Here is a 72089-nt window from a genome sequence, read left to right as displayed (position 1 = left end):
ATGTGTTTATGGAGGTTTCTGAGACGGAATTTGGATCAAGAGTGGCATTTATAAAGTGTTGCCACCTTTGGTTCCAAATATCCTCTATGATATTGAATAGTAAGACCATATTAGTGATGGGCAGTGGTAAATTTTGCATTCGACATTCCCTTTGTCCCTCGATACTTGAGATGTAGCTTTCTATTTTAAAGAAATAAGCACACTTCTAAAAATTAAATGTATGTTAACTGACACTTAAAATTGTGTATGTCATGTAAAATGTGGTCTTTTAAAATACATGCATTCACTGTGGAATGGCTAAATTGGGTTAATTAATATGTGCATTACCATATATGCTTACCATTTTTGGATGAGAACAGAAAATCTACAATCTTAGAGATTTTTAAGAATATTATTTATTTTTATTACCTATCATCATCATGTCATATAATAGATCTTTTGAAGTTATTCCTCCTATGCAGTTGAAATTCTCTGCCCTCTGACTACTACATCCTCACTAGAAACCCCACTAATTACCATTCTATTCTAACTAGCATTCCAGGTTAATTTGCTTAAGTGTAGTAATTATTTCATTTTGTATATTAAAATATGTTAGATACATTAACTATATGATAAAAAGAACAAGTATACTCTTGATAGATCAATATTATCTTATTAAAGATTAAACTATTTAAAACTAATCTCAAAAGCATTTCCTATTACCTATACCTTACAGTAAGGTATGATTATTGCAGTTTTTAACTTCCTTCCAACTTATTTCATGTGATACTGACTGTGGCTTACCATGTATTGTACAGTAGTTTATCCCTTTATTCTCTTATTAAAATGATAAAGTATTAAAATTGGTTCTTTGACATAATTTATTGGCCCATTTTGTCATTATGTTTCAACTAAACATTAATTTGTAATTCATAATCCTTTTTCTTAGAGCTCAAGTTATTTTGTTTAAACCTTCTTTTATTTGTAAGCTTTTCCATTCCTTTCCCTGGAAAGACAAAGTAAAAATTTTAAAGTGATTTGTATGAAAACATGCTTTTATCTTTTGTGCTTTGGGTCAAATTGTTTGTTTTCTTTCCTAAATTTCTTTGCTTTCCTTCTATATGAACACAAACTCTCACATGACAAGGCCTTATGAAAAATTCACTCATTTGTTTATACCATTGAACTTGGCTATTTCTTATTTTTTTTAATTCATTTATTCACATTTGCATACATTGTTTAGGCCATTCCCCCCCACCCCGTGCCCCACTCACTCCCCTCTCCCCCACACCCCCCCTCGCTTCCAGGCAGAACCTGTTCTGCCCTTATCTCTAATTTGTTGAAGAAAAGACATAAGCAATAATAAGAAAGACGAAGTGTTTTTGCTACTTGAGATAAAGATAGGCATACAGAGAGATTTCTAGCATTGCTTCCATGTATAAATGTGTTACAACCCAAGTTGGTTCATCTCTAACTGACCTTTTTACTAGTTCCTGATCCCTATCTCATATTTACCTCTGTCACTTTAAGGTTTCTGGATTAGTTCCTCTGCAGTGGGAACAACAAACACTTTCACACTTTGGGTTTCTTACTTATCCCCATACCTCTTATATATGCTCTCCCCTCATCATATGACTCAAGTCCAACTACATTGCTGCATTTGTCCTAGATCTAATGTCCGCATATGAGGGAGAACATACGATATTTGGTCTTCTGATCCTGGCTAACCTCGCTCAGAATGATGTTCTCCAGTTCCTCCATTTACTTGCGAATGATAAGATTTCATTTTTCTTCATGGCTGAGTAAAATTCCATTGTGTATAAATACCACATTTTCTTAGTCCATTTGTCAGTGGTGGGGCATCTTGGTTGTTTCCATAACTTGGCTATTGTGAATAGTGCTGCAACAAACATGGATGTGCAGGTGCCTCTGGAGAAACCTGTGTCTCATTCTTTGGGTATATCCCCAGGAGTGGGATTGCTGGATCATATGGCAGATCTATGTTTAGATTTTTAAAAGCCTCTAAATTTTTCTTCAGATTGGTTGCACCAGCAGTGTGTGAGGGTTCCTTTTTCTGCACATCCTTACCAACACCTGTTGTTGGAGGTGTTTTTGATGATGGATATTCTAACAGGGGTGAGGTGGAATCTTAATGTGGTTTTGATTTGCATTTTCTTTATGAGATGGTAAGCATTTTTTTTCATGTGTTTTTTGGCTATTTGAATTTCTTCTTTGGAGAAAGTTCTGTTTAGTTCAGTTGCCCATTTCTTAATTGGTTCATTGATTTTGGGAGAGTTTAGTTTCTTAAGTTCCCTGTATATTCTGGTTATTAGTCCTTTATCTGATGTATAGCTAGCAAAGATTTTCTCTCACTCTGTGGGTGGTATCTTTAGTGTAGAGATCATTTCTTTTGTTGTGCACAAGCTTTTTAGTTTTATGAAGTCCCATTTGTCCATCCTTTCTCTTAGGTGCTGGGCTGCCGGGGTTCGATTGAGGATGTGTTTGCCTCTACCTATTACTTCCAGAGTGTTTCCTGCTCTTTCCTGTACCAACTTCAGAGTTTTGGGTCTGATATTAAGTGCTTGATCCATTTTGAGTTGATACTAGTACAGGGTGATAAACATGGATCTAGTTTCAGTTTTTTGCAGACAGATAACCACTTTTCCCAAAAACATTGTTGAAGAGGCTGTCTTTTCTCCATTGTATATTTTTGGTGCTGTTGTCAAAAATGAGGTGGGCATAGCTGTGTGGATTCATATCTGGGTCCTCTATTCTGTTCCACTGATCTTCATGTCTGTTTTTGTGTCAGTACCATGCTATTTTTGTTGCTATTGCTTTGTAATATAGTTTGAAGTCGGGTATTGTGATACTTTCAGCATTTCTCTTTTTGCTGAGTATTGTCTTGGCTATTCGTGGTCTCTTGTGTTTCCAAATGAACTTTAGGACAGATTTTTCGATCTCTGTGATGAATGTCATTGGGATTTTGATGGGAATTGCATTAAACATGTAGATTGCTTTTGATAGTATAGCCATTTTTACTATGTTGATTCTACCAATCCATGAACACATGGGAGATCTCTCCACCTTCTGTAGTCTTCCTATATTCTTTCTTCAGGGGTTTGTAAATCTCCTTGTAGAGGTCATTCACATCCTTTGGTAAGTTTACTCCTAGGTATTTGATTTTTTGAGCCTATTGTAAATGGAACTGTTTCCATATATTCTTTCTCAGTTTGTTTGTTATTGGTTATAGAAAAATTAATGATTTTTGTAAGTTGATTTTGTATCCTGCCACTTTGCTGTAGCTGTTTATGGTGTCTAGGAGTTTTTGGGTAGAGCTTTTTGGGTCTATAATGTATAGGATCATATCATCTGCAAATAGGGATATTTTGACAGTTTCTTTACCTATTTGTATTCCTTTTATTTCTTCTTCTTGCCTAGTTGCTCTTGCTAAGAATGCCAGTACTATGTTGAATAGGAGTGGGGATAGTTGGTCTTGATTTTAAGGAAATGTTTTCAGTTTTTCACCATTAAGTGTGATGTTGGTTGTTGGTTTTTCATATATAGCCTTTACAATATTGAGGTATTTTCCTTCTGTTCCTAGTTTTCTTAGAGCTTTTATCATGAAGTGGTGTTGGATCTTGTCGAAGGCTTTTTCTGCATTTATTGAGACATCTACTTGTTTTTGTCTTACTTCTATTAATGCTGTATTACATTTATAGATTTGCATATGTTGAACCATCCCTGCATCCCAGGGATGAAGCCAACTAGGTTGTTGTGAATGATCTTTCTGATGTGTGGTTGGATTCAGTTTGCCATTTTATTATTTGTTATGTTTATGATTTGAAGGCAAACCAGAAAGTCAGCAAATTGAAGGGAAGAATTACTTTTTAAGAAATCTTCTTGCACAGTTCTTTGACTTTTTATAGTAAAAGTGATTAATTGATTAATTAACTGTATAGTAAGTCATTTTATAATTTACCTTTTCAATTCTTAGCATCTCTTAAAATGTCTAAGGTTTAATATGGACTTTAGTTAATTCTACTAGTAACATGAGTAAAATTGTTTGTGATAAAGAGCTGTAACATGCCAAGAATGAGAAGTGGGAGAGATGTTAAGTTCTTCCTTAAAAAAATAACTATGATGGAATATATATATATATATATATACACATGCATATATGTGTATATACCTATATATACATATATGTATATATATAGAGAGAGATTTTTATCTATATATAGTGGTACTGGGGTTCAAACTCAGGGTTTCACTAGTCAAGTGCTCCACCACCCGCTTTTTGCTTTAGTGAATTTCTTAGCTATAATGTCATACTTCACTGGTAATCCAGCCTCAGACCATGATACTCCTAATGCCAACTCCTGCAGAGCTAGGAATACAGGCATGAACTAGTATGTCCAGTTTGTTTTTAAGATTGGATCTTAGACTAGAGGTGTGGCTTAAGTGGTAGAGTACCTGCCTAGCAAGCATGAGGCCCTAAGTTTTGGTAATCCAATACCAAAAAAAAAATATGGGTCTCTATAACTTTTTTGAAAAAAAATTATTCATGTCATTGTATATTTTACAGGAGAAGTTGGTAGCTGTAAAGTTCATAATACTGTAAAAGGTAAAAGCAGAAAAAATATAGTTCTGTAATTCCTGTGAATGTATTTTAAATAACTATTTTGTGACTTCACTAACCCTTTGTGTATTTTTGCTTAATTTTTTTAATGTTTTCTCTTGTTTAATGTTTAATGTTTTCCTCTTTTGTCTAGATTAATATTTAAAAAGATAAATCTAGTATTTCTTCCCAAAGAGCAGGTGCCCTGTAACCTCTCTGGATGTAAGGTTCTGTAACAAGACAATTGGATATATACATTACATATGCATCCTTGCCCTCCCTTTCCAGGACCTATTTACACTATATTTTGGGAAATGTTCAGTACTCAGTTGACTCCAAAAATAACACAGCCTGACTGCCTGTGCATGGGGTGTATTATGGTTTTCTCTTTTCAAAAGGTCTGCATTTCTATGGAAACCAGACAGGCAGAAAAGAAAGGATAAGTGCATGGAAATTCTGAGCTCCTAGAAACAAAGCTGAATGCAGACCAACTGCTTCATCTGAATTCAGCCTGTGAAAACCAGCAACCACCATGACCCAGAATACTGAAGAATGACATACTCTTTTCTGGTATCAGTCCATGAAAAACAAATGTCTTCCTCATACTGAATATATTTAAAAGACTAGAAAGGCTGGATTTGAAATTAGATCATTTCTGTCTGTCTTTCGTGATCTGAATTTCACATCTTTATTCTGTAAAATACAGAATTATAAGAAAATGTTTGAATTGTTTGTTTTTTCAAATAAATGTTGAAGATTATTTAACTTGTGAAGCTTTAATGGAAATTCCTTGAAAATCCTTAGGAAAAACTATATTGAAAGACCCTTGCTCATGATAGCTTAATCACTCAGTAGCTTTTTGTCAAATGTAAGGCTTGTTATAGGAAAATAGGAATATCTTCTATTCAAAAACTAAAAAAAAAAACCCTGTAGTTTGTACAGGGATAGAATTGTAAATGTTTGAAATTGTAAATATTATCAAGAGGATTATGCAATTTTAATTTGATATGAAAAATAATAGTAAAATGTATGCATTATATTTCATGAAATGTATGTTAATTCTTCTTATAAAAACCAACTAACTAGTTCTTATTAAGATAAGAAATAAATATCTACTATGATTCTGCTAACTAATTGTCACTCTTCTTCCCACTTCTGCCTGGATCCTGATACTTTGTTAGGCACTTTAGCCTATTGTTAAGAGATGTATTCCTTGCTTAACCTGTGTATTCTGGGTTCCAGAAAATTGAATACAGGTGTGGGCTAGGGGAATTGAATTTAAGTTTATTATTTTAGCTATATCTGATGTGGTAGTTGAAAGATGAATTGAACTCCATGAGATGGGTTAAAGTATGGCCAAAAATGATTTTAATTTTTTGGTGTGGAATAAGTTATGGTGCATCAGGGCTATTTTGCTATTGTGGTATTTAGCAATGTTAACTATCATGTAACACTGTTTGGCATCTGACATAAGCTCAACAGGAGAAATTAGAAAAAATACTTTTGGCAGTTCTAGAGTTTAAGCTCAGGGCCTCACACTTTCTAGGCAGGTGCTCTACAATCTGAGCCACTCCACCAGCCCCAACAGAAAATTTAAGAACAAATATGGTCCCTAAAGCCATTCAATTTAAACTTTCTTCCAGTTTTTCTGGATCCAGCAGAGATTATTATCCATGATAAGTTGTAATAAAACTGAGAACTATAAAGGAAAAACATCAAATGAAACTTTAAAAATTGAGGGTGACTCCTGAGAGGAGAAGAGAACAAAAATTTTAGTGGGGAATGTTTTTTCCAATTCATCATTGTGATTGTTATTTTAAATTGAGAGCAGAATGAAATGCAAGACTCATACATGTCATGTAAGAGACCATCATCACAGTGAAAAACATGAGTTTCATTATTGGATGAGGGGAGGATGTGTGTAGTTATTTTAAAGGAACACATCTAGAATACTCCAGAAATAAAGCAGAATTAGAAGTTACAGATTTGGATCTCAAATCCCTGAAATGCTCACAGTACAGGAGACATTTTGTTATTTTTACTTTATTATGGTGGTAGGTCATTATGAAGTATTTATTACTGTTTCCTTTTCACCTAGAATCCTTTAACATTGTGGCAGCCCACTTCTTCATGGGAAATTGCTGATTCAAATAGACAACAAAGACATAAAATTATTAGAAGTTAAGCTTTCATAGTGGTTAGCTGATTTGTTAAAAACAACAAAAAAAGATCCAGCAAGAATATATTCAACAATAATTCCTGCTGAGGCACAGTCACCATACCTCCTTCCTTTCTGCACACCTAACACACACATACCCCCCAGACATGTGAGAGAGAGAGAGAGAGAGAGAGAGAGAGAGAGAGAGAGAGAGAAATAAAATCCTAAGGAAGAGTTGAGAGAGAAATAGTTCTCTACAAAGGTTTCTTACAATTTTGTTCACAACTAATGTGATCTCCAAAGAGAAATAATAATGCAATTTCCACAGAGTTTGGGGATCTGAGAACACTGGAGGTCTCTATGCTGATTTCCCTTCTGTCCTCGGTGGCAATTACTTGCTTACCATGGCATGAGAGAAGAACATGTTGTGGGTTCCTAGTAAGAGGAAGCCTAGTAGCCTTACCATAGCATACCCCAAAGGTACACAGAATATGTGGAGGGCAAAGTGTGACACTGAGAAATGTACTGAAGACTCTTGTCATCATTCCAAGAAGGAGCAGCAATTGGGGTTTTAATACATATGTACCTGGAAATATCATGAGGAGACTCCCTGTGTAGCTAGCTTTATCTCAAACAAGCAAGAATGTCATGTTTTTCTTTTTTTCTTCTATAAAATTAGAAAACAAGAGGGTGGAACAGGCCCTGCCTAAGTATGGGAAGGGGGATGATACCAGTTGGAGGGGGAAGGTGGTAGGGAAAAAGGGTAAGAGGATGAATACAGTGCAAATAATATATACACATGTATGTAAATGCAAAGTTGATACCTGTCAAAAATACTCCAGGAATGAAGAGAGGGGGAGATAAGGGAAACTGGTGGAAGAGGTTAATTCAAGTATGATGTATTTGATACTTTATAAGGACCTTTGTAAATGCCATAATGTACCCCCACTCAGCACAATAATAACAACATCCAAAAGAAAAAAACAAAGATAAAGGAGCTCACAGTTAGAGATAAGGTTGGAGCAGATAAGGCTCAGTGTTACCTGTACTAGCAGATATAAATGTCCACATACAAGGACTGATATAATTTTCAGCTTTGGGAACCTGAAGAGGCTATATGTTGTGTTAATGAGTCAATATTGGAAGCCAGACTCCCATCTCTACTTGTAGGGTAGATTATAAGTTACTTAATGTTTTGTGCTTCTTGTCCTTTGCCTATAAAATAGCATTATGTCTGTAAAATAGCATTAAGAACAATGCCTGACATAGCAAAAGGACTCTAGAAAGAGTAATTATCACTTCTTACCCAATAGAAAACATCCACTTAGCAATAGATTAATGCCATTACCTCCAGAGTTCTCGTCACACTCTCAGTTTCCAAATCCATGCTGTGACACTCACTAACCCTTAGAAACATACACAGACCTCTGGGAGGGAGGACAAGGGGTGGAAAACCCCACGTGTGCTCATTTGGAGTTAACTACAGCTAATGTTATATCTCCTTGCAGATGCTGTGTTGATTTGCAGAAAACTAAGTCACATGATTTAAACAAGTTTTTGGTGCTCATAATTCATACAATTATATGATTAATTTACCTGGATTCCAAATTTCCCCTGCTTGATTTGGTCTTAGTTACTTATGGTTCAGTCAACGCAAACTCAGAAAGTATAAGAGCAAAAAGACTGTATTTGTCATCTTAGGAATTGCAATTTGGGAGATATGGGTTCAGAAAGTTTTAAATCAGTGTTGCAAGGAAGGCAGTAAATGTGAGAGATTATTTATTTATTTGAGAAGGATGGGGGATACATGACCTATAGAAGATAAAAAGTAAATGTCTGAACAGAATGCAAGAAAAATCCATAAGACAGGGGTCAGAAAACTTCTTGGTATACTTCTTGGTCCTCTGGGCACAGTGAGATTTCCTGTTGTTTGGGTAATTCCAGATGCCTGGAGTCAAAGTTCAGAACTGACCAAAGTTTACATTCCAGGCAGCAGCTGGAATTATGCATTAGTCCTGTTTACTTATGACCTTCCCACTGCATTTTGAAATGGTCTTTTAGTGTTGTTTGCACTGTAACTTTCCTTTTACAACACATTGTTTAGATTTTCTGGCCCTTTTTTATTTCCTCATAAATTCTGCAAAATACTTCAACTGCCTAAGGGCTCCAGACTACTGTCCTTATGTGCTTTATGGAACAGAAAAAGGCTTCTGATATTTTGGAAGTACAACATAAATGAGTATATTACTCAGTATTCTCCAGAGACACAACCAATGAGGTTTTTTGTCTCTCTCTCTCTCTCTATCTATCTACCTATCTAGTTACCATCATTCCCTATCATTTATCTATCTAAAAAGAGATTCATTGTGAAGGAGTGGCTCATGCAATTACAGGTGTTGAAGTTCCCCACAATCTGTCATTTGTCACCAGGAGAGCTGGTGGTGTAGGACCAAGGACTGAGGGCTAAAGAGCTGATGGTGTGGATCTGAAAGCCTGAACCCAGGGGCCCCGGAGGTAGATATCTACTTCTCAGCTCAAGTAATCAGGTAGAGAATGAATTCAACTTTTTCTTTTTGCTTTACTCAGGCCCTCAGAAGATTGGGTGATGCCTCCCACACATAGAGGAAAATCTGCTTAAGTAAATCCATAGTTTTCAATGCTAATCTCTTCCAGACACACCTATGGTGCCATCAATAAGAGCATAAATTAACTGTCAGAGTGAGTATCCTGTTATTCTTAGCTTGAGTTTGTAGCAAGTTAGCAGAAAATTGACTGTATACAGAAGATGTGCCGATTCCTTCATATTTAGCATCTCAGCATCACGATGTTACTTTTTGATAATATAATAATTCATTTCTTACAATTTTATAATGCATTGAGAGGTACACATTCATTCATTAATTTTTCCATTTATTCAGACTTTCATTCATTCATTCATCATTCATGCACTTTTAGAAATTAAAATTGCCTTCAAATGAATATGTTTAGAGAAGCGATTTTCAAAAATTTCCTTTTGGGATATGGAAACAGTCAAAATTCTCATAACACACAGCTGGAATCACTAAATTGAGTTGAGCAAACAAGTGGGATAATCAAATACTTTCACATTATTCATTCTATTTAAATTGAAACTTTAAAATGTTTCCAAAATCAAGAGATTTTTTTTGTTTTGTTACACTATATTTGTATGAAAAAACAAAGTTAGAAGCAGGCATGCAATGATATGCATTGAAAGAATGTTATTAGATTTTTTGATAAATTGGAACAGATATTCTGTAATCTTTCTCACTTCCATTGTGTTTTCTCTTGGTTTCAGAGTATGTGCGATGATTCCTTTTAGTGGCAGTCATCAGTTTTCACATACCATCATCATACCATCCACATCATCATAAAACTTTTTTTTTCCATCCAATCCACTCCTGAAAACACACAACAGACTTGAGAAGGGAATCTACGCCAAGAGGAAGAGCAATCCTCATAGATAAATTTGATCACAGATGTTGCTTGGAACTTTCTTGCTAATGAAATTAAAAAAGAATGAATTTAACTTAAATTAATATATAATAAAACAATAGAATTTGATATTCTAGGCAGCAACAAAACTCAAAACTAATGCAAAATGGTACTAGAATTTTTGAAAGCATGCCCAAATTTTATCAACACACACTCAACTATAGAAGCTTCTCAGAGCATTAGAGCAAGAATTAATGTTTGTGTCTCTATATTGGTTAGGAACAATACGTGAAAAGCAATTCTCATTCTACTAATCTTTGAACAGAGAACAATTCGGTGTCATTAAGACTTTAAAATGATCAATTCAAAGTTTTTCTTAAACCCATCTGCTCTTTATTGATAAGAGAGAGAAAAGCATCATAAATAGAATTTGGCAAAATCCTTACAATACTGCTTCTACAGTTTAAAATCATAAACACATGCCAGAAATAAAAATGTGTCAGCATCATGTTCTACAATTGACTTAAGTATTGAGGATCATGTTATATAAAGAAAATATCAAATAATTATAAAAAACATTGTAAAAAAACTTCGCAATTTTATTTTTCAATAAAGAATATTGATGATGGCTCCAAGGTCATGACACACTATTTTTAGCAATGAATTCTAAGAACTCTATTTTTGACACACGCACCAAATGCTTTATTTTAAATTTTCAAAACTAATGTGTAACAAAAAATCTACTCATATATAGGGTATTATATGCATGTATAAGGTGTGTAATACTAAAATAAGTGTAAACATAGCTATCTCCTCAAACATTCAGTTTTTCTTTATGTAGAAAACATTCAAACCTTTCTTTAGTGTGAACTCCATTACTATGAAATTATGACACTAATAAACTCTATCAAGATGTACAATTATGCATACTAAAAATCCTTCCAGTATGTGAAATACACAGTCAACCTAGAACTTCTTATTCTTATCTAAGTATAAATTAAGATCAGATCAAACCTTCTTTTTTTCCATCTTTCTACTCCCCCCAGCCTCTAGTAACCACCATTCTATTCTCAACTTCTATGAGATCACCATTTGAATATTCCAAATGGGAGTGAGATAGTGAAGTCCTTGTCTTTCTGTATCTGCCTCATTTTACTTAAGTTAATATTTCTACTTCCATACATGCTATCATAAATGATGGGATTTCATTCTTTTTTTTTCATGGATAAACAATATTCCATTCCATATTCATAGCACACTTTTTTATCCATTTATCAGTTCATAACTTGTTTTCATCTCTTTGCTATTATGAATAGTACTTCAATAAACATGGAAATGCAAATGTCTCTTCAACATACTAATTTTATTTCATTTGGTTATATATCCAGTAAAGGCACTGTTGGTTCATAAGTTTGTTTTATTTATAATTTTTGAGGAATTTCCATTACTATTTTCCATAATGGTTGACTTAGTTTTCATTCCTACGACCACTGTGCTAGATGTTATAATAAGCGATTTTGGCCTTTAAATGGTACCCCTTTTATGAGCTGTGTTGCGCAAAGAGCATTGGGCTTGCTCTTCAAAGTCAAATTTCATGACCTCTTCCTGCCTTTGTGACATGAACTTAACCATGTAAGTTCAGGTTACCGTGATTTTATTACCTCAAGTGTACCTGTTTAAGAGAATATGTGTACACACATTATAATGCATGAATAATAATATGGCAGAGGTATAATATTTGCTATACATATAATAATATATATGGGAATATATATTTGGAAAAGTATATACATATTATTTAAAAGTTTTAATTACTCCATATTAATTGGCAGCAATAAAATTAACATTTTTGCTTAATTATTAAGTGCTTTACATTTTATTCAGTATTAACTAACAAATAAAAACTTTTCTGAATAATTTTAAATTCTTTTTAGATTTTTTTCATATCATTCATTGCATTTTCATGTCCTTTATAAACTTTTTAAGGAATTCTACTGTTCTTCAATTTTACCATCACAAGACTTCTAATCATGCTTATTCTTATAAGTATGATATTTATGAATTATTCTTATCCTGAACTTTCTTGAGCTTGTTATATATGCATTGCTCATTTCAGCACCTACTGTCATGAATCATCATTTTCATATTCTTAAGCTCTCTATTCCTGGACTTAGTTTTGTAGAATTGGAATTGATCATGAGTAAGAAAAATTGTCAGCATGCTTTGGCAGTAATGCATATTTCATGATGTATAAAATAGCACAGAACCTTATTTAACTAGTCTTGTCACATTTAACTAAGCAACACACCATTGTCTTGTTTAAAATCTCATATGTTAATTCTCTTTTTCCAAATAGTTACCATGTCCTTTTGTAGTTTTCACAGATGAAAGAATTTGGCTGCTCAGTAGATGTCCCTCTAGGGCTGTTGTACTGTCATTTGCTGTTCTTCCATTCATATCATCGAAGCTGAATCAGGCATTTTCAGTTGCCTTAATGTTAAGATATTAAATATATTTTAATGCTCAATTTTAACTGAAGAAGGAAACAAGGAATGGTGATCTTTTATATTAAAATAGTTGTTTTAGAGTAATGAAATGCATAAAACCTATACTCTTCTATGGATAGATATTTTAATGAAATTGTGTACTAAAACTTGGCAATACTCAATTAGATAGTCATACAAAGTTAAGCCAATTAACAGAGCTCGTTAAATGGTGAAAGCAAGATTGAATGGCTTCAGTTTTGTCATTATCTGTGTAACAGTTTGCTTACCTATTTTCTATTTTTGATTGATTTCAAGATGAAGAATTATGTCTTGCATTTGTAAGTTTTCTTTTTCTTTTTTTTTTTTTAGGAACTGAAAGCTTACAGAACCCCAGGTTCACTCTGTAAACCTTTCTTCTAGAACATCCTCCTTACAGTCTAACTTTTACATTATTACCTTTGCATGAAATTTCATTTTTAGTCTAAATTACCACCTAAATAAGTTTCCATACAGCTGTAAATCAATGATACCTCTGGTGAGATCCCAGTCTTATTGCTAGTAATACAAAACACATTTTCATGTTTTGGAATGCTTGTTGCAAATACTCTCTAGATGAGTATATGAATTCTGCTCCTTTTGTTGTTCTTATTATTTGAAGTTTCTCTCTTGCGCTATTTACTGTTGTGTGAGTTCAAATTGAAATGATTTACATTGAACTTTAATAAAAAGGAAATTTTAAATGGATCCTGATGCCTTTTAGCTTCTTTCCATTATGGTTTAAATGGTTCAAGCAACGCAAGCATTGCTTTCCATGCTGGCTTAGTCTGGGTTGACTAACTAATACTCAAAGGCAAAACACATTATATTGTAAACTTCCAAGATTTTATCACCCAGTCCAATACAGATATTCATTGTCTGATGCTTCTGTTCTGCACCACAGGCTTCCAGATTGCTTTTGTTCCACAGTAGTAACTCTTAGTATCTAACCCCCAAAGTCTCCAGTGCTGAGGAAGTGACTGTGGATGGGATTGAACCATTTTAACCCATTGTGCTACATATCCTAACCATATGGCCAGAAAACATCATTTATCTCCAAGTAGCATGGTAAACTTATGCTTATTCTCTTCACTTATTGCACAACTTTTTGTTATAAAATACACAAATCGTGGGGCACCAATGGCCTATGCCTGTAATCCTAACTTCTCATGAGGCAGAAATCAGTTGGATCACAATTCAAAGGCAGCCTGGGCACATAGTTCTTGAGACCTTATCTTGCAAAAAGCCCATCACAAAATGGGTTTGCAGAGTGGTTCAAGATGTAGCCCTAAGTTCAAGCCCCAGTACCACACACACACACACACACACACAAACAAAAACAAAAAACAATTTTTATCATTCCTAATGAAATTTAAGAAATATTCATTGCCCATGATTTAATGACTTCTTTCTGGAGCTTATATCACCATCTGTAATATTATTGGATTTAAAAAATAGCCAACAACACATCAGAAAGATCAGTCATCACAACCAAGTTGGCTTCACCTGAGGGATGCAGGGGTGGTTCAACATACGCAAATCTATTAATGTAAAACAGCACATCGATAGAAGCAAAGACAAAAACCACTTGATCATCTCAATAGATGCAGAAAAAGCCTTCAACAAGATCCAACACCACTTCATGATAAAGCTCTAAGAAAACTAGGAATAGAAGGAAAGTACCTCAACATTGTAAGGGCTATATAGGACAAACCTACAGCCAACATCATACTTAATGGTGAAAAACTGAAACCATCCCCTCTAAAATCATGAACAAGACAAGGATGCCCACTATCCCCACACCTATTCAACATAGTACTGGAATTTCTAGGAGAGCAATTAGGCAAGAAGAAGAAATAAAAGGAATACAAATAGGTAAAGAAACTGTCAAAATGTCCTTATTTGCAGACAATATACCTTAAAGACCTGAAAAACTCTACCCAAAAATTCTTAGACACCATAAACAGCTACAGCAAGGTGGCAGGATACAAAATCAACTTACAAAAATCATTAGCTTTTCTATACACCAACAAGGAACAAACTGAGAAGGAATACATGGAAACAATTCCATTCAAAATAGTCTTAAACAAAATCAAATACCTAGGAGTAAATTTAACAAAGGATGTGAAACACCTGTACAAAGAGAATTACAAACTCCTGAAGAAAGAGATTGAGGAAGACTACAGAAGATGGAAAGACCTCCCATGCTCATGGATCAGTACAATCAACATAGTAAAATGGCTATACTACTGAAAGCAATCTACATGTTTAATGCAATTATGATCAAAGTCCCAATGACTTTCATCACAGAGATTGTAAAACTCTACCCTAAAGTTCATTTGGAAATACAAGAGACCACAAATAGCCAAGGCAATACTCAGCAAAAAGAGCAATGCTGGAGGTATCACAATGCCTGACTTTAAACTATATTACAAAGCAGTAGCAATAAAAACAGCATGGTACTGCACAAAAACAGACATGAAGATCAATGGAAGAGAATAGAGGACCCGGATATGAATTCAAATAACTATACCCACCTAATTTTTGGCAAAGTTGCCAAAAAATATGATGCAGAAAAGACAGCCTCTTCACAAATGTTGCTGGAAAAGTGTTACCCGTCTGCAAGAAACTGAAACTAGATCCATGTCTATCACCCTGTACTAGTATCAACTCAAAATGAATCAATGACCTTAATATCAGACCTGAAACTCTGAAGTTACTACAGGAAAGAGCAGGAAACACTCTGGAACAAATAGGTATAGGCAGACTTCCTCAATAGAACTCCAGCAACCCAGCAACTAAGAGAAAGGAAGAATAAATGGGACTTCATAAAATAAAAAAGCTTCTGCACAACAAAACAAATGGTCTCTAAACTGAAAAGGCCACCAGAGTGGGAGAAAATATTTTCCACTACACATCAGACAAGGGACTGATAACCAGAATATACAGGGAACTTAAGAAACTAAACTCTCCTAAAATCAATGAACCAATTAAGAAATGGGCAACTGAACTAAACTGAACTTTCTCAAAACAAGAAATTCAAATGGCAAAAAAAAAACACATGAAAAAATGCTCACCATTTCTGGCCATAAAGGAAATGCAAATCAAAACCACACTAAGATTCCATCTCACCCTATTAGAATAGCCATCATCAAAAACAACAATAACAACATGTGTTGGCGAGGATGTGGAGAAAAGAGAACCCTAATCCACTGCTGGTGGGAATGCAAGCTGGTGCAACCACTCTGGAAAAAAAATTGTAGACTTCTTAAAAACCTAAACATAGACCTGCCATATGATTCAGTAATCCCACTCCTGGGGATACCCACAGGAATGCAACACAGGTTACTCCAGAGGCACCTGCACACCCATGTTTATTGCAGCACTATTCACAATAGCCAAGTTACGTAAACAACCAAGATGCCCCACTACTGATTAATGGATCAAGAACATGTGGTACTTGTACCCAATGGGATTTTACTCAGCCATGAAGAAGAATGAAATCTTATCATTTGCAGGTAAATGTATGGAGCTAGAGAACATCCTTCTGAGTGAGGTCAGCCAGGCTCAGAAGACCAAAAATCATATGTTCTCCCTCATATGCGTACTTTAGATCAAGGGCAAATGCAGCAATGTGGTTGGACTTGGATCACATGACAAGGAGAGAGTGCATATGGGAGATATAGGAATGGGTAGAAAACCCAAAACATGAAAGCGTTTGATGTCCCAACTCCAGAGGAACTAATACAGAAAACTTAAAATGACAGAGGTTATCATGAGCAGGGGATCAGGAACCAATGTAAAGATCAGTTAGAGTTGAATTAACATGGATTGTAACACATGGGTACATGAAATCAGTAGTAGGAATCTCTCTGTATAGCTATCCTTAACTCAACTACAAAAATACTTTGTCCTCCTTATTATGCTTATGTCATTTCATCAACAAAATTCGTGATAAGGGCAGAATAGGACCTGCCTGGAACTGAGGGGGGAGGGGGGAAGCATGGGGCAGGGGGGCAGGGTGGAGAAGTGACCCAAACAATGTATGCACATGTGAATAAATGAAAAAAAAAAGACTCCAACCAGAAAAAAATAAAATAAAAATAAAAAATAGCTAAATAGTTTAAAAGAATTGTTGAAAGTAATGGGAACTATCAATATATAACGGGCCAGAAAATTTAGTGTTAGGTTAAATGTATTACTGAAATGATTCCTATCTATTGATGTCTTTTTAAAAATGTATACTGAATTTTCAGGGAAATAAATTCCTCCAGTGGTCTGAAAAATTACTTTTGTTGCAGGAATGGGCTAATATGGCAGCAATTATGCAGTCTGTTATAATAATTACGCTGATCATTCTGCTAGGGGCTTAATTTCTTCTTGCTCAATAGTGTCTTAAGTCGTTCACTTTCCCCTATATGTTACTAAGGATGTTTTAGTAACCTCACAATCCTATCTCTCAGGATCTTATATACCGTTTTCTTTTTATGGAATATTAGAAATATATACCAAAATTTGTCCATAATATTCCACTTCATTGAAAGTAGACTGTATCTAACATTTATTGAAATAGGACCCAAAATATAAAGTAATGCTTCACATAAATGAAAATAGATTAAGATGATAGCTGTTATACAAAAATGTATAATTTTTAAATTCTGTAAGTTATCTTGCCAGAAATAGAAATGCTAGGAATTATATTTATGTAACTATATGGAAATTAAGTTTACTCTGCACACAAATTTTAAATATGAAGTCCTATGCATGTATTATGTCTTTGAAATGAGCTTGACTATATATGTTTATGTGTTTATTTATACATTAATAAACAAATATATATTTATGTGTTTTATAAAGTAATGAACTAACTAATAATAGTTTTCCAGATAATAAAGTAACGAAGTCCATCACTTTTATTTGATTTCCTATTGTCTAAGAGTTAAAGAAAGGTGAGAGAAAGTCAGTACCTTCAGAGGAACTGGCAAAAAGCTCTTATGTTTCTTTCTCTTAGCTCAGAAATGCAAAACATTATATAAACTATTATTTTTCTGACAAGAAGAAAAATGAAGTGCTTGCTGTGTCTGGCTTTCAGCTAGTTTTAGCTCAAGTGTGCTGTATTATAGTGCTGCTGCTGAGGAAAAGACAACTTACATAACTTTCTAACCTGGGCCGTCTCCATAAGTGGGATGCAAATATGTTGCAAGATTATTACAGAAGGCAAAAGACACATGAAAAAGGAAACAAACAGGCATGCACTTTTCTATCTTCTGTGAGTCTTCCATACTTCTATGAGTCCCACCTGTGGCAATGGCTTAGAAGTAGGTCATCAGGCTCAACTAAGGTCTTATTGCTATGTAACTGTTGCTACAGGGATAAAGGACATTACTGTGGGCAGAGCAAAAACATCCATCCATTCAGATCTCCTTCTGAGGCAGATGTAGCCAGAGTGCAAAAAAAATGAGCTTTCTCTAGCTCATTCACACTTTCTAAGTACTCACAGAAAGGATAGTTTTGGAGTCCCCTCTCCATAGTATTTGTATGGGCACAGATTTGCATTTGTGTATTAAGAATCCCTATTTAATAAGTAAAAGAAATTGTATAATATATGATATGAACTTATCATTGTCACTTATGCACTTTCAGATTCACTTTTCACTACAATCTGCTGAGCTGGGTAGCACAGTTATGCCGATGAGAGAACTAAATATCAGATACCTGAGATTACAGAATTCCTGAGATTTGAAGCCAGATATGCTCCTTCTGTACCAAATACATCACGCTGTACTTCCAGGCTCATGAAACCATTTCATTGGTGTTACTTTCTGAGTTTTGAGCAGATTTGGAAATCACAGTGGGGGGCATCTACAAGCTCTGAGAGGTATCGTGTTTCTCCAGGCATGTCCATTAAGATTCTAGTCACCGCTGGTGGCACCAATTTTTATACCCTTTTCTCTGAAACGAAACACAGAAGAAACTTTAAAAGTTGCAGCACTCCAGTGTCACTTCTGAAATTACGACACCCAAAGGCTACACATCATAAAGTGCCAAAATACACGTGATGTCTATAGCAGTTCTTTTAGACTCTTGAAGCTAGCAAAAAAAAAAAAAATGAGCTACTACATCTAAATAATTTTCATTTTTGAAAGGTCCTCATCCAAATTTGCAGTTCTTATTAAAAATAAGTTGGTGTAATAAATATACTAAGAAATTCATGCATTATAGTCCCTATTCAATACACGTTTTTAAATATATACATGTGTATAGTGTTTACTACATTAAATAACTGAATGTTTTCAGTAATTTCATTAGCATTTACATATCAGAAGACAATATCAATTGTATATAATCAGCACACTTGCTGTTTCATGACATTTTTTCTTCAATTTTACTACCATATTCTAAATTTTCTCCAATAGAAATTAATGTCTAGTCATTGGTTGTTGGCAGCCTCTGTGGGTTTTGAGTTCTCAGATCCTTGGCAGAAATTGGAGACTAAGGAAATGAAACTTGTGGACATTATGTGTCTGTATCCTTGAATCACATAGGTATTCATCCACTTTAAGTTTTAAAGTGGAAAAAGGAAAAGAAAGGGGCATTTTATGCAGAATTTTCTTGCTTCTCCTCATGGTTACATGAGTTTATTCCCCATGTGTTTATTTTCTTACTCAGATAAACTGAAATTCTAGGGAATTGCAAGTCATTTTAAGAGCATTTAAGTTAAAGTTATTTGATTTTGGCATATATATCTGGAAGTGTATTAAGGCCACCATAGACACTGCAAATCCAGAGTCATTGGAGATCAGAGTCACACCATGACATGAAGGAAGCGTCTGCAAGAGGAGGAGACATGGTTCTGCCAGTGAAGTCTCTTTAACAACCTGGCACAGTTGTCTCCAGGTGTATATAAAGATGTGTGGTCAAATAAGCCATGGCTCCCCTCCCCCACCAAAGGGTGTGTAATCCTTTATTTCCATTTTCACAGTAGTTGAAGATGTTAACTAATGAGTAAGATTCTGTCTTCTTCGTAAATTATTGAAAAATGTGGTCATTAAATATCAGAACTTACATACTTATTTTCTCCCAAGAAAAGTCAATAATGCCTGCTAAAATTTAAAAGAATTCTCATGTTGCTGACTTTGACCAAACACAAAAAGTTCAGATATATGCTTAGTGAGGGAGAGTCTAAAGGCTTTTCCGTAGAAAGGCATAGTTTTTATTAAGAAGGTGATTCTTGATTGAATATTGTGAAATAGAATAATAACAACCAACCCAGTAGCTTCTTAAAGTGATGTCAGTTGAAATTATATATAAGGCTACATACAATATTTATCAAAATGCAGCTACTTGGGGTTCGAGTCTTTCCTACTGAATCTAAAACTGTGGATGGAGACGTGAAGTCAGATTTAAAAAAAATATACACCATATCAATCTTGTTGTCATTAAACTTTAAAAAACTAATGCATTCTACCTACTAGGTTTATAAAATATTTCATGACATATTGTTTGCTATATGTCTAAAATGTTATATTTATATTATATATATGTGAAATGTAGTACAGTTTATATGGTTTTCAACAATGGCTATAATGAATTATATTAGAACTAATATGTCATAGTATTATTATATATCTATGAAGATCAGTTACAAACAAGCCTGTTTATTATAAAGTTAATTCAAATTAATTGTAAATTATAGTTTTAGAAGCAGTTATTTTTGAGATTCAAATCATCTGGACAATTACCTAAATGTCTTTTTCAAGGGCTAATTTATTCCTTATGAAATAGGATGTTTTAGCAATACTGGGATTTGAACTCAGGGCCTCATGCTTCCTCAGCAGGCACTCTATCACTTGAACCACTCCACCAACCCTAATAGGATGTCTTAATAAATACTTATTGAATAGATGAATAGAATAGACTTGACTATTATACATTGCCTTATATTACCTTAAGCCTAAAATATTTTCATGCATTTCCAATAAAATTCTACTACAAGTATTTCATTCCAGTCTATGGTTTTCCTAGCTAGACTATTGTTTGACATATACTGAATTGGTATAGGTCATGAACTGAGTCTGGAATACAGAATATTAAATTTTCTCTTTTTATTGAATTTTTGGATTTAAAGTACTTTATGTTTTACTGGAAAAGTGTCTGTTCATGTCCCCGTGGTGTGTTTCTAGAGAGACTGTTCAGATTTGCCAGAGGATGAGATAGTCATTGTTGCTAGTGAGGTTTTATGACAAAATTGAGGACTGTAAACCTCAAAGACAGAGTGTCCACTGACTGAATTGGATACATATGCCTGCTGGCAGGGGACAATATACAAAAAGCAATCAAATTCAAAAAGGGTCAGATCGGAAAGGTTATAGTTGACTTTGACAGCAGGAGAAAATGCTTTGAAGCTTTTCTAAAGTAGTGTGTTAAGCACTTATGGGCAGATTGTTTTTATAAACTGAAAATCTTATCCGTGGTGCAATTTAAATGCGAATGGGTATACTTACCTGCAGAGTTCCTCCGAAAAAATTTAAAAGTCCTTAACCTGTGGCTGGAAGACTGACATAGAAAGACAAAGTGCTTAAGAAATTATGTTACAGTGTTGAGCTCAACAAAGAAACATATTTCAACTTCCCTCTGCACCAGTATCATTATTTTCAAGCTCTTTTTCTCTGGCATAGACCATTACATACCTGAGCACGAGATTTCTCAAATAATTATAATTCACTATGTGGCCACAGGGTCTTTAAATCTTTTAATTCACTACCTAAGGAATTATACATACATCACAGGTAACATTGCAGGGAATAATAATGCATCATAACATAGAGATTGCATTTTAAAAGACTGTTTTTTCCCCTCAGTGCTTTCTCATTTTGACATTTGAAATTGCTTTTCTCAAACCTGTCTACAAGTTCAGATACAATATAGTTAAATGAGTTCCTCAGCATTTGAGGAAATGGCCAAGTTCAGTTTGCAAGAAGTTGTAACTTTTAAAAAGAAAAGTACAACCACGTGTCCCAAACTCTACAGTTCTGTTTAAAAATTTTTAATGAAGTCCAATCTCAAAAAGATTCCATTTCAACAAAAGTAGGATAACCATTATATTTTCTTTTATTCTGTGAACATGTGAAATAATAAAGAAAATGGGAAGATTAGAAAATTTTTTCCTGGGTGCTTCTTACCCTTTCCTTTAGCTCCTAATTTGTTTTTTCAGGAAAAGTACTTGGAATAGTCGAGTAATTGAGCTGTTCTTGCACTTCCTGACCTTTTTGAAGGGTAACAAACCCAACACTTCTACAGAAGCAAATCATTAACACTAGTCATTCTGAGATTATTTTTGTTATTTGAATAGATGGTTAACTGAATTACAATATTTTAAGACTTAATCTATCAGAGACAATGTTCATGAAATTATTGAAAGAAATCCAGATGTCTGAGTTTAGTATAATAAATAGAAGAGAATATTCTGATTGTTATGTTGCTTTTCATCTTTGCTGTGTCATTATATGAAACAGGTAAAGACTTGTGAACTCAAAGGAGATGCTGATTTATTGACAATTAATAGAGATTATTCTTTCTTGGCAATAGGACATCAATTTCACTAAGTATTTCTAGCTCATTGTTAAAATATTATGTTTGATAGAAAATTACTCTTTCCTTAAAATAGTCAAATACTATTTAAGGTTATAGATATTAACATATCATATGTAAATGTTTTTTCATTAATCTTAAGGAGGATGTATTTTGTTAAAGAATAAAATCTAGCATTTATATGAAGGGAATTTTCTCATCAAACATACATGCTTATTGCTCAGAATTCATTACTCAGTAGTATCAATGATCTTACAGTTTCACAAGAAGCAGAATTAGAATTCAGAGAACACCAGCAAAGAACACATAATAGTTTATAGACCAAGTAGAGCAATTAATGCTGAATGTTAACTATGGTTTTTATTTTATCTTTTTGTGCCTGGGTTATCAGTCTTTATAAAAATTTTTTTATTCATTTATTCACATGTGTATACATTGTTTGAGTCATTTCTCCCCCTGCTCCCTGGCTCCACCCACCTCTCCCTCCCCCTCCCTTCCAGGCAGAACAGGAGTAAACTTAACAAAAGATGTGAATGACCTCTACAGGGAGAATTGTAACCCCCTGAAGAAAGAGATTGAGGAAGACTACAGAAGATGGAAAGATCTCCCATGCTCATGGATTAGTAGAATCAACATAGTAAAAATAGCTCTACTACCAAAAGCAGTCTACATGTTTAATGGAATTCCCATCAAAATCCCAATGACTTTCATCACAGAGATTGAAAAATCTACCCTAAAATTCATTTGAAAACACAAGAGACCATAAATAAGCCAAGGTAATACTCAGCAAAAAGAGCAATGCTGGAGGTATCACAATACCCAACTTCAAACTACATTACAAAGCAATAGGAATAAAAACAGCATGGTACTGACACAAAAACAGACATGAAGACCAGTGGAACAGAATAGAGCACCCGGATATGAATCCACACAGCTATGCCCACCTCATTTTTGACAAAAGCACCAAAAATATGCAATGGAGAAAAGACAGCCTCTTCAACAATGTTGTTGGGAAAAGTGGTTATCCGTCTGCAAAAAACTGAGACTAGATCCATGTTTATCACCCCGTACTAGTATCAACTCAAAATGGATCAAGCACCTTAATATTAGACCAGAAACTCTGAAGTTCATACAGGAAAGAGCAGGAAACACTCTGGAAGTAATAGGTATAGGCAAACATGTCCTCAATAGAACCCTAGCAGCTCAGCAACTAAGAGAAAGGATGGACAAATGGGACTTCATAAAACGAAAAACTTCTGCACAATAAAAGAAATGGTCTCTACACAAAAGATACCCCACAGAGAGTGTGAGAAAATATTTGCTAGCTATACATCAGATAAGGAACTGATAACCAGAATATACAGGGAACTTAAGAAACTAAACTCTCCCAAAATAAATGAACCAATTAAGAAATGGGCAACTGAACTAATCAGAAGTTTCTCAAAAGAAGAAATTCAAATGGCAAAAAAACTATGGTTTTTAAAATGAGCTTCTTTTTAAAAATTCACCAAAATTTTGCTTTTCTCCAGCCTATGGTTACTTATTGTGTTTATTTTTGTATCAATATTATGAGTGGAATTTTAAGAATTAGAACTATAAAAACAGAAACAAACACCTACATTTAGGATCCTGTCCTTAGTGAAAAATTGTTTCTAAAGTTTTGCTTCATGACACTTTGCTACACAGAAGTTCAAAATAATATATATAAAAATGTTGCATGATTAAAATAGAAAAAAAATTAAGTCCTTTCCAAGTCACTGACTCTTCACTTCAAAGCCTGAGCTTTGAAGTTCATCAAAGGATTGTGGCCTGACTGGCCTTTGAAGAAATTCTAGTCCAACATACTACAACATTTCCTCAGTATCAACACTAATGCTGGAAAGGTGAGAAGTTGGGATGTGAAAGTAGTAATAACCCCAAAAGAAACTATTAGTTCAGTTTTAACTACTGTCCATAGGCAAATGAGGGAATATAGCCTGTCCTACTGGTTCCTCTCCCCTGAGCTTAACCTAATCTTTACCATGTAATAGACAGGAATTCTGAATAAATGTTCAGGAAACAAACTAGGTGCTCCTCTTTGAAAGCTGCACAACTGGTGGTGCCAATGTTCCCAGAGCAACATGAAGTTCCCAGTATGAAAAAGTGAATTCACTGATAACATTTTATAGAAATAGTCATAACCTCTACTTTGGATCAGAGCATAGTTATGAAAAATCAGTCGAAAAGATAACATCATTTTTACAATGTTTAATTTTCTTAAGTCTATTAGATCATAGAGAAAGTGATGAGAAATTGTCAGAATACATATGGAAAATGTTAGATATTTATTAATTTTTTGAAAATGAAAGTATACCTTTCTGTAAAGGACTTGAGATTAAAAAATATAAGTAAGGATTTATATTAGAAAGAATTGGAAATTTGAAATCTTGAAAGCTTTCAGCTTAAAATTTCACAGCCCTAGGGATGTTTTTCATGTGCTGGCAGGATGAAATATGATCACTGACTAATTTTTATAGAGAATCAGACACAAAGCTTAATATTTTAGTATCTTATGGTTTGATTCTTAGTGGAGAAATGTGTATTTGATATACAAATAATACATATTAACATATCTCTTTAGTGCACATAGAAAGCCTAAAACAGAGGTAGAGTATTCAAGTACCAGCCAAGGAAGGAAAAGATGAGTGAATTCCCACCAGTATTGGACTGAAGGGTATGAACTTTGCCTAGAGAAAAAGCTCTTTTGTCTTGTAAGTGCAATTGATTGCTGCTATTAGAAATAAAGACCCAGTGACTACTGGAATATTTACTAGCTTGAAAGTTGGGAATATAATTTATAGTTGAGATTTTTTAAAACTTAAATGGTTTGAAAATAATTTTTAAATCTGTAAATTGTTTTAGGCCCTCAAATGAAACCAAACAAACAAAAAATGCAGATCTTTGTTTGAATGTGGCATAAATCCATTCAAGTTTTTAACAGATGCCGTGGTATTGGGATAGGAACAGTTTGAGAAGACGTAAAGGCTCCCATCTGTTTTGTTATATGAGTAAGTTTATCTAGATAGTATTGAGGTTTTAGGAAGAAATGAATATATGTAAAAGAAATGCATTTGAGTGTTTATCTTGAACCACTTTCATTGGTGATCTGAGCACTCAATGTGTTTTTAATTTCCTTTTTATCACTAAGAAATGGGAAATCTAATTCTGTAGCATGTTCTCACTGTTTCTTATTGTTATAATTAACATCAATAAACTCAACAATATTGTATAATCAAATCCACAAATGTGAACTATCCCTCCATTTATTGATATTTCATTTTATTCACTAGTATCTCATAATTTTCTGCTTACAAAGTATGCACATATTTTCTTAGACTTATATTAAATTAATCCTTTTGTTGCCATTACGAATGAAGTTTTTATTAATACATAGACCTTATTGGGTTTTTTTAGGATATAGGAAAACAGCTAAGGCTTTTTATTGGTTTTATATATAACCTTTCTAGCCAGTGCTGAACCAACAGGCACGAACTTTGGAGAAAACAGTCACTTTGTCCTGGAGGTACTTTAGTTTTTCTTAAAGAGTTTCAGTTTCTTCCTCTTTTTTAAATAATATTTTTGTTATGTAAGAATTTCAGGTATGGCAGTCTTTTCTTCACATATTATGAAACTTCACTCCATTGCCTTCTTTAATGGGGTTTCTAGTGAGAGATCTGCTGTGATTTTCATAATTGTTTAACAAAATGTGAGATATTTCTCCCATCTAACTTATGGATGTACTGATCACTTCCTTGAAAATTGACTTTCTGACTTTGTGTCTAAGCAGCGTGTACATAATATGGCTAAGTGATTTTTTGGTTTTGTTTTCATTTTTTTCCCATTGATATTCTCTGAAATTCTTGGGTCTGTTATTTGGTTTCTGTTATTAATTTCGGAAAATGTTTGACCTTTGTTTCTTCAAATACTACTGCTCCATTCTACCTCTTTCTCTGACATTTTAGTTGCATGTATTTTACATTTTTGATATTGTCCCACAGTACTTGAATATTCTGAGTACTTTCTTTTTGCTCCATTCCTTATTATCTTTGCATCCCAGTTTGGGTAATTTCTATTGTCTTATCTTCAAATTCATTGATTTTTTTCCTTGAATGTATTAAGTCTGCAGATGGACCACTCCACATAATCTTTATTTCTGCTTCTGAACTTTTCATGGCTAGCAGTTTCCTCTGATTCTTTCTCTTAGTGTCCATCTCTCTTCTGGCATTATATGTATGATCTTGGACCATATATACCTGTGAATATGTAACACATAAACCACAGTTGTTTTAAAAAACCCTCTACATTAATTTCAACATTTGTGTCAATTCTGAATTTGATTTTTATCATTGCTTTGCTGCTTCAGGCCATTCTTACTGAGTTTTTGACTTCCTTGTGTTTTCTTTTTTATTGAAAGCCTAACATGTTCTATAATGTAGTAAACATGGAGATAAGTTGTTTTAAAATTGAGAGTTCATGCTAATCTTACCATGGGTCAGTCTGTTCTTGATTCTTGCAGCTGTGGGCAAAAGGCTTCAGATTCCAGCTCTGAGCTTGTTTGTGTCTTGCCTCTTGACTATAGATCTTCTCTTTCTGCTCTTCCTCAGAGTACATCTATTGCTACTGTCACAACTGTAACTCACTGAAAGTTCCTATGGAAGTTTATGAGAATAGCTACAGGATAGAGGACAGAGAGGGCATTCTCTAAACTTTGGGTTGAGTCTCAGTTTTTGGGGCATGCCCAATAGTCCAGTCTTGCCTTATAATTGTGAAATTCACAGAGTTTCTTCTCCTTCTCCAGTAGTAGAGCTTGTTTCCCAACTAATCCTCCTCCATTGCAACAGGCATATTTCAATTTTGTCAATCTGTATTCTTAAAGCTTTTCTTATATGATTATATCCTTTCTTTTCCTTTTAGTTGATATAAGGAGATTGAAATGCACTGAAGTGAGCATAGTAAGTGTTCCCGTGCATAAGCTAGACCAAGATTTTCACATTAGCTTCTGATGCTGACCTTCCTGAGATTAAACTAAAACTTTGGCTCATGAAAAGAAAAGATCTGGGTTAATTTATCAACAGCTATACTTTTTCTCCCTTGCCAGGACTATAGAGTTTAGCCTATGAAAATGTTGTTACCTCCAGGATGTCTGTATTCCTAGGCTCCTGCATTTCTATTTTTATGTTTGTACTGCAACATTTGCTTACTGTTCCAGATAAGCAAATCTCAGAGGCTGTGCTTGTGTAGTGCAAATGTCTCTTTAGGTTTCAGAGTGCCAGTTAGACCCCTGACATTTGTTTTCAGCAGTCCTCAGAAAGTTACTATTTATCATTTTGTCCAGGTTTCTTTTGGTTTGATTTTGTTGTTGAAAGACAGAAATACCTAATTTCAATGTCTATAGTTTAGAAATAAAAACTGAAATCTCAAATCTATTCCTCTGATAATTCTTACATCTATTTTTGTGAACATAGCAACTAATTTATTATGACATAGTATTAAAGTCACTCAGAAAAATATGAATTACTTATTATTTCCCACTTATATCTCAATATTTCTATGAATAAAACTCATAGTTAACATGGATTTTATTAGAAATATGGCATGTAGAAATATTTTGCTTTGTTGATAGTTAACTTTTTTTTGGTAGTACAGGGGTTTGAACTAAGGAACTAAGGCTTGCTAGTCAGGCACTCTTCACTTGAGCCAAGTCTCCAGAGTTTTTTTACTTTAGTTATTTTGCAGATAGGGTTTAGCACTTTTTGCCAGGAACAGCCTTGAATTGTGTTCTTTCTGTTTATACCTCCTGAGTAGCTGGTGTAACGAGCATGTACCACCACACATGACTGGGATGGTGGACTTTATGTGTCAACTTGACTAGGCTATTGGATGTCCACATACCTGGCAAAACAATTTCTGAGTGTATCTGTGAATAGTTTCTAGAAGACAATAGCATTTGAATTGGCACATTTAGTAAAATAATTAGCACTTTTCAATATGGCAAAACATTGCATAGTCTATTAAGGGCCTAGACAGAAAAAAAGGTGGAAGAAGGAACATTAGTTTTCTCTTTTTTAGATGAACCATCTATCTTCTGCCCTTAGACATTAATGCTACTGATTCCTGGGTCTTTAGATTCAAAATTTACTGATTGACTCCTTTTATTCTCAGGCCTTTTAGCTGCCATTGAATTTCTGGGCTTCCAGTTTGCAAACAGAAAGCAGATCATATGACATCTTTTCAGCATTTTCTGAAAACTGGGGAATCTAATGACATTTGATTATCCCAAGGTTGAACAAAGTGATGAAGGAAAAGGATGAACTTACATATTCAAGTTACCAATTCAAATGTAGAATAAATGGTGTAGGAGCTTCTAAGTGGCACAAGGGAGAGCTTATATTTTCCACAGATTCAGGATGAAATTGTTAAAATAAAATGCTGGATCTCATCTTGTGATTGGCTGAGTTACAACCCAAGTTTCATTCTCATTTTTGCAGGGTGTGTACTGGTCAAGTGAGGAATTTATTGGGAAAGAATGAGGTCCCTTAAGTTGGGATAAGGTGTGTGGGAAGACCATTGAAGCTGTGGGCACTGAGACCCTAAAATAGTCTTATCAGTGTAAGAGAGTTCCTCACCCCCACTGTTAGTTGTAGTGTCCTCCTACACATCACAATCTCAGCCATTGCAGAGAGGTTCCAGTAATGGAGCAACCAACATGAAACACAACACTGATTCTCCTCAGGACTCACTGTAATCCCCCTGTTTTGCTGCCAGAGATACAATTTAACTAAAATCAGAGGCAGCACTGAGGAGTGAGGTAGAAAATATGACCCATGAAGAGGTAGAGTATATTTGAAGGAATCACTTGAGCTTTCTAATTTACATAAGCAGAACCTGGGATATTATGTGTGGGAATGGATATTAAAGGAATGAGATGAAGATGGAAGGAACATAAAGTTGGATCAGCCTCTATTTATTGGACAGTAGTTCTTCCCTAGCTATACTTTTGGTTGCCTTGATTTCAGTTACTCACAGTCAACCACATTCCAAAAATATTAAATGGAAAATTCCAGAAATAAACACTTCATAAATTTTAAGTACACTCTGTTCTGAGTAGTATGAAGAAATCTCATACCATCCTGTTCTATGCTACTGGGAACATGAATTCATTCTTTTGCCTAATGTATCTGTATATCCACATGCCTGTTAGCTACTAACTAGTCATCTGGATTATCAGATCAACAGTGGTGGTATCACAGTGATTGCATTCAAGCAACCCTTAGTTTATTTTTTCATGGCTTGAAAATTCAAAAGTAGTTATGTTGTGAACTCATATATGCCAAGAAGTTTTTGAGTGATTCATTAAATGTCATCGCACATCATCACAAGAAGGAAGGCAAGTGTAGTAATAGTATAAGATATGTTGAGAGTAAGAAGGAGGAAGAAAAGGAGAGAAAGAGAGATACTCACATAACTTTTATTAGAGTATAGTGTTATAATTGTTATAAGTGAATCTATAAGAGATAAAAACTTTCCCTAAGGAAAAACCTGGAAGTTCCTAGGCCATTTATTTAACACTTGAATTGGGAATTTAAATGCCTGAGTTCATCCTTTTTCCTTCATTATTTTGTTCAACAACTATAATTTAATATTAGTTATTGTTAATCTCTTACTATACCTAAATTATTAAGCTTCATCATTTGTATGTATATGACAAACTTATCACGTATATAGTTGTAGTCTCTAAGGTTTCATAGTCCACTGGGGATCTCTTGGATAAGGAGAATCAGCTATATAGCTCACTAAGAAGGGATTCTGCATTTAATGTTGCAGCTTAGTTAGACAGAACTTTAGCAATTTTTGGTTGGTTTGCTGAAATGTGGAGCAAAATATGGGACACTGTCAAGACAATGGAAATCTTTTCCTTCCTTTGGTTTAATGTAGAAAATGAATTCAAAGCAATGGGGAGATTGTAATGTTAGAGGAGATTTATCATTTATGACCTATTTAATCACAATGGGAGATGTGACACCAATACTAACAAATAAACTTAGGCGTGAATCCCACCATCCTTGAGGAGCATCATGGTTGCATTTCTCTCTGGGTCAGAAGTTTCAGCAGAAACCACAACTACTCAATGGGATTGATGGGATCCTTTGGTGGCAGGGACCAAGTGGGTCTACTTATTTGTCAAAAGCATAATGGACAAGAGGGAAAGTGGTAACCAAAATAGTTTGATTCCTGCAGACCAGTGAAATTGCCTAGGGTAACTGTGGTATTCCTAGAAATGACATAGATAAAAAAACTACTAAATTCTGACTTGAGGTGTATTAGCAGAAAAAATTAAGTTTAAGTGCAAAAAATCATAACTTAAATTTAAAAAACAGAGTTGGTTCCACTGTGATGGCTTACACTATAATCCCAGCTACTTTGAAGGTAGAGACCAGATGATCATGGTTTGAGGTCAGCTAAGACAAAAAATTAATGAGATGTATCTCAAAGAAAAGCTGGGCATGATAGTGCACACCATCATCCCATCTACCTGGGAGGGAGTCAGGAGGATCATGGTTTGAGGGTTAGCTTGGGCAGTTACCATGAGACTCTATCTGAATAAGAAGTAAAGAAAAATGGTTGGAGGTATGGCATAAATGTTAGCATGCCAGGACAGGGCCCTGAGTTCAATCTTTAGTATTGCAAAAACAAACAAACAAAACAAAACAAAGCAAAGTCATGACCCCTCAATCAATTCCTAGTTAGACATGAACCTGTTTACAGGCCCAGGACCCCTTAAATAAAGTGGAGTTCCAGCCTTTAAGGAAAGACTCTGCCTTCCAAAAAATTACTGTTAGTCTTCCTCCAGGAAACCCCAAACATCACTGTATTCTTCCAGTCATGGCAGGTACTTATGTAGCTTAGGTAATGAATGAAGTTTTAGTTCAAATCCATTTACTAGTGTGTCAAGAGGGCTCCTGAGCCAATTGCATGATTATTTTCCAGTTCCAGAATACTAATTCCAATGGACAAATTTAGCATCGGGCAGAATCTCCATTTTGGAGCCCTACCCTGTGGAGAGAGCACTACTATTGATAGGGAAGGCTAAGGAGAAGTCATTAAAACTGCCCCCACTTTAGAACACAATAAGTAAAAAGCAATATAACATCTTTGGATGGATTTCAAAGATTAGTGCCTCTATTAAGGTCTTGAAAAATACAGGAGTGGGGGGATGATCCTTTCCACAATCTCCATTCACCTCTCCTATTTGGCCTGTAAAGAAGATAGACAGATGTTGGAGAATGACAGTAGACATTGTAAGTTTAGCCAAGTGGTGACTCCAATTGTAGCGTGAGCAATTGCACATAAACCCCATTACCTACTGTGTAGGTAATGATCTGTCAAATGATTTTTTTTATCCATCTGTCCAAAAACCCAACTGTACTGATGTACTCTCTATACTAGAATGAATATAGAATTTTTAAACTTGTTGAAACTGCCATGAAAAGGGGACTAAGGTAGAAAGAAGAAAAATAGAGGAGATGAACCAATTCAGGTTATAATACATATATACATGGAAATGTTATAAGGAAATTTCCTATGTAGCTATCTTAAACAAAAATGTCATTTTTTTCCTTTAAAAAAATTGGAAAACAGGAGGGCAAAGTAAGTCCTGCCTGGGGGCGGGGAATGTTGGTACCAGTGGGAGCAGGGAGGAGATGGGGAAAGGGCGAGGGAGGTGAATATATTGCAAACACTGTAAACACACGTATAGACCTGTTGGAACTAGTTAGGAATGGGAGGAGGGAGGGATAAAGGAGAATGGTGGAGAGGGTGAATCCCAAGCATGATATGTTATAAGAACTTACATAAACAGCACAATGTACCCTAACCCAGCACAACAATAAAAAAAATTTAAAAAACAAAAACAACCATAATCAGGTTGCTTCCAGTTGGCAAGGTCATCAATATGCCTTTACTATACTTCCTTAGCAACATATCAATTCTCCATTCTTATGTCATAATTTAATTTGCAAGATCTTGAGTGTCTTTCCTTTTCACAAGATATCATAATTATCCATTATATTGATGATATCAATGCTAATTGGACCTACTGAGTGAAAATTAGCAATTGCTTTAGACTTACTGGTAAGAAATGTACATGTGAGAAGGTAGGAAATAAATCTGATTAAAATTTAAGAATCTTTGGCCCTAGAAAAGTTTTTAAAAGTTCAGTGATTTGGAGTATATCAAACAACTCTTCTACAATGATAGCTAATTTGTTATATTTTTGGATCCTCCTACTACCAAGAAAGAGGCACAAGGGGTAGCTGGCCTATTTGAATCATGGAGTCAACATATTCCTCATTTGGATGTGTTACTCTGAAGCATTTACTTAGTGACCCAAAAAGCTGCTCATTTTGAGTTGGGCTCAGAATAAGTGAAGGTTTTTCATTGTGTTCAGGAAGCCTTGCAAGCCCTTCTGCTGCTTGGGCCATGCTATCTAGCAGACCAAATGATGCTTGTAGGGACAGAGGCAGATTAGGGTGCTATTTGCAGCCTTTGGCCCTGCCTGTCTCCATGGAAAAGCACACTCAGGTCTAGTTTGCTGATGGTTCTGCCTGATTTACTGGAAACATTCAAAAGTGTACAGGTGCAACCGTACAAACCCTCTTTGAGACATCTCTGAAGGGGAGCACTGAAGGGAGATCTTCCTGTGGGCAGAAGTTTGGGCAGTGCATGTGATTGGGTTCTTTCCTACAAGGTAAAGTGGTTAGAGTATAATTATATTCCAATTCACGAGGCCTAGCAATTCACAGATCCATGGTCAAAGAGTTGGAAGGAAGATGATTGAAAAAGCTATGTGAAAGCTGAGTTTAATAAGTGGATAAGATGACCTGTTGTCTGGATTCCAGTTGGCCTTTTTCCCCATCCATCCCTATGATAGCCCAGTGGGCTCATGAACAAAGTGATCATGGGTGGTACTAGTGAAGGTTCAGGATGTGTTTAGCAATGTGGAATTCCACTCATGAAGGCTGACCTAGAATAAAACACATTTTTACAAGGTCATATGAATTTTCTCTCAGCTTCCTATCTGAACTTTTTATTCTTGAGCTGGAATTGCACCTTTTAAAACTCCAGTTTTCAATTAATGGACATTTTAAATACTGAGGACTTGTTACAACACCCTCATCTCCTTTTTTTTTAGGCACATCTCAACCACAGTCATCAACCCATTGAAAAAATTTTGTGAATACAGCTTTCTGCTACATTGGGAATATTTCTCCACAGAAAGACACTGAGGAAATATGAAATTTAGCTTATTAGGGAGGAACTCATCTGTGTGTAAAGTTTTGTATATTTGCAATGCTGAATGCAAATGAAAAGCAAGTTTTCTCAGTGGAAATTTGTAATGTTCTCCTTCCTAAGATTTGAACATTTAAAAGGAATTTATTTCACATTAAAATTCATTTTATAATTAATCCTAGGATTTTTTTCACTTTACAAATGTAAGTTCTTAGCAAACTCCACCTCTACTTCTGTCTATATCAGATTATTCTGACTTCTCACCATCATGGCTCCTTTCTCTTTAAAAATTTACAAACATGGCTTCTTTTTAAAAATGTCAAAGCAATTCTTACATAATTGTGCTAACTTTTTGCAGTATCATTGATTTTTTGTAAGCTGTCACCTGATCTTTGGGTGATGAAGGTAAAAATACATTTCAGATGATTCACCAGAACTCCATTCATAATAGGATTTTCAGTTCTTTAAATAATAGCATAAGGTAGCAAAAGAGGAATGTTCTCAGAGTTGCAATCCAAGTGTCACAGGCTTACTTCTCTATTTTCAATTTTAACAATTGTGCATAGCATGTATATTAGTCATGGTTCTCTAGAGAAAAAGAACAGGTAGGATTTATCTATATCTATGTATCTGTCTATGCATGTATGTATGTGTGTATCTATCTATCACTTATCTAGCTAGTTATCTATCTAGCTATCATCTACCTACTTACCTATCAATCACCTATCATCTGTCTACCTATCTATCTATAAAAAAGGATTTATTAGGAGAATTGGCTAAATTATGAAGGTTAGTAAGTCCCACTACAAGCATTCTGCAGACTGGAGGTCCTGAGGTGGCTGTAATATCTCTCAGTCTAAGACCAAACACATCAAAACTTGGGAAGCCACTGGTGAAAATCTCAGTCCAAGTCTGAAAGTTTGAACACCCAGGGAGATACTGATGGCAGTCCAGGAATCCAAAGGCAGACAACCCACAGTAATGATATACCTTCCCTACACACTACACTCATTGCTACATGCCAAATTTTCTTCTGTAATGCCCTCACAGACACAATGCCATGCTTTATACCAATTACTAAGTATTCGTTAATCCAATTGATACCTAGCATTAACCATCACAGTTATTGTGATGAGCAAATAGCTTGTGTAACTGTGGCAACTGAGAAGCTTTTCAAACTGCCCTCTTCAAGCTGGGAGCCAAAGGAAGCAGGTGATGTCAAACCATTCCACGTAAAAGCCTGAGAACCAGATAAGCCAATGATGAAACTGTCAGTCTAGACTTGAGACAAGTTGGAAAGCTTTGTTATCCAAAGGCAAGAAAAGATGGATGTCCTGCCTTAAGAGAAGAAATAATTCACCCTTCCTTCCTCCCTCTCTACTTTCTTTCCCTCCTGTCCTTCCTTCCATTTATTTATTTATTATTTATTTGGGTTTTTTTTATTTTCTATGCAGATGCTCAAAGGATGTGTTAAGGCCTGTTCATATTGGAGAGAGCCATCTGCTTTACTAAATGCATCAATTAAAATGCTCATGTATTAAAGGAACGCTTTTACAGATACACCAACAAATAAAATGTACAAGTGTCTCAGTTTGTTTTCTATTGCTATAATAGAGTATCTGAGTTTGAGTGGTCTATAAAGATTTATGTTTATTTCGGTTCATGGTTCTGGAGTCTGGGAACTCCAACAGCATAGCACTGGCATCTTCTTGGCTTCTGGTAAGAGTCTCCAGGTTTACCGCATGGCATAAAGTGGAAGAGCAAGTATATGCATGTGGGTGGGGGAAAACACAAGGACCAACCTTACTAAGAACCCACTCCTGCGTGGAAAAGTGTTCATGCTCTCAGAGATGGCATGCCTCCATTCATGAGACCTCTACTCTCTCAAGCCAAGCACCTTGCACTAGGCTCCCACTTTAGGGAAATATGTTTCTAACACAGGAACTTTTGGTGATCACACTCAAACCATAGCATTCCTCCCATGGTCCCCAAATGCATGTGTTTCTCATAACGCAAATTACATTAATTGCAATCTAGTAGTCCTAAAGTCTTAATTCAGGTGGCATCAACTCCAAAGTCTGAAGTCCAAAATCTCCTCTGAGACTCAAGGTGAACGCTTTCCAGTTTTGAAGCTGTAAATTCAAACAAGTGGTGGGACAGGCATAAGGTAAGCACTCCTATTCCAAATCCACACCTCCTAGATTTTTATTTACATACGAAAATAATATCTCTAGAAAGATTTATGTTCTTAACCCAGGACTCCATTAAATCACAAACAAAACTGCGATATGCTTGATCTTCAGTCACTCTGCTTAGATCTTGGGGTTTTGATGCTGTCTCCTTGATCACAGTTTTCAAACTCTAGACATCTTCAAAGGTGCTTCCATGGCCCTGAGTCACAGTAGAAGCTCTCCTTTGAGGAAAGTGGTCATCCATATCTGGTATCACCTTCCTGGTTCTGCCCCAGAATCCCAAGCTTTCATAGCATTGACTGTTATGGTATCGAATATGTGTCAGAGTTCTTTGTAACCAAAGTGGTGCAATATGTTACAGGTTTTGAACACATTCAGCTATTATTTATTTTCCAGTAAAATAAAAGATACAAAAGCCAGACAGAATATTTAGTGTTACTACATTGTGACACTTGAACTCTCTTAATCAAACTGCTTTAATTCATATTCATTATTTTGAAACATATTGTTTCATGTTTTTTACCAAGTTTTATAATTATCCAGTAATAACACTTGAAGTTGAATAATGTCCTTATATTATTTATGACATACAATGTTTTATGTGACAGAGTGATAGTTTACATGCATGCAAATGCTACTCAATTATATTCCATAATATTGTTTTGTTTTGTTTTGCCTTTCTTTGTGGTGCTGGGAATCAAACGGTGTCTTCTCCATGCTAGGAAAATCTATATCCCTAGCCAAGTAGAAATTGGCTGAGCTTCAACTCTAGACCAACTTCTCAGTTAAAAATTGAGTTCATATTGCAAAGGATAATGCAGAGGTCTATGAACTATTGCATATCTTAGTTACATTTTCAAAATTAAGTTATAGGTAAGATCATTTTGGGGGGAAGGGGTGAGAACATTGAGTAATTCCACTTTTATTAATGTCAACATAAGTACCTCATATATTTTATCTTTAATTTTTAAATACTATAAAATAAGTAACTTTTCAATTAATCATTTATTATTTTCTCTAACTCTATATTTTGATTCTTTGGAAATGTAAATCCCACTTATGTTTTCTCTTTCAATATTCAACATTTAACATGGCAAAATGTGGCAAAAATCTACATACATTTTAAATTGCAGCTGCTACTTTGAATTTTTTAACCTGTCTTGTTTATTTCTTTCAAGCAATTTTTATGAGCACAGACTTATAGATCTTTAGAGAATCTCTTTAGCTGTCTTAGAAACCACAGGATGAAACTTTTGGACATGGTTGTGGGCAAACTTTGAAAGATTAATTTATCAGAGGAATTTATTCAGAACTCTCAATTTATTTGTTTCCTCAGAATTTCCATGATAAATTTCTAAAGCAAACTAAGTTTGTACTCAGCTTCTTGATACAAAAATCCAGCTTATTTGCATAAATTGAAGTGGAATAAAAGCATTTATTTGTATCTAAAATTATTTTGATATGCTCTGTTTTTCATTCAACTTTAAGTTGAACTCTTATGATTTTAAAAATGCTTTTTAATTAAATATACTTCACTCCTAAAAGATAAAAAGTGAGGAGCTATAGCTTTGTTTTCATTTCACATGAAAATATGTGACATTTGGATACATGGTATGGTATGAATATTATATATTATTAGTATTGCATATCATATTCATCCATTATTATATGCTATAAGATAATACATAACATTTATTCTTCTACTAATATATAAAATTTATGTTTACCAATTATATTTCTTTTGGTTAGAGTAATAATAAAGGTTCATAGATGTTTTCATGTTTTATTTTCATATTATAATAGTCTGTGTTTTGTTCCCTTATATGATTGACAAAATAGCAGATATCATACAGCATAGGGTCTGTAATTACCAATATTGTATTATGCACTGACAATTTCCTTGGCAAGTAGATTTCAGGTGTTCTTTTGCCACACACACACATACACATAAAAGGCAAGTATAAGAGATGGTAACTATATTAATTTGTTTGGCTTATAAGTTATTTCAATATACATTTTTATATTAAAAATACTGTTATATACTTAAATATAAACAATAAAAATAAAGCTTAAAAATATATAGGGTATTTTAATTCTGATCCTCTACCTGTGAGTCAAATTGATATATTCTTACTTTCCCCTTAGCAATAAATGTAAAGTCGATATTGCACCAATATTTTAAAATATTTTGTTGCTGAAAATACCTTTTTCATTTATGCTCTAATTTATAGTTTAGTTGTACATGTATCATTTGAGACAAGATCAAAGTCTTTTTGTTGCCTCAAACATCTACCTTGGGTAAACACTGTATTTCCTTCTTAAGACCACAAATCATTTCACATATATTATTTTTTTTGCTGTTGGATTTTCTTAAATTGAATCCTTATGTGTTATTTTCCCTTTGGGTACCCATAAAAGGATTCTCGGTTCCTCTTTTATTGAATAGAAACAAGCACATTCTTTTATTACTACAGAAATTGCTATTGAAAAGTCTGCTCCTCCAAACCAACTTCTCACATTTTCCTATTTTTTATACTCTTCATAATATTAGTCATTGAAATCAATTTAATATTGACAAGCTTCCATGACTTGTTTAATGATTATTTACATTTTGAAATATTTTGTTTCATTGACTATCCATCAGAGTAGGGCTGTTTTTCTTTTTCCTGGAAAAAATTCAATACTCCATTTTGTTTAAAACTTGTCGCCTGAAAATCCCTTTATCCAAATGATTGATTTTTTATATTTTCAAAAAATTCATGTAGCTTTTTTTTTTCCTTTTTCTTTTATTATTCATATATGCATACAAGGCTTGGTTCATTTCTCCCCCCTGCCCCCACCCCCTCCCTTACCACCCACTCTGCCCCCTCCCTCTCCCCCCTCTACCCCCTCAATACCCAGCAGAAACTATTTTGCCCTTATTTCTAATTTTGTTGTAGAGAGAGTATAAGCAATAACAGGAAGGAACAATGGTTTTTGCTGGTTGAGATAAGGATAGCTATACAGGGCATTGACTCACATTGATTTCCTGTGCATGGGTGTTACCTTCTAGGTTAATTCTTCTTGAACTAACATTTTCTCTAGTACCTGTTCCCCTTTTCCTATTGGCCTCAGTTGCTTTAAGATATCTGCTTTAGTTTCTCTGCATTGAGGGCAACAAATGCTAGCTAGTTTTTTAGGTGTCTTACCTATCCTCACCCCTCCCTTGTGTGCTCTCGCTTTTATCATGTGCTCATAGTCCAATCCCTTTGTTGTGTTTGCCCTTGATCTAATGTCCACATATGAGGGAGAACATACGATTTTTGGTCTTTTGGGCCAGGCTAACCTCACTTAGAATGATGTTCTCCAATTCCATCCATTTACCAGCGAATGATAACATTTCATTCTTCTTCATGGCTGCATAGAATTCCATTGTGTATAGATACCACATTTTCTTAATCCATTCGTCAGTGCTGGGGCATCTTGGCTGTTTCCATAACTTGGCTATTGTGAATAGTGCCGCAATAAACATGGGTGTGCAGGTGCCTCTGGAATAACCTGTGTCACAATCTTTTGGGTATATCCCCAAGAGTGGTATTACTGGATCAAGTGGTAGATCGATCCAAAGTAGCCTCCAAATTGTTTTTCCAGAGTGGTTGTACTAGTTTACATTCCCACCAACAGTGTAAGAGGGTTCCTTTTTCCCCACATCCTCACCAACACCTGTTGTTGGTGGTATTGCTGATGATGGCTATTCTAACAGGGGTGAGGTGGAATCTTAGTGTGGTTTTAATTTGCATTTCCTTTATTGCTAGAGATGGTGAGCATTTTTTCATGTGTTTTCTGGCCATTTGAATTTCTTCTTTTGAGAAAGTTCTGTTTAGTTCACATGCCCATTTCTTTATTGGTTCATTAGTTTTGGGAGAATTTAGTTTTTTAAGTTCCCTATATATTCTGGTTATCAGTCCTTTGTCTGATGTATCGTTGGCAAATATTTTCTCCCACTCTGTGGGTGTTCTCTTCAGTTTAGAGACCATTTCTTTTGATGAACAGAACCTTTTTAGCTTTATGAGGTCCCATTTATCTATGCTATCTCTTAGTTGCTGTGCTGCTGGGGTTTCATTGAGAAAGTTCTTACTTATACCTACTAACTCCAGAGTATTTCCTACTCTTTCCTGTATCAACTTAAGAGTTTGGGGTCTGATATTAAGATCAAAGAAAAGCAAGTATGAAAGTGACTTGAGAATTGGTGATACTTTGAACAGGAGAGGGAGCTAGTGTGTCACACATTTAAGTCATTGAAGTGGTGCTGTCTAACACATTTAAGTCACTGAAGTGGTGCTGTACAGAGCTGACACTTCAGTACATCAGTCACATTGGGACATTGTTTTCCAGTAGAAATAAGGTGGTTTTTTTTTTCCCTAGATACTTCTTTCATCCTTATTGGTCTTCTTATTGCAAAATTAAAATTTTATAAACTTCAGGCATTGCTTTGCATTGTGTTGGTTACAGAAATAAACTGTGACTTCATGTGTGCATGTCATTTCTGGTAAATTTCTTTTATCGTTTTTACATTTACTTACATGTGTATATATTGTTTGGGCCACCTACCACTTCCTCCCATTCTCCCCCACACCTTCCAGGCATAACCTGTTCTGCCATCTTTTTCTCTGATTTTTTTGAAGAGAAAACATAAGAGATAATAAGAAAGACATAGCATTTTTGCCAGTTTGAGATAAGCATAGCTATACAGAAAAATTCTTAGTGTTGCTTCCATGCACTTGTGTATTGCAACCTGCATTGGGTCATCACTGCCAGACCTCTTCGCTATGTCTTTTAAGAGGGACAGTAGCTTAATTAAAAGTACATGTCAATTAATATTATGCAGCCTTGAACTTAAACATCACTGTTTCTAGATGGCCTTGAAGTTGTAATAATTATAACTCCTGACACTATAAAGTCATACTGTAAGTGTGTAAGAGATGTATACTATGGAGCAAAAAAAAAAAAAGACTATTTTGCTAGACACAAGTAGCTGGGAGATATATTGAATGATCTACCTGTAAAATCAGAATAATACTAATCCATGAACAAACAAACAAATCACAATTTCTCAATGTTTTGTCCACTTGGAAACAGGTTAAAATCACAAAATTCATCTTACAGAAAGGTTTGTAGAAAAGTTGTAAATGTCTCTATCAAGCACAAATTTTGAAAGGATTTTCTTTAAGCTCATGTTTGTAGAAGGCATTTTATGTTTCTTTAACCAATTTCCAGATTTTCTTCTTTGTACTCACAGACAACATGAAGTACCTCATCACCTACCTGACTTTTTGCTTGCTTCATGAGTTATTTGGATACTCACCAATACTTTCCTTTCAAAAAAAGCCGAGTGGTTTTATAAGAGCATAACTAAGTTGTAACTATTTTAGAATGAATTTCTTAAATATGTGTGCATGCTAATCCTTGTAAAATGTATGTTCAAATACATGTTTACTTGAAGTAAGCTTATTTTTGTTACAGAGTTTAGGTTTTGTTCTTTTGTATTATTTCCATTCTCCTTTGTGACATCACTGTAGCATTTTCTTTGGCTGATTCTACAGACTTTCAATGTACTCTGCGTCTGTTCACACTCCTCTGACTTGTGCTTTAGTTTTCTTTCTTATAATCCTTTTTTCTTTTCCTTTGTAATTTTCTTTATTGATTTCTTATTCTTTTCCCTTACCAGTTCTGTTTTTGTTTCCACTTTGTCCAGTCATTCAGTCTTGAGTTGTTCTGACTCTGATTATTGCTGTTATTTTGCATTTATTGTTTTCTCCATTACCTTTAGATCATTTTGTGATACTAAATTTGAGAATTTCATGTTTGTGACTGTGTCTTTCTAATGTCCTTGTTTCGATTGATATGTCATACTATGAGTTATTTGCTTTTTAACTTGCAGATCTCTGAGTAAACTTCACTTGCACCTAACTGATATCTCCAGTTTGAATGCAATTCTTTTTATGTTTTGTTTCTTTATAAGGAGGCTTCTATGTATGGAATGTATAACTACTATACCAAGTAACGTTTTTATTTGCCTAGCAGGGGTCTAAAGGTCCTTTTTTTTTTTTTAAGGTCTTGGTATTGACGTGACCATATCTAGCATTCAGTTGACCAGAAGCCAGTCATGTGGTCCCAAACTAAACTGCAATAAAGAAAGGGAAATGTAATTTTTCTTTATATTCTTTGTACACAGGAAGTAAGTTATCTTTTGTTAATATACAGTATATTTTTAAGTCATTCAAAACACATGCAGTTTCTCCACTTATTCTTTTTTTTATTCATTTATTCACATGTGCATACATTGTTTGGGTCATTTCACCCTCCTTCCCCCCACCCCCACCCTCCCCTCCCTCCCCCCTTCCCTTCCTCTACCCCCAACTCCCCCTCACTTCTAGGCAGAACATGTTCTGCCCTTATCTCTAATTTTGTTGAGGAGAAAACATAAGCAATAATAAAAAGACAAAGCATTTTTGTTAGTTGAGATAAGGATAGCTATATGGAGAGATTCCTAGCGTTGCTTCCAAGTACAAATGTGTTGCATCCCAAGTTGATTCATCTCTAACTGACCTTTTGACTAGTTCCTGATCCCCTTCCCATATTGACCTCTGTCACTTTAAGTTTTCTGTATTAGATCCTCTGCAGTGGGGACATGAAGTACTTTCACGTTTTGGGTTTCCTACCTGTCCCCATACCTCCTGTGTGTGCTTGACCCTTAACGTGTGACCCAAGTCCAACCACATTGCTGTATTTGTCCTAGATCTAAAGTCCGCATATGAGGGAGAACATAAGAAGTTTGGTCTTTTTAAAAAAATTTTTATTTTATTCATATGTGCATACAATGTTTGGGTCATTTGTCCCCTCTTCCCCCACCCCCTCCCTTACCGCCCTACCTACTCCCTCTCCCCCCTAAATTCCTCGCTGCCCAGCGGAAACTATTTTGCCCTTATCTCTAATTTTGTGGAAGAGACAGTATAAGCAATAATAGGAAGGACCAAGGGCTTTTGCTAGTTGAGATAAGGATAGCTATACAGGGAGTTGACTCACATTGAATTCCTGTGCGTGTGTGTTACCTTCTAGGTTAATTCTTCTTGATCTAACCTTTTCTCTAGTTCCTGGTCCCCTTCTCCTATTGGCGTTAGTTGCTTTAAAGTATCTGCATTAGTTTCTCTGCGTTGAGGACAACAAATGCTATCTAGCTTTTTAGGTGTCTAACTTATCCTCCTGCTTCCCTTGTGTGCTCTTGCTTTATCATGTGATCAAAGTCCAATCCCCTTGTTGTGTTTGCCCTTGATCTAATGTCCGCATATGAGGGAGAACATATGATTTTTGGTCTTTTGGGCCAGGCTAACCTCACTTAGAATGATGTTCTCCAATTCCATCCGTTTACCAGAGAATGATAACATTTCGTTCTTTTTCGTGGCTGCATAAAATTCCAATGTGTAAAAATACCACATTTTCTGAATCCATTCATCAGTAGTGGGGCATCTTGGTTGTTTTCATAACTTGGCTATTGTGAACAGTGCTGCAATAAACATGGGTGTGCAGGTGCCTCTGGAGTAACCTGAGTTGCATTCCATTGGGTATATCCCCAGGAGTGGGATTGCTGGATCATATGGCAGATCTATGTTTAGATTTTCCAGAGTGGTTGCACCAGCTTGCATTCCCACTAGCAGTGTGCGAGGGTTTCTTTTTCCCCACATCCTTGCCAACACATGTTGGTGGTGGTGTTTTTGATGATGGCTATTCTAACAGGGTGAAGTGGAATCTTAGTGTGGTTTTGATCTGCATTTCCTTTATGGCTAGAGATGGTGAACACTTTTTCATGTGTTTTTTGGCTATTTGAATTTTTTCTTTTGAGAAAGTTCAATTTAGTTCAGTTGCCCATTTGTTTATTGGGTCATTGATTTTGGGAGAGTTTAGTTTCTTAAGTTCCCTGTATATCTGTATATTCTGGTTATCAGTCCTTTGTCTGATGTATAGCTGGCAAATACTGTCTTGCACTCTGTGTGTGGTCTCTTTAGTTTAGAGACCATTTCTTTTGTTGTGCAGAAGCTTTTTAGTTTTATGAAGTCCCATTTGTCCATTCTTTCTCTTTACAATGTTGAGGTACATTTCTCCTATTCCTAGTTTTCTTAGAGCTTTTATCATGAAGTGGTGTTGGATCTTGTTGAATGCTTTTTCTGCATCTATTGAGATGATCAAGTGGTTTTTGTCTTTGCTTCTATTAATGTGCTGTATTACATTTATAGATTTGCATATGTGGAACCACTCCTGCATCCCTGGGATGAAGCTGACTTTTTCATGGTGTAAGATCTTTCTGATGTGTTGTTGGATTTGGTTTGCCATTATTTTATTGAGGATTTTTGCATCTATGTTCATAGGAGGTGTCTTTGTCTGGTTTTGGGATGAGTGTAATACTGGCTTCATAAAATGAGTCAGGCAGTGTTCCTTCCCTTTCTATTTCATGGAACAATTTAAGGAGGGTTGGTATTAGTTCTTCTTTAAACATCTGATAGAGTTCAGCAGAGAACCCATGAGGTTCTGGACTTTTCTTTTTTTGGGAGACTCTTTACTGCTGCTTCAATTTCATTTTGTGTTATACATCCATTTATTTGATTAATATCCTCTTGGCTCAATTTTGGATTGTCATAAGTATCTAGAAATCTATCTATTTTTTCAAGATTTTCAAATTTATTAGAATATAGGTTCTCAAAGTAGTCTGTCTTGATTTCCTGGATTTCTGTGGTGTTTGTTGTTATCTCCCCTTTTGCATTTCTAAGTTGACTGATTTGGGTTTTTCTCGCCTCATTTTAGTCAGGTATGCCAAGGGTCTCTTGATCTTACTTGTTTTTTCAAAAAAACCAACTTTTTGTTTCATTGATTCTTTGTATTTTTTTTGTTTGTTTGTTTCTATTTCATTGATTTTGTCCCTTATTTTTATTATTCTCTCCTTCTGCTTGTTTTGGAATTTGCTTTTTCTTGTTTTTCTAGGAGTATAAGCTGTAGCATTAGGTTATTGATTTGAGATCTTTCTGTCCATTTTATATATGCACTCATGGCTATAAACTTTCCTTTCAGGACTGCCTTTGCTGTGTCCCCTAGATTCCAGTAGGTAATGTTTTCATTTTCATTAACTTCCAGGGAACTTTTAGTTTCCTCTTTTATTTCATGAAAGACTCATTGATCATTGAGCAATGTGTTGTTCAGCTTCCAATTGTTTGCATGTTTTTTCCTGTTGCTTTTGTTGTTCATTTCTAGTTTTAATGTATTGTGAGCAGATAAAATGCATGGGATTATTTCTATTTTCTTATATTTGCTGAGGCTTGCTTTGTGCACTAAGATATGATCCATTTTGGTGATGGTTCCATCAACTGCTGAGAAGAATGTATATTGTGTAGAAGTTGGATGAATATTCTGTCGACATCAGCTAGGTCCATTTGATCTATGGTGTGATTTAGTTCTAGAATTTCTATATTGATTTTTTTGTTTTGATGACCTATCTTTTGGTGATAGAGGGGTCTCCCATTACCACTGTGTTGGAGTCTATATATGTTTTTAGGTTCTTCAGAGTGTGTTTAATGAAGTTGGGTGCATTGACCTTGGGTGATATAGATTAATTGTTATTTCCTTTTGGTGTATTTCTCCCTTTATTAGTATGGAGTTTCCTTCTTTATCTCCTTTGATAAATGTAAGTTTGAAGTCCATTTTATGTGAGATAAATATTGCTACCCCTGCCTGTTTTGGGGGGCCATTGGCTTGTTAAATCTTCCTCCAGCCTTTCACTGTCAACCAGTGCTTATTTCTGTTGATGAAGTGCATCTCCTGTAGGCAGCAGATTGTTGGATCTTCCTTTTTAATCCAGTTTGCCAAGCAGTGTCTTTTGGTGGGGGAATTAAGTCCGTTAACATTCATTGTTAGTATTGATAGGTATGTGGTGATTCCTGTCATTTAGTTGTCTTTGTTGTTTAAAGGTTTAATTGCGTACAGCTTAATCAATGTTACTCCCTACTTTCTTGTCTTTTTTTTCTCCTGTGGTTTGGTATTGCCTGTCCTTTCATGGTTTTGTATGCTTTCATTTCTGTGTGCAAAATTCCTTGAACAATCTTTTGTAGTGGTGGCTTGGTGGTCATATATTATTTTAGTTTCTGCTTATCATGAAAGCCTTTTATTGCTCCACCTATTTTGAATGATAGTTTTGCTGAGTAGAGTATCCTGGGGTTGAAGTTATTTTCATTCTTTGCCCAGAAGACCTCACCCCATGCTCTTCTTGCTTTTAAGGTTTCCCTTGAAAAATCTGCTGTAATTTTGATGGGTTTACCTTTATATGTTATTTGTTTTTTCTCTCTTACAGGCTTCAGTATTCTTTCTCTATGCTCTGTGCTTGTTGTTTTAATGATAATATATTGTGGGATAGTTTTATTTTGGTCAAGTCTTTTTGGTGTTCTGGAGGCTTCCTGTACCTGAATGGGCATAGTTTTCTCTACATTTGGGAAATTTTCTGTCATTGTTTTGTTGACTATATTGTGAATTCCTTTTGCTTGCACATCTTCTCCTTCTTCAATGGCCATGATTCTCAGGTTTGGTCTTTTGATGGAGTTGGTGAATTCTTGCATATTCCTTTCACAAGTTTTGATTTGTTTGAGTACTAGTTCTTCAGTTTTTCCCTTAATTTCCATTTAATCTTCAAGATCTGAGATTCTGTTTTCTGCTTGTTCTAGTCTGCTGGAGTGGCCTTCAATTGTGTTTTGTATTTCTGTTTCATTTTTTTCTGAGGTTTTCCAGATCATGGGTCACTTCCTCTTTAATATTGTCAATTTTCATCCTTAATTAATTTATCTCTATATTTACGGTGTTGTTTGTTTCACTTTGGTATTTATTTAGGGCTACTGTGAGTTCACATTTATTTGTTTTTGTGTCTTCTAATATTCTTTATTTTTGTTGTTTTGGAATTTCTTGAGTTCCTCTTGTATATTTTGGTTGACCTGTCTAGTAATATCTCCATGAAGTTTTCAGTGATTTCTTGCTAGATTTCTTCTTTCAGGGTGTTCCTGTGGGCTTCATTTGCTTCCATGGGATTGTCTATCTTTGTTTTGTTGGAGTCTGGAACTAGGTATATGTTTTCTTCATTTCCCTCTGAATCCTGTACTAATTTGTTTTTTGAGAGAGAATGGTTTCCATCTCCCCATGATTGTTCTCCTTGGTGTTGTTACTTTCCCTGGTCTATGTGTAATTTAGTATTAGCTAACTTACAATAGTAAAACTAATGAAACCAAGAAAGAAAGAGAAAAAAGAAAAAGAAAGAAAAGAAAAAAAAAGATAGGGAACCAAAGAAATCAACAGGGAGAGATGGTGGACTAACAAACAGTGAACAACACAAACACTTAGAGAGAAAGAAAAAAAAATCCCAGGTTCATGAACAATAGAATTTCAGTTTAGTATTTCTGGTGTTACTCCTTCAGCATCCAGTCCTGTGCTGGTATTTAAGCAGTAGTTCTGTCATAGTCTTGCTACATGGTTGAGTCAGAAGACGAGCTTTGTGGACCATTATCTGCCCTATTTCAGGCAGTGACTCATCACCTGCCTACTGTCCACCATCTACTTTTGCAGCTTTTGTTTACTGAAAGTTTGTGCAGAGTTCAGCTTCTTGCCTCTCCCCCCTGCTCCAGGGCAGAGGCTTGTCAGCTATCTGCTTTTGAAGGCTTTTTTACTGAAAGTTCACATGGAGATCAGCTGCTTGCCCATCCCCACTTCCCTCATGCACTCAGAGCACCCCACCCTGTCTTCTGTGTGTGCTTTTCAGTTCCTTATTACTCAGTTTTTGTTTTTGTTTTTTTTTTGGGGGGGGATGGGTTATGCTGGTTTATCCCAGGGATGGCTGTGGGAGTACCACATCCCACTTATTTGCTCACCTGTTGGTCTGCGTCTCTCAAGCAGGTTTGGAGCCAGCATCTGGCATCATGGGAGCCCTCCTGTTTTTTTCAGTGTAACATGGTGTGGAGAAGCTTTGTATGGGATGGGGGTTCAGGGTATCAGAGTTTTGCTTCTTCTTGGTGGTTTTTTTCTGCCAAGTGTTGGCTCCAGAGTCTCAGCAACATTTTTGATTTGCAGAGCTCATGCTGTCTGCTTCCGCCTTCTAGTCACCATCTTGGATCTCTCCACTCTTTCTTTATAATTTTGTTCATATATATTTTCCTTAAGTAAGTGCAAACATTATTTAATACCAATTTGCCAACAACAATAAAGAAATATTCAGATTCTCTACTAGACTTCAAGACACACAGAAAAACTGAACTTGATGCCAGGGACAGTGAGTGATGAAGGAAGTTAAAACTGTAACAAGCATTGCTCCCACATAACTTGACTGAGAAAATAATAATTAGTGCTCAAAATATGGCCTGAAAATTTTGCATGTGGTGAGAACCTTAACTAATATCACACTGGTAATGAAATTTACTTTTGAAACATATGTGCCTATAAAAGTTTTGTTTTAAAAAAATAGGACTCAAAGCTCAGGAAAAAAATAGTGACATATGTGACAGAAGAAGAACTTGTGTAGATTTTAAGTTCATTTTATAGTTTGTCATTTTATACTAATTAAACAGAGTGGCCATCTTTTAAAAGACTAAACAGTAATGATATTTCAATGACAGAAGTTATATGTTTTGGAACACATGTAGAATTTGTAATGAATCAAGTAAGTTTGACTTAAAATTTGTTTGAATTCAGAATTGACTGGGAGACTAAAGATTTGAAGAAGATGGAAATTGTCTCAAGGCATGAGTAAACTGTGTTAATAATGTATATTTTGTGCACATGAGTGAGAATTTATAAATGTTGACTTCCCTTGGATAATCGTTGTCAGCAGATCAAGCTGCAAATATTTATATTTTAATACTTAAATTATAAAGCTAGTTAAGTCTCCTATAACTACTTTTAGTGTTCCTGAGCACATTTTACCTGTTACTTTTTATGTTTTATTGAAAATATTCATTGCTGAAATCAGATTAGAGATTGGGACTCTGAGGAAGAGGTCTGTGAGGATTTGTTTCATGCTGAAGAGGAATAACTGATTTATGGGGAATTGAACTAATTTTTAATTTCATCTTTAATACAAAAAAGCTAAAATAAAAGTATTAAAGAGATTAAAACCCCTTATTAAATTGAACTCTGAAAGCATTGTTACAGGAAATTGATTGGGATTTAAGGCCTTTCTTCCAGAAAAAGAGACTTGATTGTCAGGTTTATAAGGTCCTGAACTTTAATCCTACTTATTTGTACTTAAAGTTGTTTCAGTGAAAAGTACATTAGTAATCAAACTTTTAGTTAGGAGTTCTTCCATTTCAAAAATGTGATGTTTGCATTGAACTCTTTGTACCATATTTGTTAGTTTCCTCCTAACCTTAGAATTGAAGTTAGATTTCCCTCCTAATAAAAGAACAAAAAGTGACCATGTTATTTGTAAATTGATGGTGATAAACTTGAAATACCAGAATAAATTCTAAGCCTAACACTGAGTACAGTCGTAGTAAAATGTAACTCTTAATTTTTTTTGAAACTGTATTCACATTGTTTTTAACATGTCACTTACTGAATGTTGACAGTGAAAGAAACACCTTGCCTGTAATATACTATTACTTCTGAACTGAAAAGTTTAGGGAAGAATTTTCTTCTTTGGACAAATCAGAAGAACTTAAAGCTATTGTGTGGTTTCCTCGCTCACCTCAGCAGATGAAGTGAGCTGATAGAAATAATTCAAGATTTAAGAAATTATCTGAATCTTGGTTTGTACAGAGTTAAAATTTATCTATAAAATTAACTAAATCAGTTAGCTTTTGCAGATCCACCTGTACACATAGGCTTCCCCTCACCCCTTCCACATCCACTAGTTATTGAACTTTGTAAATTGACTGTGTAACATTACAACAATTTTTTAAATTATTCATTTATTCAGATGTACATACATTGTTTGGGTCCTTTCTCCCCCTTGCCCCTCTCCCCTGTCCTCTTCCCCCTTCCCCCACTCAGTTCCAGGTGGGTCATGTTCTGTTGTTATCGCTAATTTTGTTGAAGAAAAGACACAAGCCTAATAAGGAAGAGAAAGCGTTTTTGCTAGTTGTGCTGAGGATAGCTATACAGAAATATTCCTAGCATCATTTTCGTGTACACATGCGTTATGATCCATGTTAATTCATCTCTAACTGATTTTTACACTGGTTACTGATCCCCTTCTCATGATAACCTCTGTTGCTTTAAGATTTTTGTATTAGCTCCTCTGAAGTGGGGACATCAAATGTGTTCATGTTTTGGGTTTTCTACCTATTCCTATATCTCCTGTATGTGCTCTCCCCTTGTCATGTGATCCAAGTCCAACCACATTGCTGCATCTGCTCTAGATCTATAGTCCACATATGAAGGAGAACATATGATTTCTGGTCTTCTGAGCCTGGCTGACCTCGCTCAGAATGATGTTCTCCAGTCCCATCCATTTACCTGCAAATGGTAAGATTTCATTCTTCTTCATGACTGAGTAAAATTCCATTGTGTACAAATACCACATTTTCTCGATCCATTCATCAGTAGTGGGGCATCTTGGTTGTTTCCATAACTTGGCTATCATGAATAGTGCTGCAATAAACATGGGTGTGCACGTGCCTCTGGAGTAACCTGTGTTGCATTCCTTTGGGCATATCCCCAGGAGTGGGATTGCTTGATCATATGGCAGGTCTATGTTTAGATTTTTAAGAAATCTCCAAATTTTTTTCCAGAGTGGGTGCAACAGCTTGCATTCCCACCAGCAGTGGATTAGGGTTCCTTTTTTCCCACATCCTTGCCAACATCTGTTGGTGGTGGTGTTTCTGATAATGGCTGTTCTAACGGGGTGAGGTGGAATCTTAGTGTGGTTTTGATTTGCATTTATTTTATGGTTAGAGATGGTGATCATTTTTTCATGTGCTTTTTTGCTATTTGAATTTCTTCTTTTGAGAAAGTTCTGTTTAGTTCAGTTGCCCATTTTCTAATTGGTTTATTGATTTTAGGAGAGTTTAGTTTCTTAAGTTCTCTGTATATTCTGGTTATGAGTCCTTTGTCTGATGTATAGCTGGCAGATATTGTCTCCCACTCCGTGGGTGGTCTCTTTAGTTTAGAGACCAATTCTTTTGTTGTGCAGAAGCTTTTTAGTTTTATGAAGTCCCATTTGTCCATCCTTTCTCTTAGTTGCTGAGCTGCTGGGGTTCTATTGAGGAAGTCCTTGCTTATACCTATTAGTTCCAGAGTATTTCCTGCCCCTACCTGTATTAACTTCAGCATTTCAGGTCTGATATTTAGGTCCTTGATCCATTTTGAATTGATACTAGTACAGGGTGATAGTCATGGATCTAGTTTCAGTTTCTTGCAGATGGTTAACCACTTTTCCCAGCAACATTTACAACAATGTTTTGTAACATTACAAAAATGTTTTAAATAAACATTTAAAGTACAATATATGCTTTTATTTCTGAGGCAAACCAAAGATATAGTTCTCAGTGTTTCGTGCTGCCTTCTTTACCAACATTTGCAGAGGATTTTTTATATATTTGTAACATATAAAATATAAAGCAGATTGCATTTTATTTTAAAAATTGTAAACCATGGCACCTAGTTTTTGGTTGAAATTGTGTAGAATAAGTAAACTTAAGTTGATTTAATCACCCAATATAATTGTATTTCTGTAATCATAGTTGGAATAAAATTTTACAAACAAATAAGAAGAGATGAACATGACTACCCACATGTTGAAATCAGATAATTTAGCGATAGACTCAGGTTTAAAATAGCACAAAGATATGCAGGTGAAATATATCATCCTGTTTTGCAAAATTTTGTCTTTTATGCAAATTCATTTTGTGCAATCTGTCATATTTTTAAAGAAGAAAGTATAGAAGTATAAACATTTAAAATAAAATGAGTGTAAAGGAGAGAGCTGTGCAAACTACTATTCAGATAAGCAAGAGAGTGTTTTTCAGTAACTTTAAACACGCTAAGGCCTGAGCACCGTCTCTTAGGACCCCTCTCAGCACTTAGAGCTCTACTCTTTGCTACACTTATATCCCAATAAACTCTCCCACTTCGGTCACAAAATACAATATACTTAGTCCTACACACATATTTCCAATGACACTAACTTATTCCTTACCTTGAAAAAAATTTGGATTCTTTTAATGGTAATTACTCTTGATAATTTTTAATAAAGGTAATATAAACACTAGGTATGTGTCCATGATAAGTATCTCTTGTCACTGTGATTAGACTTGCAACCAATGCCCCAAAGACAATAGCATTTTATTTATAAACTGTCAGTGTACTACCTGTGTTGCACATGCACTAAAAAGGATTTGTATGAGTTTTTACTTATGCAAAAATTATGATATGATATTAAGTATAGCATGTATACTTTCTTATTTAGTATATTTCAGACTTCTTTCTAGGTCATTATGTATATACTTTATTACCTATCAAAGTAGATATTACATCACAGACCCAAATGGCAATTTATCTGATTATGGGTTTTTTTTTACTATGTAGTTGTTGTCTAGTTTTGTTTTAGATTGTTATGAATACTACAGTGAAAATCTGTACTTTCAGGTCCCGATATTCTTATTTTTGTATGTATTTTCAAATTATTTTTGGAAGTAAATATTAACAAAAACAACATTTTGAATTTCATCACATAGGAACATGGCAGAATCTCTAGGAAGTTACATTGCAAATATTTAAGTAATTCTGTCCTCATGATCAGCCCCATTTTCAGTAACTTGAGAATTTACTAGTGTGTCTATGCAAAGTGTATGCTTTATTGGAGAATGGTGTGGAGTATGAACACAAGTAGAACTATATTTGCTTACAAAGACAAGAACATTATAGTGCAGATTTGTGGAGAAATAATTTAATAATAAAAGATTCATAGATCAAATTTATCTATCTAAAAAAATACTGTACAACTGCAAGTAAAATTGTGATATTCTCTTAGATGCTTAAGAAGAATACACTTTTTCTGAAGCATCATGGTTTATTTATAATTCATGTATACATTCTCTATTAAATCATCTAAATATATAATGAAATAAGGCTAATTTTTACATAAATTTTGAGATCCACCAATATTTTATTGCATAGCAATTGAGATAAATTACTCTATCTTTTGCCCAATGAGGCTGACATTTTGTGGGTGTACTAGGGTTTGAATTCAGAGTGTCACACTTGTGAGGCAGATGTTCTATTGCTTGACCCACTGCTCTAGTTTGTTTTTGTTTTGGTGGAATTGAAGGTTGAATTCAGGGCTCCTGCTTGTTAGGCAGGTGCTCTACCACTTGAGCCAAACCTCCAACCCTGAAACTGATTTTTCATGATCAGGTAACCAAGAATGAAACAAGTCTTGATGATGAATTTTTCTGGTAATATCACTTATTTATAGACTAAAGATGTCAACAAAAAAAAAGAGAGGGAAAAGATTCATTTTGAGCAATTATGCTTTTAACACTCTTCTTAATTGAAAAGTTTCACATGAAATAAAGTCTTTTACACGTTTTTTACAGTTAAGTACTCCATATACTTCTGAATCAATTCTCACACTATTGGTATTCATTGTATTCTGAATCATGTAATATCCTTCTTGATGAAGAACAGAAATGATAGTTTGAAATGTGAACTACATAGACAATCATTAAAAATATTCCCAGTTTATTAGCATTAGAATTATTGCCCCAATATTTGAAGAAATAAGTCTTGTGTTTTCCCCTAAATCAAAATGATATTTATTTACCATGCAATTTATTAAAGAGTCCTGATAAATGAAGACATTAAATCCACCAAACCTCAATAATATTTCCTCATGTCTATGACTCCAAACAAAGTTCATCCTTTCACACTTGGGTGATTGGCATAAAAGCACAGTGGCTATCTTCCACTTTCTGCTTTTCAGGGTAGAAGGGAGCACCCGATTATCGCTCTGGTGCTGTTTTGTTCTCAACATTAAGCTTTTCTTTTCTTATTTTTTTTGCTGGGCTAATTTGATGATTTGTCTTATTTGTGAATGAGAAACCATTGAGGACTACTCTAAGAGTATCAGAACAATAGCATACATTACCAATCATTATATTATTTATTTCTAAATCATGACAATAGTTAATCAAATCATTATGCTTAATGGATTCATACCTTGACTATTTATTAGGCATGATAATAACTTTTTAGCACAATTTATGTTCTGGATTCAGAGTTGATGTGTTTAGAACAGTATGGGAATTAGAAAGAAATTAAAATGCTCTTTTTCTTTTGAGCTAACACTTGTTTGAATGTCCAATGATAAAGCTTAGGTAAATATTGCTGATAAAGTGATTTCAATTAATATTAGAAAATCTGATTCAAGTCATTTGTAAACTAATTATTTTATTGCTTTGAATTAGGTAGATGAATGTATAGATTAGGTTTTGACACAAGGATAGTTAATTTTATGGTGAGTTTCTAAACATTTACTGAATATGTATTCTGTTCATTTGAGAAAAGAGGCATAAAGCATGAAAAACACTTCTGTACATATACATATCAATTTAAACAGCTTTAAATCATTATTAGCTAAAATTTCAATGACCACACTGCATCTTTCAAAATTCTTTGCTTTAGTTTTATTTTTTTCTTCTTACCAAAACAAATCAGTACATACTGTAGACTCTCATGTGTTCTTTTCTCAGGTGAGGTCTGGGTTAGATAGTCACTTTTCCACAAGGGGTACTGTCAGAGCCAACAGTGGGACCTTGTCTGTGTGAGTTGGTGTCTGGCCTTGTGAGAAAGCCAGACATCCAGAAAAACAGTATTCAAGGTTCCCAGATGGCTTCGTGTCTTTCAGATGTAAATAAGAGTGTTGACCGTGTGCTTCTCCTACTTCTCTGTTCCCATTTTAAAGGAGACATAACAGAGAGTTAATTTAACTGTGCTTCCCTGTGCTAATGTAACCTTGATAGGTAATACTTGGCACGCTTTTTCTGACCAAATGCTCTCTGTGTAAAAGGAGTTTATAAAAAGCAAAGGATTCTTCATTAAATTGGCCATTGAGCAAGACTCAGTAGTCCCCTCATCTTTTACTGCTTTGGTCACCCAGGTTCTGCTGGTAAGTGGCTTACAGGGTACAAGATTTTTTTTGGTGGTACTGGGATTTGAACTCAAGGCCTCATGCTTGCTAGGTCAGGGCTCTACCACTTGAGCCACTTCTTTAGCTCTTTTCTGTGTTGGGTATTTTTGAGATTAGCTCTCACAAACTATTTGCCAGAGCTGACTTTGAATTGCAATCTTCCTGATCTCTGACCCCTGACTAGCTAAAATTACAGGCCTGAGCCATGGGCCCTTGGCCAGATTCTAAACCACATATAAGGGTAGTTACATTGGTCTTCTTTTCTGGGCCAAAATGTGAAAGAGCTTTGTAGTGCATGTAACTAAAATATTAACTTCATTGACATTAAAATTATGATTATTTTCTTCATTTTATCTTTATTTACTTTTGAAGATTTTGAAATTTGAGCATTAAACATGTAAGAAACAAAATTATATATAGATACAAGCTCAAGCAGTAACATCTTGTATTTACTTATTTTGGACAGAAAATGGTATATATTGCATGCTGTAAGCAGTGCCAGTATTTCTTTTGTTTTATTTTTATGCAGAATCAAATTCCACAAAGGAGAGATAGCTGGTCAAATACACAGCAACCATATAAATTTTAAAAAATTATAAATACAGCCATATAATTAGCACTTTGAGGTCACTGAAGAATGTTGTCAAGACTACTAGAGAGTAATGAAAGCAAAATAAATGTTCAAAGTTTAAAACCAGGGATATAAAATTCAATTTTTTTTTTAATGACAAGGATAAGTAAGCAACCATCACTTCTAAAAATATGCTGTGCACAAACAGCATGGATTTCATGGGGCATCATTGAGGTACACTGGATGATGACAGAAGCAGAAGAATATGAGAATAAACAAAAACCATAGCAAATTCCAACAGCTATGGAGCAAAGTGTAAATGATTCTAATTGAGGGAAACTAGAAGGTAAGAACAGCCCAGTTGTGTTACTAAAATTTTATGGAATCTGAGTATAATTTTGAGAATAATAACATGTAGAAATTGGCTGAAAACGTAGTATGATTTGACTCATTCTAAATTAATATTCTGTTTTTACTTCAAAGTACAGAAACATTCAAAATACGTCTTTTCTCTAATTCAGGGAATAAACTAGGACCAGAAATTGCACTGATCACTGGACTAAACATCTTGAGCCTCAGAGTATACTGGGGAACTAAAGAAACCTTAGACAGCACTGCTTTAGTATTATTTAAATCAAAAAGAAAGAAACACAAAAGAGTAGCTTTCATTGTCGCTTATAATGGCAGATTGTGTGTTGGGAAGATATTATGTCATTGTGATCCACATCAGACCAATAAAAGAGGAGTTATTTGTAATAGGTTTGAGAGCCCTTAGGACTAGATGATTTCAAAGGTCACTTTGACACTTTCTGAAGAAAATGCCAAAGTTGTACTGCATAATCCTTTCCAGAAAACTGAAATTCTAAACCATGACAACCAGAATTCTATGCATGAGTGAATACTTATTTTTAGCTAAGTAAATATTTCCAAGTAACTATTCACTATTAAAAATAGTATAAATAATTTATATATTTGCAAAGTATAGATAAGCAAATATAAAGAAATAACACAACATTTTCATCACTCTGAATTTCCCAGTAAAACCTTAGCATGTATTGTTCCAAATCAAAAATGAAATCATCCTTTATGTTTTATAGAGAAGGCTAATTTTACAAGCTAAGAATGTTCTATTTTCCCTGACAATATATTTTATCCCATCAAGGAGAAATAGCTATTCAAATTTTCCTACACATAAAAATATGTCCTCTCTCTAAACCAAGATGTAAACCAGGATCACATGTTGTAGTGTCACTTCGTCCCTTTCGGGTCTTTGGTCTTGCCCATTCCCTTTAATATTTTTCTGACTTTCTGAAGAGAGCAGCCAGTCATCTTGGAGCACATCTCAGTCTCACCTTGTTCTCTGATTTCTGTCTTATGTTGTCATTGAGCATTTTATCTTATCCCTTGAATATACTTCAAATAGGAAGTTAGTTTTAAAGCTTTTACAGGTTCACTTTAAACCTGTTTGACTAGAGCACATTACAGCTGATGTTATATATCACTCTAGAAGTAGGTCAGCCAGATAAAACCCAAGACTTCCAGATATTGTTTGGGATATAATTATACTATAAATTATGCTGTTTATCTGAAATTGAAATTTAACGGAATGCTCTATATATTTTTTTGGTGAATCTGACCACCTTAGTCATAAGTTATATAAAAGCTTATTAAATTAACTTATGAAATGATGAGAGGATGATTTCTTTCTCTTTTATAGTTATGTTTATTTTCCCCTTACCACAATGCTATTTTTAGTGTATAAATTTCCACTTTCCATCAGCCATTTAACTAGCTGACCAATTGACATACTTACTGAGTCAATATATTATTAGGCTTCAAAATTAATTCCTTTTGATTCCATCACCAGTTCTGCATTATTTTAACTATCATTCTTCTGAAAAGGAGAATTTTCTCTTATCAACCCTGGCTATTAGTAATGCTCCAACTACAGTTCTAATGGGAAGGCAGGATCAGTGCTTCAACATCAATGATCCTAGATCATTGCCTATCTATACTTTACAATGTAATCGAGGTGGTTAATCACAAACAACACAGGATATCAACTAGTAAATGGCATACTATTCTATTTGTTGTCATGGTTTATATCTGAAATGTCCCCCAAACATCCATATGCTATATGCTTGGTTGCAAGCTCATGGCACTCGTGGGAAGTTGTGAACCTTTTAGTAGGTGATGCCTAGTAGAAGGAAGTTAGGTCATTGGAGGCATGAATGATGAAAAGGAATATTAGAATGCTTCTCCCTCTCTCTTTCTCTTTTTCTGTCTTCTCTCTTCCTCTCCTTTCCTCTTCTCCTCTCTATCCTTCTCCCTCTCCCTTCCCTTCTCCTTCCTTTCCTCCCTCCCTCTCTCCCTTTCTCTCTCTCTCTCTCTTTTTTTCCTGGTCACTATGAAGTTAGCATGGTTTCTCCACCATGTACTTCTGGCATGATGTATTGCCTCACTATGATCCTGAAAACAATGGGGCTAAGCAATCATGGACTAAAGTGACTGAAACCACAAATCCAAGCCTTTACCCATAAGTTGTTTATTTTAGTTATTTTTTCACAGTTACAGAAATCCAGCACAAGTGCAGGAAGATGGCATGGAATAAAGAAATCTTGATGAGATAATGAGAATTATGCATCCAGAGGAGTGAGAGGGAATGGGCTGCAGTAAACAAGTTAGTTAATATAGGACTCATGACAGAGGTGAAATTTCAGAAAAGTTCTAAGAGCATGAGGTGATCAGCAAGGCCAATTTTTAGGGAATAATGAGGAGAGGACATTGCCAGAGCCAATGATTCAGGAAGAACTAGACCTTGGTGCCTAGAGAACAGCAAGGGAGCGAGTGCAACTGGAATAGGAAAGCAAGTGAGAGTAGTGGAGATGGTGTTCAAGTCAGATAGAGATAGATAGGGACAGAATCTGGATCAATTTAGGGAATTGGAATTTATTTTTAGTGAAATGGGAATAAATGAATGCTTTTCATCATCCATGTGACTTGACCCAGCCTTGGTAATAACACGCTGGCTGCAATGTTGCAACCAGCCTTTAAATAGGCAAGCAGTGGGGAGAGGGACCATAGACAGCACCTCACATTTCTGAGGAATTGAGCAGTGATTGTGTCTGCACTGGAGGTGTTGATTTGCAGATAGATTATCTGCAATTTGGAGTTTGACTCTGCAGGAGTTCTTACTAAATTGGAGGTGAGGCACAAGACAATGAAAGAATGCAGGATTTACCCAAGATTTTGGCCTTAGTTAACATTTTAAAAGTAGAATGGTTCACAAGGTAATGTAGAGGATGATAACTGAAGTTTTGTTTTAGTGGCTAGATTTCTTTTTCTTTCTTTCCTCTTTTCTGAGTATCATTATAGATTTATGAATGTGCATTGATTCAACATGTTTCATTGTAAAAGAATTATTATCTTTTTAAAATAATCGAATTGTCACAACATCAGCCAGTGGGGAGTCTCTTCAGTCCAGCTTGCTTCTGACTCCTTTTCACCAACCACTGCACTTAAATTAATACATTGTGGTCACCTTTTAAATAATCAATAATCAGTAAAGTGTGCATCTTCTGGCTATTTCCTAGATGATTTCTTAGACATCAGGTCAAAATTTGAACTTGAAACTTTTAGTTTGAGTAATACCATAAGCAAACTTCTCTGGAAAACAGTGAGCATTAAAATGATTATCTTTTGATCATTGAATGAATAAAGGCCTGAGAGGGTTGAAAGGATCAAAGGAGAGCAGTGAAATGTAGCCCATGGGGAATGAGGACAAGCCTGTGTATTAAGAGGGTAAAACTTTAAGACCTCGAACTGATGTCACAGGTAAAGAATCAGGTGCTAGGATCTAGGTAAAGATTTCCATTTCCTATCTTTACCTAAGATGGTCTCTAAATACCGGGTCCTGAGCTCTGATTCTTTAAATTTCTTCTCTGACTCGCAGGCTTTCTCTTTACATTTCGTTCTATGTGATCTGGCTGTGGTCTTGCTGGAAAGTCAATTCCCACAGAGCAAAACTCTGAGTGCCACTGGAGTGGTATACTGTTGAACAGTCGGGAAATGGGTTCTAGTAGAAACCCTGAGTGACCCTAGACCTTTCTTATAAACCGCTAACATTTTTTTTATTTCTGATTTGAAGTCAGAGCTTGCTAGGCAGGTGCTCTATCACTTGAGCCACTCCATAAGGCTTTTTTGTGTATTTGAGTGTTGGGTATTGTTGAGATAGGGTCTTGTGAACCATTTGCTTGGGCTGGCTTAGAGCTGCAGTTCTCCAGATCTCTACTTCCTAGTAGCTAGGATTGCATGTGTGAGCCACTGGTGCTGGCCCTTGCTAATATTTTAAGATAATTTGATGGCCACTATGGCAGAGAGTACTTACAGAAGGTAAATTTTTATCTTATTCTTGCAATGCAGAGTTGTATGGAAAGTGTATGGTTTCTTAGAGATTTAGACTAGCACTACCCAAGTATGAATATTATAAGTCAAAAAGTCTGCCCATTTCTAATTGTTTGGCCTTCATGCGAATTAAAACTATTACAGTATTTGTATGTGTGTGTGTGTGTGTGTGTGTGTGTGTGTGTGTGTTTCTAGAAATCATGGCTGTAAACAAAGGTCTCTAAAACAAAATCTCTACCACATAGGTTTTAAGTAGTAAAACAGATGGTATGCACTTCTTGTGTTTTGAAAGTATCATTCACTTTTTAAGAAAATGTCTCTAGAGGTGCACAAAAATCAAAGAGCTCCCACTTAGACACTACATCAGCTACCCAGTGTAACCATTGTCTTTAGAAGCATTTTGATACCTTAGCTTAAGGTTCCAATTTGGTGATTAATTTAGCAATTATGAGACAAGGAATCAAAGTGTAGAGATTGCATAAGTTCAGAGGAAGGGAGAAACAATTCTGGATGACCCAAGTATAAGAATTGAATAATTCTAGCCATGTGGATAACAACTGTCACCCAAGGATGTTACTCAAGTGCTCATCCATTCATCCATACACTCACTTCCCAGAATGTATGCTTTGCTTATTACATGCTTACCACTGTTTCAGGGCCAGAGGTACAGGACACTGATCAAAGCGGACTCAATGGGAGAGACCCACGTGACTGGAATATTTATCTGGACTTGTATCTGGGCCTTGCAATGCAGAGTTGTCCTGGAGATCGTTGACTCCTAGAGGTTTAATCCAGTAGTACCCAATTGTAAATACTTTTGTACTAATTCATTCATTTCCTAAAGATGCTCATAGCAAAAGTAAAATTGAAAACTTTGTCATGTTACTCATGAATCCAAACTGCCTTTATTTACAAACTATTAGCAGACTTTATTATACTTAACATTTAAATACAAACAGGCAATGCTTAATTTCTCCAAATTTATCTTTATTTGCTCATCTTCATCTTGGTAATCAAATACATAGACCCATGGGAGTTTTCTGTGGAATGCTGAGTTTATAAAAATACAGAAACAAATAATATAATTTAACCATTAGATCAAAAATTTTATAGCCACCTACTACTGAACAAAGCCCTTGATCTCAGGTACTTTACAATCTAGAGGTACCAACAGATAGCGTCATTGAGAACAAATGCGTGTCTTGTAAAAATTCTTTAAGTAAAGAAAGCAGGACATATGGGGTTGTAAATGTCTGAGGGAAAGATACTATTAATTTTATAAGGTGAACATTGGGGAGGTGATCTCTGCTCTTATGACATTTGAGCAAAAATGTGATTAAAAAAAAAGATGTACCTTGAGCAGAGATCTACATATATAATGTTCCATGCAGAAGTGAAAGTGTATTCACAGGCCTTCAAGTAGAAGTAGACTGGCATATCTGAAGAGTAATAAAGTGAGCAAATCAAGTAATGAGGTATCTAAAATATAGTATTGCATGTAATATGAATATGCTATGAATTTGAAGACAGAATTTTCACAATGTTTTGAATGAGAACAGAACACATCAAAGATTGGCCACTGTGGGTAGGAGTCCATAGATCTTTAAGCCCTATACTATTCAGCGAGTAACTCCCCGGTGAGCAATTTTGACAGCTGTCCGCAACGGATACCTGTGTATGAGTGTGTATGTCAGTGTGTGTACATCAGTGTGTGTCTAAGTGACGTCATTTCTGCATAAAAGAATCACAAACCATAGATCAGCGTCTTGTCTTTAAAGTCATAATTAGGAGCTTTGTGTACACTTTCCAGTGGGTGCTTCTACTTTGATGGATTCTACATCAGTTCTTTATTCTGGGATTAATCACTCAGTACTCATCAGTGTGCACCAAAATATCCCCTCCCTTGCCTTTCCCAATCCCTTCATTTCAGTTTTCACTTTCAATGCTTCTTCATAAGGGAAACTTTTCCTTCCTAACTCCAACTTCTCTCCCAGATCAGCTTAATATTCCCTCCCATGTCATTCTGGGCCTTTTTGCAGTAATGACCTTACTGTCAATTACTTGTTCTCTGTGTCTTCTGTAAGTACTCTTAAAGACAAAATTAATCACAGTGCTTGTTTAAAAGAGATAGGGAAGACTTGATTCAAGATCATCACGATGGGTGTAGCAAACACTACAGCAGAGTTTTGCAATGGGGGAGAGGTATGAAACTTACTCCAAATACAACAAAGAAAAGTGTTGATTTATAACAAAGGGGCCAAGTGAGGATGTAGGGAATAAGTGGCTAGAAGATGGCTAACAAAAAAACATAAGGAGTTATGGGTGATTCTCAGTCCTGAAGGATTTTTTTGCACAGGAGTCCGGGTGAGTAGACACCATCTGATGGATGGTGAAAGATGAGGATACCAATGGAATATCCAGAATGATAAATTCTAATGAAACTGACTATGTAGAATCCTCGCTAAAATTAGGTAACTCCAAGACAAACACAGAAGTCAAAATATCAGGATGTGTTTGAGAAAAGTTCAAAGGAGATTGATTGGAGTTTAGTCAAAGAGAATCTTTGTCATTACCACGTAATACCTTTGAGAGCAGAATAAGTTGTGTTTAGTCTGATTCAGTTTATTTCACACCACAGTGCTAGTTGCTGAAAACAGTCCTTCAATGAAATTTTGTTAATGAATGAATAAATTGACTAATTAATAGGATCCTACTAATTAATTGGTAGGATGTTGATACAAAGCACAAGGATTAAAAACGACTGAAATTTTCTAATAATGATGATAGTCATTTGTTAAATCAATGAAAATATATGGAGTGTACAGCAGAAGAAGAGGGTAAGAGCAGTATGACACAGGGTCTGGCCTCAGGGATCTGGTATCCAAACAAGGGCATTAGTTCTGAATATTTCCATTTCTTCCATCTGCTCTTTTTTGGTTGGCTTCCTTCCCAGGCAGCCCTTCTGGTCCCACTGACCCCTGGCAGCTTGAGTGGAATTGTCATGTTTCTGAGTCCTACACACTTTCATATAATTTCTGGAAACCATTCTAATTGTATCAACTTGGGTCAGACTCCCATTCCTGCAACAATCTGCAAAGACTGGAGGGATACAATTAGAAGGACAGGTAGGGTCAGGGATATGTACTCCTCCCCTGGAGATGGGTACAGCCACACTTACACCAGATAGAATAAGAACATGTAGACAGATCATCCTTGGCAGAATTTTGGGGTGACGCTCCCCAAAGAACTGGGAATGAATAAATGCAAAACAACAAATTGTCTGCTAATGTTTAAAGAGGAATACAGAGGCAGGGAAAATTTTAGGCAAAGGAAGCAGAATATGCTAAAATCCTTTACAACTCAAGCAAGCATGCAAAGGAATGAATGAAGACCAGTAAAGATTTGATGCAGATAGCAAACACATAACAAATGCAAGATAACATGGATGGTTAAGTAGGGATCAAATTGTGGGAATATCTGCACTTCATGTGAAGGAGCTCTCAGAAGCAATTTAAAGATTTTGAGAAGTTCATGTGGCATGGTCTCTATGTTGACTATTTTCAGTTAGTACATCTCATTCAGAAATTCAGGCAACTATGCTTAAAAACAAATACTTAAACTTTTGAAAATAAACCAATTCCACATTCAAAAAACAATTCACAAGCTACAAGTATTACTTCTATTAATAGTAGTTCTAAATTACTATGTAATCAATTTTAAATATAGTTATCAGAACAATGTTCTTGCTACATCAGCGGAGATAATGGAATGTGATTACATGATTATAATGTTGAAGGTATTCATTTTCTTCCAAGTTCTAAGAAAAGTGTGTGATAAATATATCCTTAGATTATTTAAGAAAAATAACAGGTTTTGACAGATTATTGATGATATACAAAGAATATCCCCCATATAGGAATTTTGTCATTTCTAAAAACTATCTGATATTGATGGACTGTATCATATAAATCATTCAGGAGGAAGTGAAAACAACTTACTTGAGAATACCTAAAAATAATGCTGAGAACAAAATAATTTAAACTATATGAAGATGCTTGATTTTTCTTGTAGGAGGAAACGCACGATGTAAGGACAATATTTTAGGTTGAAGCTTGAGACTTTATTTGTTTAACTATTCATATTCATATCTTATGCAGTAACTGTAATGTTTGCTTTAATGCAAGGTTTCTTGAGAAAGTTAATTATTTAAGCCTCACTATAGATAATGAAAAATATTATTTTCTAATTAAAATAATATTAACTTGTTTAGTTAAATTGTTTATCCTGCTAAGTCTTAATAAAATAGTTTATAATCTGTGTGAAAACTTATAAGTGATGCAATGGTAGGTAGAATTTGTAAACAGCAGATGTTGCACAGCATTCAGCAGAAATTATATGAACTTAAAATCAATTCCATCTTGATGCTTAAAAATGTTCTTGGGGATTAAGACTTCCATTTAATAATTCAAAATAAAGACGGTGATTTATCTTATTCATTGTATTACCATGCTTTACATAAACTGTTTAAAGTATTCATTAATAAAATGAATTTTATATGGACAAATCAAACAACTATACTGATTTTATGTTGTCAACTTCACATATACTTATGAGGAAGGTCATATGCAAAAGCTTCACTGTCAAGTGTCTGACTTTTAGAATTTAGAATGCATTTGGTGTACACAGTGATGTATTTATTAATGCTTTCCCTCTGATTATTTCTGGTTGCCTCTTTTCTGAGCAAATGTTGCATTGTGTTTTTTTGCTTCCTTGAGCATGATAGGGCCATTATTCTCATTCAGGACAGTACATTTTATGAGCCAAGCAGAGTATTTTATCACTGATTGGTAAAATTCACAGTCCTGTTATTTCCTTAACATGAAAAGGTGATGGGAAATACTCAAGCATCTTTGTGTGGATGCAGAAGTTCATGTTGGAAGAAGAACACAACTGTGCATAAAAATCTAAGACGTGTGCCATTGACATAGGGGACAGATGGCAAGCAGTGAGGCGAGTGTCACCAAAGACTGCAGGAAAGGCAATATCAATGCTGGTTTGTAAAAAGTAGTAAAGAATACAGGAAAGAATACTCATTGAGGGATTTTAACAAATTTACAATGAAACAGTTTCTGAATGCTAAGCAGTAAACAGTAAAATGATAAATCATTGCTGAGAATAACAAAGGCCAACTACAACTCAGTCTTAGACAAAGAAGGCATATACTCTATTCAAATGTGGCTGAGGCAAGTAATGAAAAAGCAAAAGTTGTAGTATAGAGCCAAACATTACAAAGAATAATAGAAATTGGGAAGATTCAGGCACAAGGCACAACACTGGATGGAGGCAGTTATATAAAATAAAAAATCAGAAATTTTCAAATGTTAGAATGGCAATATAGTACACATATAACTTACATTGACAAAAACCACCAGAAAAAATATGGGAAATTAGTCTGTCATCAAATATATGGAAGTTATACAATGAGATCAAGATATATAATAATTATGTCAGTTTTTGCTGCTAAAAAAACTTTTAGCTTTTACATTTCTGGGCATTTCAGAAATGAAATGAGAATGATGAGAGCTGTGGATATAACAGTTCTCTCAAGCAAAGCAGTGGCTAAAATATGGAAGCCGGAACAGCCTACCTCCCAACATTTTAGAAATCCCAAACAAGTACAAAAACAAATTAATGTAAGTAAATGTAATAATGATAACATAATTTTTTAAAAACAACAAATTGAGAACTCAGTCTCATCTAACTCAATGTACACCTGAACCCAATACATGGGAGAGAGAGGCTGAAGATGTGGGTAAGAATTCAATGCTACCACAGTTTGGCTTCTATTTGGGAATAAAGTGTCATCCTTTTCCTTGACCTAAGTCATGCTCTTGTCTTTTCAGTTGTTGAAACACTCTGGTATGAGCTGTTCATAACAACTTAGAGGAGGAATGAGGTCAGTGAGAAATGAGGACAGGTGAGAGCGGAGAAAGTTTCTCATAGAGCCCTAAAGGAGCACTAAATGACACAGGTGAGGTTAATCCTCACTGCTGCAGGAGCAGAACTTCTAACAGATAGGCTATTACTTACTGGAATTCCAAGACTTTAAACTAAAAGTAAGTAAAATACTGACCTACTTGAGGAAATAAAAGCACAATGCAAAGTCCCGGGACAGCCAGAGTCAATATGAATTCCTGAGCAGACAGAGGACAACTTAGAACAATCAACCAACAAGCGAAAATAAATCTAAAGAGCACTGAGGAGTCTAATTCAGAACATAAATATATACTTTGCAGCTACAGTCATTATTTTCTAATTTTAAAATCAATCAGTAAATATACTGAAAGCACAATCACTGAATAAAAACATTGAAATGCAGCACTTAAAACAAATAAATCATCATCAAAAATAAAGTGAAACAAAGACAGAATGAAGGGTAAGATGAGTTTTATAGGAGAAAGAGGACTGATGACATAGTGGCGATAAATAGATAAATGAGGGAAAAAAATTCTTGACTGAGTTAACTCTGTTTTACACAAAATCACTGACTACTCTAATTGATGAAGCAAATGGAACACACTGAGACATGTGCTGGAGCTTTTTTTGTGTGTTTTTTTTGTTGAAGAGTAGGCCAATAGTTCTCAAACACTGGTTTTGCCAAATGAGTAGTTCAGTTTCCAAACAACTTTTGCAATCACAAATACTGTTAGAGACCTCACAGATCTTTGGGTTACTTATTGCTATTAATTATATTAAAGTAAAAGGGCAATATAAATACATATTTATTAATTATAAATAAAATGTATTTAATGAAATATGAAAAAAATCCATATTTTCTTAAATGTATAAGTTAGAGGAAAGAGTGGAATTATTTCTAAATTCTGCAAATCTCTATAATGTGAGGTTTTTTTAGAAAACAGATTTCATATCTGTATCTGGCTTGAATTGTGATATATTGCTTTGAATGAAATATATGCTAAAAATAATTTCACTTCATATAGGTGTGTATCTGGAAATCTGGACTGAAAAACTAATCTTTTCAGATAGTTGTTGAGATTCTTTTTCTGTTAATATACCAAAATTTAAAGTTATAGTTTCTTAAAATTTTGTTACTACATAAAGTCTAAGCCTTTGTCAGTAGCTTTTTGTACTCTTTACAATAAACTCTGTCAGTCTATCTTATACTTTAAATAGATCTTTTAACTGTGCACACATTTGTAACAGCATTCAATGACCATCTGGAAAATGTTGCCTAAGTGTGGATCTTGTAAATAATCACATATTTCATTACACAATATCAAAATGCAGACACACACATATGCACACACACATAACTCACTTCTGAAAAGCCTTTGATTATTAAGAAGCTGCTAACTCTCGCTGGGAGACAGTTTTCCAAAATTTGAATTTTTCTCTGAAAATTCACAGATTATTATCATCATCAATGAATGTTCTCGTTGATTTCTTTAGTAATAAACTCAAATTTGAATAATCATAGTTTGTATTTCAGTCATTCTTTAAAAGTGGTGCTCCACAGGGAAAAAAAGTAATATGATGTTCCGCAAAAAAAAGCTAGTTCAGTTCCCAGCAGAGACAGGCACACAGCTTTTTTTTTTTTTTCCTGTAGCATGCATGCAGTAAATATGGCTCATACCTGGCTTCTATCTCTTCACACAGTGTCAAAGTTTGATTATGTTAATAACTTTTGCTCCTCAAGGATGTTTATGAAAGTTACTTGTTTGTGAGTACAATGCACAACACAATAACAGCATGCACAATATGGTGCCAGCACTCTTGAATGCAATTACTGGAGTCAAATGTTATTTTGAAAAGTGGTTTGAACTCACAAACATACTGAATGCCTTTGAAACCCACAAAAGTATATGGGTATACACTTTAATAACTGCAAAGAAGAAACCAATCCACTCCCTTCTCTAGCCCACCCACAGCCACGGAGAGAAGTACAATAACAGAAGTTATTCCCTTCTCACCCGACAGCATGACTACTGTGATTTGTAGCAGTGATTCTACTCAATGAAATAAATCAGGAATCTCCATGTTGTAGTCAATACGTTCCTCAAGGAAGAAGCATTCATCACATTGTGGATACTCTGTGTCCTAGCTGGTAGAAGAATCAAGAATTCCAGACCTGCCTAGGCAAAGTTACAGAGACCCTATGTTGAAAACAAATTGCAAACAGAAGGACTAGAGACATGACTCAAGTGGTAGAGGGCTTGCCTAACAAGGCAGGGCCCTGGGTTCCATGGCCAGAACAGAGAAGAAAAAAAAACTGTGGTCGACCACTTTATTCTAAAAAATGTAAAGCAGAGGTTGAACACAACCTCCTAATCACATTCCAATAACCAAAACTTGGGAAATTAGAGTCTACCTAAACAAGCATATATGTAGAAAAAACACAGGATGGTTTCGTGTGTGTGTGTGAGTGTATGTGCTTATGTGTGTGTTGGTGCAGGGAGGAAATAGGTTAGCAATCTACCATGATGTTTGTACTTCAAGTACCTTTTAAATTGGAAGCTTCCAAATAGATAGAACAATTAGCTTATATTTCAAAGAAATATGTAAGAATGTATTTAAATTTTATATATTATTTACACCAGTTGGATACAAAGAACCATAGAATCCATGGGAAGATAAATTATCATTTACCTGTTGGGTTGAAATAAACATTGGAATAGATGGTTTTTATTTCAACATCTAAGAAAAATACTTCAGAAGATAACCTAACAAAAAGTAAATGGCTTAAATAGTCACATTAATGGGACATAAAATGAAAGAACAAATCACAGTAAGGAAGAACCTTCTATATGTCTAATGCAATTATAGTGTGTTTGGAATTCTATACTATCAGGCTAAGCAAAATCTGTTGACATTGTACATTCATATAGCAAAGGAAGAAAGAACAAACTACTATAAATAGTACACAATCAGTTTAAAAGCTAGGAATAATAGGTGAGATAAAGCAAGGAGAAATAAGAAAGTTATTTTAAGGTTAAAATATCTTAAATAAGGAAAACAATATTTTGTATAATGATTTAAAAATATTTGCTTGAAATAAACATTCCTCATAAAATTGTAAGTGCAAAACCACTTAGAATTCTGAACATAAATCCAGTGCATTAGAAATGCATGGGGAACATGATAAAATAGAGGCGTATTCATGGTGTATACTACATCTTTTCCAAAGTTTGAAAGGCCTGATACAAGTAAATGAGAACATATAGGATCTGAGTGCTGTAATAAACTACACTTAGACATAACCACCTGATTTTTGACTCTGTGAATATTGATTATTTACAAATTTTTGGTATTTAAGGAATTCACAAAATTGATTATACAGTTGGGAATAAGGAAAAAATCTTACAGTTTTCCAAAATGCTCATTTTTCAAAAGCCACAAACATTATCATAAATTCAATAACCTTAGAAATAAATTATAAAATTATGAAATAAAAATTTGAGCTACTTTAAAATAAGAAATACTTCCACAAATAATGTTTAATTCCTGAATCCAAATGGAAAAAAAATCTTTAAGAAAGCTGAAGAAGGGGAGTGTATGTAACAAAAAGTAATAAAATCTTAGCTGGCCATGGACTTGAAAATGTGCTACATACCTTTATGTTCAAAATTCAAAGTCTAAACAGGAGTTCTGAACCCATAGTTTTGGAAGGAAATACATAATAATGCATGTAAAGTATCTAATACATGATATATAAATTAATCATAATAAAAAATATTTGCTGCTATTATTATAGCCATCTCAAAATTTTAAATTATTTAATGCTTTCAAATATGGGGGGAAACTACCTGCTGGTAAATTGTCAAAAATTCTATAGTACAAAATATGATGAAATAATAGCAAATAATAAATTTAAAATGATAAGCACTATGATATTACTATTGGCTCAAAAGTCATCAAGACAGAATATGTTCCAGAGCTAAGGTGAAAATAGTATGGTGTGGTAAATCCATATCATACTTTATGAATAGTTGTTGTCACTCACTACTGCCTTGTAGCTTTCAGATAAGGTGTGGAGTAAGATGTTATAATTATAAGTTAATTCCTGTTGGAATATTTAGCAAATTCTTAAAATGAGTTTAGAAAAATGTTTTGTTTGCAAGAGTGAAAAGAACTTATAAATGCAAATTATTTTTAAATGAGAAAAATAAGATATGGAAAAATGCATATAATTACTTTTGTTTTTTGCAAAACAAAAATGTACAAAAGCCTGCATATTTATAAAATTAGTTATAATGTATATATATAACTAATTTTACATATATATATATATAGATAAATGTATATATCAGTCTCTTATTGCCCCATCAAACAAATTCCCTTGAATCCAAATCAGTCTCATTCATTTTAACAGTGCAAACTGAAGGCTCACAGTAACCCAGTCAATGTACTAGGTAGGGGGACAAAATGTTGAACAAACCAAACTGTTCCTGTCATCTCAGTATAAGTCCTATTATGGATTATGGCAAAACCACCAGGAAGCTTTGCTTACAAATGTACAGTGTTACAGAAGCATTTATTAGGGGCATACATCCCAATTTGAGTGAGTTAGTGAGGTTTTCCCAGGAAATGTGGGTCAAATCTGAAATCTAAATGATAAATAGATGTACCTTGTGGTTATTGAATATGACTGCACAAATATTGTTCATGAACAAGTACAACACTTGAAATGTTTCCCTTTCACTGCAGAATGAGAAACACACTGCTTTCAGACCATGAAAAAAACTCCACACTGTAACAAAGGAGATTAAAGTGCAGCCAAGTTTCTCATGCAGAGAAGATCATACTTTAAAGAATGACAAATAGAATTTTCAAAGCTTTTGCTTTTTCCTTATTATCAAAATCAAGCAAATGTCTATTGCAAAAATAAGTGAAGAAATTAGAAATATGAACCAATTTACTGAGATGAAAGATAAACAAATGAAAAGAATTCCCAATGCAAAAAGAAATACAAAGGTATTAGTAAAAATGAAATTCATAACACCTAAATTTAAAGTAGCTTTAGATACATTAATTATTTAGCTATCTCTACAACCCTGTGAGGTATATTATACATTGGGAAAGCAATATATAATGCTAGGATTTAAATCTGTGCCAAAATACGAAAGTGACACATTAACACTAAAAAATGTAAGTTAGTCACACTGATTTCAAACTTAGCATTCTTCTACTCTAAGCAGAATTATAGAACAAAGAAGAAAATGATGCAGTAAGTAATTACAAGCATACAAAATGGAACAAGAAATTTAGAAAGAAGACGCCAAATGGAATCAAAATACAACCGCAAATTTTCTAGAAGGAAACTTAGAGTCCTGAATTTGGAGATGAAAGAATTTATTATTGTAGGAAGAAGTACATTAAATTTATATAGTAGATATTACATGTTTTTGAAATCCAGGGATAGAGACTCCTACAAATATCTAAATAAAAAAATACAGAGCTATACATTACACTTATCAATTAGCAATATAGGAAAAGTAATTATGATGCCTTAATTTCTCAGTTATGAGTAGCACATGGAAGCTGGGACCAATTTCTCTAGCATTGAATTTAATTATGTCTGCTATCAACAGGATTACAAGCAGCAGTAATGATCTTTATCATATCATTCTCCTTGCCCTCTGGTCCTCACTCTCTACTAGATAAATCTCAAATGTACCATTAAGTCTTTCTTCAGACTAATCAAGATATGTTCTGAGCCAGTCTATTCATTATAACTCAAGGACAGGAGCTTAGAGTAACCTGGTGCTTTTTGATACATTTACAATAATTATAGGAAACAATAGATGGGACAAGCAACTCTCACCCTTAGTGAAAACATTCCATGGGTCACAAACATGTAACCCAAATGGATATACATCAGTTTCCAAATTTTAAATTGTAAAATTTGAATCACAAATAGTTTCATGGGTCCTGGTAAATTACTTGGGCAATTTCAGAGATAAATCACAGACTTGAATACCTTGCATGGTGTAATCCATGCCTGAGTGGTCATCAGGAAAATTGGGTGATTTTGTATCCGTTACAGTGATGCAAGCAAGTTTAGGTCAGTCT

Source organism: Castor canadensis, chromosome 6, assembly GCF_047511655.1.
Source record: "Castor canadensis chromosome 6, mCasCan1.hap1v2, whole genome shotgun sequence".
Classification (NCBI taxonomy): Eukaryota; Metazoa; Chordata; class Mammalia; order Rodentia; family Castoridae; genus Castor; species Castor canadensis.
Note: the sequence above shows the minus strand (reverse complement) of the source record.